The sequence below is a fragment of the Dipodomys spectabilis genome, unplaced genomic scaffold, assembly GCF_019054845.1.
Source record: "Dipodomys spectabilis isolate Male_0828 unplaced genomic scaffold, ASM1905484v1 ptg000091l, whole genome shotgun sequence".
NCBI lineage: Eukaryota > Metazoa > Chordata > Mammalia > Rodentia > Heteromyidae > Dipodomys > Dipodomys spectabilis.
The window spans coordinates 3,089,650-3,161,738 of NW_024870768.1; the positions used below are offsets into that span (position 1 = coordinate 3,089,650).

General features: G+C 41.5%; 1 protein-coding gene and 1 pseudogene across 1 annotated transcript; both read right to left on the reverse strand.

The window, feature by feature from the left end:
- Positions 1–3,309: 3,309 nt before the first annotated feature.
- Positions 3,310–6,993, reverse strand: LOC122112037 (annotated as a pseudogene).
- Positions 6,994–33,218: 26,225 nt separating this feature from the next.
- LOC122112063 (cellular nucleic acid-binding protein-like) lies at positions 33,219–33,737 on the reverse strand. The gene has a single exon (XM_042684897.1). It carries the CDS (start codon positions 33,735–33,737, stop codon positions 33,219–33,221), a length of 519 nt encoding a protein of 172 aa, XP_042540831.1.
- Between the last annotated feature and the right edge of the window lie 38,352 nt (positions 33,738–72,089).

Sequence of the window (72,089 nt, forward strand, 5' to 3'; positions counted from 1 at the left end):
TTCTCACAGATTGGGTATACTCATGTGTGCGTTTTGTATGTGACTCATGCTGCTGTCTTAGGGCTCTTTAGTTTTGGTGCCCACAATTCTTTTCTTAATACGTTTTTTTATTGTAAAAATACTGTACAGAAGGTTTACAGTTACATGAGCAAGGTAATGAGTACATTTCCTATCAAGCATTGTTACCTCCTCCTTTCATTCTTTGCTGCCCAAGAGTTCACACCAGTTCTGTCAACTGCTTGAGGTAGGAGACATTTCCTTGACTAGATTATAAAAGAACTCAGGGCATGTGCAAATATCTGCACAGGACAAAGCTTGAAACACATTTTACATTTCGATATTATAACTATGTACTTTATTTCCATTTATTCTAAAACATTTCTCTAAATTTTAGGCATCATAAACCCCTTATTATTCAGCTAATAAAGAATTATGAGACAGGATAAGTGGAAGCCTAAGCAAAGTTTATTAGAATGTGAGAGGTGCCAGGGAAACTGAGGAAAGAAAGCCTCATAGTGACTGGCAGTTTGTACAATCCCCCAAGTGAAAGTTCTGGCTGTGAGGGCTGCCTCATGTTTCATGAGATCTGGTCCACCTATTTCCCATGCAAGAAAGAGGAGGGGAATGGAAAGGAGGAAGGGGAGGTGAAGGAGGAGCAGAATAAGACTTCTCAGTAGAAGAGAGTGGAAGTGAGGCCTGGAAATTGGTAGTCTGCTATATACTCCAGATGATTCCTCCATTTATAGCCTGTGTGTGAATCTCAGATTTTCTATCATCTTTGTTTCAAGTTAGAAAGACAAAGACCATGGGCTGGGAAGGTGGCTCAGTGGTAGAGCGCTTGCCTTGCATGCCTGAGGCCCTGGGTTTGATTCCTCAGCACCACATAAGCAAAAAGAAAAAAGGCAGAAGTGGTGCTGTGGCTCAAGTGGTAGAATGCTAGCCTTGAGCTGAAGAACTGAGGGACAGTGCCCAGGCCCAGAGTTCAGGCCCCACGACTGGACCCCCCCCCCAAAAAAGAAAGGAAGACAAAGACCACCAAGAAATCATACCACAACTAAGTGTTACAGAAAAGAGAGCTGTCATCTCCAGAAACCCCTGAATGGACAAGAAATACAGCTAAGAAAATGCCAATAACAAACACAGTCTGTACTTTGAAACAACAGAAGGTCACTAAGAGCAGAATACTTTTAGAATATCCCTGATAGAGAACTGGGCTTTATCTTAAATTTCCCTTTGTAGGATAGAGGCCGATAATTGCTTCATTTGTGAATCAGAGGTCCTGATGCAGCCTCTACTCTTCAGGGTTCCCTTTTGTTTAGCTTTGCAGAGGCACGTTTTATGGGCTAATTAGTGAGATATCTGTGTTTTAAGCCTTTAAGAATAGGAATTAGCCCCTCCTGTACCTCAGCCTTCAATGAGTATTGCATTTAATACAGGTATTGGGACTTATGACAGAGGTGCAATTTTTCATGTGTTGTCTCTAGGCTCTCCCAAGTGTTTGACTATCTGGCCCTACAAGGGATTCTAACAGGGAGGGATTCCATTAAGAGAAGTCTCCTGGGGGTGGGGGTGGGGGTGGAGGTTGGGTTGAGGGGAACAAAAGCAACTTAACCTGTTTCTGGTCAATCAGTCTCTTTCTAATAAAAGGGCTACCACAAATGAGTGAAAGAAGGGGAGATCTCCATAGAAGCAGACCAAGGGCTGGGTGAAATAAGACTGTTAGGAATGATACAATATGCTCCTTACTATTACAATTGTTATTGTTATTATTAATAATACGATTACTATTATGATTTAGGCTTCTTGGGGGTATGAACAAATAAAACCCAGCTATCTACATGATAATATTATACAAAAATAACGTCTTCACTTCTGTGAAAATGCATTTCTCGGCAATTCCTGAATGAATTAATCCTAATTATGCTAGCTCTGAGGATCAATATTATCTTTGGGTTTTAGATTTAGTATTTGAAAATGTGTGTTTTCCTATAGCCAAGTTATGGAAACAACCCAGATGCCCCACTACAGATGAGTGGATCCAAACACTGTGGTACCTATCTACAATGGAAAATTATGCAGCCATTAGAAAGCACAAAATAATGTCATTTGCTCAGAAATGGATGGAAGTAGAAAAAATCACTTTGAATGAGGTAAGCCAAGAGCAAAGAGGCAAACAGCACATGGTCTCCCTGATATGTGGATGTTAAATACAGAATGCAAGGAGATACAACAAAGTAAACAGGACTGGAGAAACAAAGGACCTCCACTCATCTTGTCCTATCATTGCTAAATGACCCCATGTTGTTGACCACATATATGACATACATATGTGCACATCTGAGGGAAGCTAGGAGGAGGGCACAGGGTTATAGGGAATCAGGAGAAAACATGCAATAGAAGGGCCCATCAGCTGCACTGGACATTGATGAAAACTAAGCAGCTCAAGGGCAGCAATGGGAGGGAGGGAAAGAGGGAACAGCTTACACTAAGCAAAAGGAAAGAAATGTACATACTACCCGATGTGGAAGAAGTAGTTGTATTGTCAAAGCTCTTAGAATTCATAAACATTATAGATCACGTTAATAAAACTTTGCCTCATGAAGGTTAGAATGTGTGATTTCAACTAAGTATCACTATCTCACAAAACTGAAATTTGTGAAATTTATGTAATCACTTAATCACAATAAAAATTATTTAAAAAAAGAAAATGTGTGTTTTGAACCTTGGTCATCATGCTTTGTATACTCAGCAGCAGTCCTGCAATGAAGCTGTACCAGTTTAGGTATTTATTCCAATTTCTCTCCAATATACTTCAACACATATGTTGTCCTTCTCATTTCATTTACAGTGACTTATATGTCTATCCCACAGTGGCCTGTCACAGATGTGACTTGAGGTTATTTAGTAGCTCCTGAGGTCAGGCAACACAAGGCCTTTGTTATGATAAAATTGAAGTTAACTAATGGAAGTTCACAGAGATTTCTAGATTTGGTTTTACATCTTATGTGGAAATATTTAAGTAAACCAGGATGGGCTTAATGATCTGACTCAACTCTTCCCATCCCACAATTCCTATTCATCAGAGACTCAGAAAGGGTTTCTGTAACAAAGCATTATACACAAGACCTAGTTAAATTCAGAAAATCGTTTTTGTTTTTTAACTTGTCTACCCCCTTTCCACCTTTTACATAGCAATTAAAGCTCACTGGCTTGGGAGGAACCTCCATCGGCCAACTTTGGCCAGCAAAGAGTATCAGAGAAAGTAATACACTATCAGCAGAAACGAGGAAGGGTGACGCGGGCAAAGAATTAGGCCGAGGCCTCAATGGTACATTCCCAGGCAAAATGTCCAGTCTCACCACAGCGGTAACAGCTGACTTCTAATACTTTCTTGCAATTGATGGCCACATGTCCAAGTTCCCCGCACTTGTAACACTGCACCTTGTGGCAGTCTTTCTGCATATGGCCAGGTTGGCCACAACAATAGCACTTGAGGTCATCTGCCTGCTGGCAGTCTCGAGCCAGGTGGCCTAGTCTGCCGCAGTTGTAGCAGCTCTGCTGCCGCTCTCTCTTGGGCTCCTTGCAGTCCTTGGCGATGTGGCCGCCTGCGCTGCAGTTGTAGCAGGCATCCTCCTCCAGATCACAGTCCTTGACAAGCTATCTGGACTCCCCGCAGCAGTAACAGAAGTCTACCAGGGATGTGGGATATTTGGGCCATTTCCTACCTTGGCTAATGTGAAAATTGCTAACTGTGTCCCTGTCTCTATAGTATCCTGATTTACGTTCCTTTGCAGCTCTGGATCATAGGGTAGGTTTTTGTTTTGTTAACTTTTTTGAATAACATAGCACTGATATTACAGCTTGGTGGTCTTGATTATGTATAGTTGTAACTTTTGAGACAACCTGGGTTTGGCTGATAAGTAGTCTGCTCCTTAGAGTTAATGAGATGGGCCCCTTGTACTCAAAATGGTCAAATGGGACCAATTTTATGGTCAAAAATAGAACCAACTGTAAGTTGAGTCGGATATAAACCCTTACGGATCAATGGGATTGTGCAGATGGAGAAGTGAAAGGTTAGGATTGGAGAGATATGAGTTCAAGTTCAGAAGAGGACTTAGGTATAATGATAGTAGAGGAGTAAGAACAGTTTAGGAGTGGGGTATATGTAGTAAGAGGAGAATAAAGACCTTGTTACTGAGTGTAAGAGGTGGAAAAGAATTCGAAGAAAGGTTGTGTAAGGAATAGCTTAGAGATGGAGATGAAGGGAAGAAAAAGAAGCTTTATATATAAGTATATTTGGGAGAGTTTCTGAGATTAGACAAAGATTATTCAGATATTATTGGAGAGTTGCTTAATCTAAGTTAACTCCTGTACTTACTGTTTATACACATAGAAGGAGGCCTTACTTTGTGTATAGAAGTAAGAAGGATAGCTCCGATGGCGTAGTAGTATAATTTGGAGAGAAAGGAGAAGGGGAGAGTGAGAGGAAAAGAAAGAAGAAAAGGAAAGAAAAACCTTACAAATTAGGAAATTGGAAAGTGTGAAAAAATGAATAGTAATGAAAAATAGAAGCTTTAATTGGAATAGCAAATCCTTTTTTTTTTTTTTTTTTTTTTGGGTCCAGTCGTGGGGCCTGAACTCTGGGCCTGGGCGCTGTCCCTCAGCTCCTCAGCTCAAGGCTAGCGCTCTACCACTTGAGCCACAGCGCCACTTCCGGCTTTTTTCTTTTTGCTTATGTGGTGCTGAGGAATCGAACCCAGGGCCTCGAGCATGCAAGGCAAGTGCTCTGCCACTGAGCCACCTTCCCAGCCCCTCTCTCTCTATATATACATATATCCATATATATATATATATATATATATATATATATATATATATATATACAGCTTATTTCACTTAGAATAACTTTGGCCTGGTTCATTCCTGTCACCCTAAATGACAACAATTGCTTTTAAAAATATTAATGAAAGCCAAGAGCCAGTGGCTCATACCTGTAATTCTAGCTAATCAGGAGGCTGAGATCTAAGGATCGCAGTTCAAAGCCTGTCTGCGCAGGAAAGTTTATGAGACTCTTATTTCCAATTAACCATCAGAAAATCAGAGGCGATGCTGTGGCTCAAAGTGGTAGAATGCTAGCCTTGAGAGAAAAAGCTCAGGGACAGTGCCCAGGTCCTGAGATCAAGCCCCAACAACAACAACATAAAAAGTATTCTTTCCTCTTGAACGGTGTGTGTGAGTGTGTGTTTGTGTGTGTGTGTGTGTGTGTGTGTGTGTGTGTGTGAATGACATTTTCTTAGACCTGTTGAGGGATAATTCATTCTTTATTGCAAAGGAGTTCCCACAACTGCAGTCCTGTCAGCTGCTTGAGGTAGGAGCCAATCCCTTGGTTAGAAGGTGCAAAAGGGAGCACTGAGTATGTGCACAACTTATGCACAGGAAAAAGCCAGAAATAAAGTTTACATATGAATGTATGTATGTATGTGTATGTATGTATATATATATATATATGCATATATATATGTGTATATATATATATATATATATATATATCAATTTGTTAGTCATGGGGCTTGAGCTCTGCAACTGCATGCTGTCCCTCAGCTCTTCAGCTCAAGGTGAGAGCTCTACCACTTGAGCCACAACACCAGTTCTGTTTTTCTGGTGGTTACTTGCAGATAAGAGTCTCATGGAATTTCGCGCCTTGGCCGGCTTTGAACAGCAATCCTCAGATCTCAGCCTCTTGAGTAGCTAGGATTACAGGCATGAGCCACTGGCACCCAGCTCAGTTTATATTTTCATATTATGAATATAGCTTTATTTCAGTTCATAACCTTTTTCTAAAGTATAGGGGTCTCAAGTCCTTTGTTTTCCCCAGCAAATAAGGAATTATGTGTCAGGAAATGTGGAAGCAGAATCGAAGTTTATTTGAAAGTGAAAGATGCCAGGGAAACTGAAGAATACCTCTTAAAGACTGGCAGGTTGGCACAAGCCCCCAACTCCTGGCTCTGAGGGCTGCCTTATATCATGTGGGGTCTTGTCCACCTGTTTCTCAGGCAAGAATGAGGAGGAGAATGTAAAGGAGGAGGTGAAGGAGGAAAAGCAGGTGAAGAAGAAGGAGCAGAGTATGGACTTTGAGTACAAGAGAGTTAGAAGTGAGGCGTGGAAATTGGCAGCATGCTATAGGCCCCTGGTTATCCCCCTTTGTTTCCCTTGGAGAAATCTCAGCGTTTCTATCATCTTTATTTTAAGATGGAAAAACAAAGACCCCAAAAAAACATAGGCCACAACACAGTGATACAGAAAAGAGCTGAGCTGGCATCACTAGAAAGCCCTGAATGGGCAAGACACACAAATAAAATAAGAAGATGCCAACAACAAACAGAGGCTGCACTTTTAAACAAGGGAAGGTTTTAAGAGCAGAATATTTAGAGAACATCCCTGATGGAGAACTGGGCTTTACATTAGCATACTAAATTGATTTCTGAGCGTTCCCTAGGTGGATCTTAATCTATTTAAGATCTTATAAAGGGAATGGGTGGTATTTGAGAGTATTTGTGCCAAGAGAGTATATGGATTGTGGACCTTGGCTTAGAGGGAGATGATTGCTTCATTTATTCATCAGAGGTCCTGATCCAGCTTCTACTTATCAGGGCCTCTTTTTTTTTTAAGCTTACAAGACCTATTTAGAACTGTATACAGAGCTATTTAGTGAGGAATCTCTGTGTTTTCACCCGTTAATGATGGGAAATAGCAGGTCTGGGAAGATGGCTCAGTGGTAGAGTGCTTGCTTTGCATGCATGAGGCCCTGGGTTCGATTTCTCAGCACCACATAAGGAGAAAACCCGGAAGTCGCACTGTGGCACAAGTGGTAGTGTGCTAGCCTTGAGCTGAAGAGCTGAGGGACAGTGCCCAGGCCCAGAGTTCAGGCCCACAACTGACCAAAACACAAAAGAAATGATGGGAAATAGCCTCTTCTGTACCTCACCTTTCCATGGGTATTGTTTTTGATATGGGAAAGATCCTAGAGGGGAAATTGTGCAGGTTTTGCCTTTCAGAGCCTGCCTATCTTTAATTACTTACCCACACAGGGAGCCTGTCAGGGGTTCAATTAAGGGAAGTAGTAGTACACCAAAGGAGATAAAAGCAACTTAAACTGTAGCTGTGACCCTAAGTTTCTTTCTAATAAAGGAGCTACCAGAATGAATGACAGAATTGGAAATCTCCATAGAAGCAGGCAAGAGGTTTGGTGAAATAATGTTTTTAGGACTGACATTACTCTTCTTATTATTATTAATATCAACATTATTATTACAGTCATTTCATTGGGGTATCTGGGTCCATGAGAAAAAGGCATGGCAACCGGATGTATGTAACTGTAACTCCTCTGTATATCACCTTTAAAATAATATTTTTTTAAAGGACATGGCAGAAAAATGAGATCTACTGTCCCCACTTTACTGAAGGCCATGCACTCAGCCCTGTCTAGACACTATTCTGAAAATGAACTATACCACTTTTGGTTGAGACAGGAAGAAAAGCTGGAGTAGTACAAGAGAAGAGTTGACATTGTCCAAAGGAAATGTAATGTTTATGTGAATTATATAACTGTAACCCCTCTGTGCATCACCTCATTGTTAACAATTGAAATATTTTTAAAGTACAATTTCTATTTTCTTGGAGCCAATTGCTTTTCCATCTGACTTTAAAAAACTGAGCAGAGCAAAGGAAACAGGATCGTTGAAGTGACATAGCATAAAAAATCACATCTTGATTTCTGTGAAATAATATTCCAAAACAACTTCATAGTTTCTGTGAAAATGCATTTCTATGAAATTCCTGAATGAACCCTATTTATGCTAACTTTGAGAATTGATGTTCATTGTGGGGTTTAGATTTAGTCCTTGAAAATGTGTGTTTTTAATCTTTGCCATCACTATCTGTAAATCCAGGATCAGCGCTGAATAAAGCTGTCCTGGTTAAGGCTTTTATTCTGATTCCTCTCCTACAGCCTTCAAGGCATATGTTTGCTTTCTCATTTTGTTTACTCCCATCAACAGTACATTCTTTGAGGGCCTGGTACTTAATATTATTTAAGAGCTATTGAGGTTAGAAAATTGACTTATCTGACCTTTTCTGCTTGACTCAGACATATACTAGTTCTTGCAATTAGGGGAAACCATGGGACCTATGTTTCTTTGGGCCTGGCTTACTTCACTTAATATAATTTTTTCCAAGTCTTTCCACTTCCTAACAAATGGGGCGATGCCATTCTTTCTGATTGAGGCTTAGAATTCTATTGTGTGTGTGTGTGTGTGTGTGTGTGTGTGTATATATATATATATACACATATATATATATATATATATATACCACATTTTCTTGATCCATTCATCTACTGAGAGGCATCTCGGTTGGTTCCTTATCTTAGCTATGGTGAATAATGCTGCAATAAACATAGTTGTGTTGGTAACCTTAGTATGGCCTTGTTTGTGATCATTTGGGTGAATGCCCAAAAGTGGGATTGCTGGGTCATAGGGGAGCTCTATGTGGAGTCTTTTGAGGAACCTCCATACTGCTTTCCAAAGTGGTTAAACAAGCTTACACTCCCACCAACAATGCAGTTGGGTTCCCTTATGTCCACATCCCCTCCAGCATCTGTTGTTATTAGAGTTCTTGATTATAGCCATTCCAACGGTTGAGGTGGAATCTCATTTCTTTTTATGGCTAGCTAGGTTGAGCATTTCTTCATCTGTCTATTGGCCATTCCTATTTCTTCTTCAGAGAATTTTCTCTTCAAGTCTTTAGCCTACTTATTAATTGAGCAGTTGTTTCTTTGATTTGTTATTGGGGGATTTAATTTTTTGAGTTCTAAGTATATTTTAGATATGAGTCCCTTGTCTGTTTTATGGCTAGTGAAGATCTTCTCCCAATCTTTGGGCTTTCTATTGATCTTGCTAGCTATGTCCTTTGTCATGCAGAAGCTCTGCAGTTTCATGCAACCCTATTTGTCCAACCTTTCTTTGATTTGTGTATTTCTGTGTCTTTATTAAGAAAATTTCAGCCTGTGCCAAGGAGTCCTAGAGTTTCTCCTATTCCTTCCTGTAATGTTTTGAGAGTGTCTGCTTAGATTTCAAGGTCTTTGATCCATTTGTAGTTGATTGAAGGACAACTTCTGCAAGGAAATCCAGGGACTCTTCTAGCCTGCTGATTGAGGCTTCTAATTCTCCTAGGTCTTGAACAATGGTGGCTTAAGATTTTAACGTTCTGGTACCCAGTTAGTAATGCTGCAGTACTCACTGCTGTGGATCCAGCAACTCCAATCCCCACTAGCAGTGGAACTAGGATTGGGGCTCCCTTGGCTCTGTTGAATTTTTTGAACCCCTCCAATGTTCCTTTCCTCCATCCCCAGTGTAATAGTATAATATGTGTAGCAATACAAAGTTCTTTAAAGTTGTCATTCTGGAACATTTGTCACAGCAAACATGGGGTAAGTCGATTAGTAGGTGGCCACATGGATTCTCCACCCCTCTGATACAAGAGTTGGCATATGGGGATTTGTCTAGGTTGAAACTCTTGGTTGCAAACCAGATCCCTTAATCCTGCAAGTCCTCTAGGGTTAGCTTCGGGGAATGACCCCATCTACATAGTTCTGGCTGTCTTTTTATCTCTTCTTTAGTCAAATTTTGGAAGGTTGTTGTTTTGGCCCCTATTCGTATATAATAAAGGGGCTCAGGATTTAAGTACAACCAACAGTCTTTGGTTTTATTGGGCACGCTTACATTTAGAAATCCAAAAACAGATCCAAGCATATCAAGCAAGGGCTGGCAGGGTTTCCTTTATGGGAGAGAATATCAGAAACCAGTGGAGGGGCCATTAAGTTTGTTACCTCTGGTCCCTTGGGCAGGATTATATCTCTCCCTGGGCCAATGGGGTTTAAATTTTCTCCTAACTTTTAACCTTTTATATGGTGAATTTGGTTCCCAGGTCATGTCCCATTTCATAATACAGTCTTATTCCCCACATTTTTCCAGCTTCCCAGTTAGCTCCCTCTACTGAATGCCATATGTTTACTTTTATCCATATAGGGTTACAAGTGCCTATTGTGCATCCAGGGGGAGCTGTCAACCTTTTAATTTCTAATTATGGATCATGGCCCATCCAGTCTGCAAGGGTCTCACAGCCCAATGATGTACAATGATACTGCTCTATTCCCTGATAACTAGGTCCTCCATTTGCAGGGCAGGCATAAAACTGAGTTGTCTGTAACCCTTTTTCAAAATTGTAAGATCCACAACCTAGGGCTGTATACTGATTTCCCAACATTATACTCCCTCCGGGTGACCATGCCCCCACTGTGGTATCTTCAATGTGTTCTAGTAAAGTCACAGAGGTCTACAATAAAAATGGATTTTCCTTGGGTGTTTACTTGTTTTATAATTTCTCCTCCTGCTGTTTTTCTAATTTGCCTTAGGGACATGTCTGGAGAGAGAGAGAATTTCCTCTTACTTTCCCAAGGAACCAGTTAGTCTTAGTCTTTTACAAGCCTTATCTTGGTGTGAGCTCCTCACTTTCAGTGGTGGGAACCCTTTACCCTGTTTTTCTTCCTCCCTGGGAGTTTAACTTGCAAGAGATGGATCCAGGCTCCTTTTCCTGTCACTTTCAAAGCGGTGGGAGTGGTGAAGATGACAGTCCATTCCAGCCCACTGAGCCTCAAGGGTCACCAAGGGGATGCATTTGACCCACACTAGGTCTCCGGGGTCAATGTAAACAGCCTAAACGATCTTAGTCTGAGAAAGAGAAAGGTAACTGCTTTTACTGTGCTCAGAGTCTTTTCTTTTGTTGCCTGGAAAGCCTGTAAAGACCAGATTTGGATGTAGGGGATCTGGTCTGGGTGTCCAGGTGTTCCAAGGACTACTTGATTCACGCGTGTGGCCACCCTCAGGTCAAGAGAGCTCTCTGGGGGCCACCCCGACGCCAAAAGTTGGCATTTGCGCTCACAGAATCTGGTTAAGGTAAAAACATCCACGAAGACTCCATAATTCCAGCATGTCTTCGAAAATCTGGGGCATTGGAGCGGAGGGGGAGGACACACAGACTGATTAGACCCCATGACAATACTGTGTACAGGCAGGACAAACAACTAAGTAGTAAGCAGACAAACAACAAATGTGGCCACCAGAATCTCTTTCCACAGAGGTTGCAGGGAATGAAACAGGGAACAGTGGGTTGGGTGATGTTTCACCAGGATGTCTCACTCCAGAGGATGTATTGTGTCCAGTCTTCTCATCTGAGTCTTTACAGAATAGATCTGCAAACAGTCAGGTGCTTACCAGTAAGACTTAACTCCAGATCATGGGGCTTCATCTCCAATGTCCTCTGCAGCTGAGGAAAACCTCAGAAGCTGCCCCCTCTAGCTGGTTTAGGGTGGCCTATCCCTGAATGGGAGTCAGGCCATGCCAGGGGGCGCCTAGTCCAGGTGAGACATATCTCATTGGGGCCTCTAAATGAAATGGACTATGACCCTTGAACCATTTCAGTCCAAAGGGGCAGTTTCAATTTTAGTTGTCACTGTGTAACCTGTTGACAATGCTTTCACTTGTGCCCCCATAGCTGTCTCCTTACCATTTTTGCCAAGTCCACTAATTCCCCATGAGTTACCTGCTGACTATACCTTCAAGTGCCAGCTATATCAAGTTCCCTTTCTTTAGACTGCAAAAGAAACAGCTAAGTTTAAAAAGAAGAAAGGACAAGGAAAGTAACCAAGCATGCAGACAAGAAAGTAAGCAAGGCCAGCAGGAAGCAAGCCAGGAAACTAGCAAGCTAGTTTTAAAGAACAGCACATTTTTTTCCAACAGGAAGGGGTGGGAAAGGGATAAACAAAAATTATTATGTAGCAACACTACCATCTAGCGGTGTAAGAAACACTGAATCACGCACAATGGGTTGGAAACTGATTTTGTCCGTGAGCCACAAAATATGCCTAGAATTAAAAAGTAAGGGTTCCATGACACTTTCTGCCACCAAGGGTCACAGACTATACAAAATTCATAGGCGGCAAGGAAATAGAAAAAGAAACGCGGAATCCGACTCATGGGCAGACATTTTATCTCCCTTTTATGTTCAAATTCATGCTTAGGAATGAAGGTGATTCAAACTGGACAGGTGAGAGCACTATACCTCAAGCAGCCCAACTAGTCCACCTAAGGCTCCTGACCACAGCCATTAACCCTTATGGAGTCTCTCCTGGAACCCAAAGCAGGAACAGCAGGAAGTCCCTGTCACTGCAGGACTAGGCCACTGTCTCCTCAGGAGTCCTGTGACAGTAGGACCAGGGTAGGCCCTGCTGATCTCCCTCACTCATCACCAGGGCATGAAGGCAGGAGGGGAAAGTCAGGAGAACTTTATCCAAAGAGCAGCGGTGCCAATGGCAAGGGTGCAGGCCAGAGGCCAGAGGCCATTGAAGTGTGACCAGAGGGTGTAGCCCTGAGCCAGCAGTGAGTGGATCCACAGGAAGCAAGGCCTGGGGAAGCAGGAAGGGCGTATCCTGAGCTGGACCAGGCCCCAAGCAGGGTTTATCCATTTCCAGTCTCAAACCTAGGTCCATAGTCAATAATCAGCCTTGGAAGAAAAGAACCTGAGGCACCAGAAAGGATACTGGTACACATGATAGATCCCTGGACCCAGTATCTGCTATACCCAGAATCAGCTCCAGATTTGTAGTTTGGACTGGGGGGGGGGGGGGGGGGGGAGGGGGGTAACTATGGGCTTCCCTAATTGGATTGGCTCTGAATAGTGATCCTCATATTTCAGCCTCCTGAATAGCTGGTATTACATACATGAGCCACAGGCACCTTGTGGCACAATGGTTTTTACACCTTATGTGCACAGGATTTGGTGGTGCCTATTATCTCTCCTTTATCCCCATTCCATCTCTCCTCAGAAGCTGAGTAAGTCTGTTCTGTTCTCTATTTAAATAAGGTCAACAGCCCTAGGTTCTATGTATGAGTGATAGCATGCACTATTATATCTTTGATAATGAGGGCATGAATGTTGAGACTAGAAATTCAAGGGGCTTGTGATAAAAAGATTTCATTTGATACTTTTAATTGAGAATAATAAGTCTTTCAAGCAGTTGCTTCAATGGATAAGAAAGTTTCTGAAATACTTACTTTTTTACCCTAGACCTGCACTGATGTGGATGGAAGGGACTAGAGGGTGCATTGTGGATACCTCCAGATTCTAGTAGTGACTTATGTCCCTATGTCTTCCCACCAGTCTCTGGTCACACTAGTCAGCCAGCAAAAGGGCACCAACAATCAAGACTAGAAAGTATCTGGTAGGCTAAGTCACATACCACCAGGAGAGGAAATAACTCAAAAAAAAAAAAAAAAAGGAATGAGTTTTCTCAGGAATTGCACTTAGATGTGCCCTTGTTGACTCTCTCCCTAAGAACACAGAGATAATTGTTCTGAGGCCATGTAGACAGCCCCACAAGTTATCAAATAAAGTGATCATAGCTTCCACTATGGCAAGAGGCTGTATAAGAGCATGTGTAATTTCATTCACCCACTCCTCATAGCATCCTTGCAAAACTCTCACTGATATATTGTGTAAAAGTCATTAAAGAGAGGTCACCAGTGACTTTATTCTGTGTCATAATGAATTGAGGGTGGATTGGGGCTTGAAACCTGGGCCTGCTGTGCTTGTGTGACAATATTCAATGCAAATGTCTCTAGAATTTTAGTTATTTTGATCTTGACTCCCTTCAGGCCTGTAAACTGTCCTGCTTCATGACTCTGCAGACTCTGTGTCCTAAATCAGTCTCAGTCTTCACATAACCACCTGAGAAACCCTGGAATAATTCACAAGATGAGTGAGACATTAGTTAGATTAGGTACATAATACTCCTGTCACTCCACTAGGTCATGGCTTCCATTTTCTCAGCTATAAAATATTATCCAATTGATAGGGTTTTATGAGACACCTGTCATCCTAGCTACTCAGGAGGCTGAGATCTGAGGATGGATATTGAATGCCAGCCCGAGCAAGAAAGTCTATGACACTCTTATCTCCAATTAACCACCAATTAACCAAAAGCTGGTAATAGAGCTGTGGCTCAATTGATAAAGTACCAGCTTTGGGTGAAAACGCTAAATAACTGTCCAGGCCCTGAGTTCAAACCCCAGTACTGGGGGAAAAACGATCTTGGTATATAATATGAATTCTTCCTATTTGCTTTCCTATTTCCATTACATTTGATTTAGTAAATAGCTCTGGCTTTCTCCTTTCCACCCGCTTTTTTTTTTGTAAATTCTTTATTGTGATTGATTACATAATTTCACAAAATTTCACAGTATTGTAGGATAGTAAGGCTTAGTTAAAGTCACAAACACATTCTAACTTTCATGGGGCAAATTATCTATCATGGTCTATAAAGTTTATGAGTTCTATGAACTTTGACAATATGGTTATTTCTTCCACATCGGGCCATATGTACATTTCTTTTGTTTTGCATAGTGTCAGCTGTTCCCTCTTTCCCATTCATTCCCTCCCTCCCATCGCTGCCACTGAGTTGCTTAGTTCATTTTGATCAATGTCCAGTTCCCCTGATTCCCTCTAGTTCTGTGTCCTCCTCCTAGTTTCACTCCAGTGTGCACATATATACCATATATGTGATCAGCAGCATGGAGTTATTTTTTTATTGTGAAAATACCGTATAGAGGGGTTACAATTATATGGGCAAGTTGTAAAGTTCGTTTTTCGACATAATGACTTGTACATCTCATTGTTGCAGTTGTACATCTGTATCCCTATTTAAACAATTTGTTTATGTTTTTTCTTTCATGTGATTGTTTCTAACATATTTATAAGATGATTTCTTTGTTGCTTTGTATGTCCCTCCCCCACGGTATAACCCCTGCTTTCATTGTATTTGATGTTGGTATAATTTGTGGAGGGGAAGGGAAAAAACAAATCATTAAAAAAAAAAGCAAAAAGCATGGGGTTATTTAGTAGTGATTTGACGAGATGAGTGGAAGTCCTTTGTTTCTCAAGTCTTGTTAACTTTGTCGTATCACCTTACATTTTGGATTTAACATCCACTTATCAGGGAGACCATGTGCCGTTTGTCTCTTTGCTGTTGGCTTACTTCACTCAACATGATTTCTTCTAGTTCCATCCTTTTCCTTGTAAATGCCATTATTTTGTCCTTTCTAATGGCTGCATAATATTCCATTGTGTATAGATACCACAATTTTTGGATCTGTTCATCTGTGGTGGGGCATCTAGGTTGTTTCCATATCCTGGCTATTGCTTTCTACCCATCCTAAGCTTCAAACCATCCTAAGCTTCAAACCCAACCTCCTTTCCCTAAGATCTCTCTGATCACAACCCTCTAGCAGTTACTGTTGACATATTTACTAGCTCATTCTGGATTCACAAACCCCAGCCTAAGCGTGCAACACAGGAGGACAGGCACCCATTAAATGCTTGTGTAAATACACAAAGGCATGAATAAAAGAAGTCTTCTTGCTAAGCAGCTTTCTTTTGTGCAGATTCCTCCCAGATGCCTCCTTCCAACCTAATTAAGCAATGCAACACTCTCCTGTCCTTTTACAGTCCACTTAACTAGACTTGGATTTTAAGGGTGGGATTGTTTCCTTGTTTTCTTTTATTTTTACCCAGCAACTTGCTTCTCACTCTCTGATTTGTCTCTGGGAAACAGATGAGCCTAATTTGCCAACACACTTTGCCTTCCAGACTGGATGCTATGAAGGAGGGAAAGCCCAACTTTCTTTTATAAAAACATAAAAGTAAATAAAACTTCTGGGCACCAGTGACTCAAGTCTGTAATCCTAGATGCTCAGGAAGCTAAGCATAACCGTTCAAGGCCAGCCCCAAGTAGAAAAGTCCTTGAGGCTCTTATCTCCAATTAACTAGCAAAAAGCCAAAAGTGGAGATGTGGCTCAAGTGACAGAATACTAGCCTTGAGTGAAAAAGCCAAGTGAGAGGATGAGGCCCAGCGATCAAGCCCCAGTACCAGCACACACACACACACATATGTTATATCTTATACTCCAATAATGCCCTGGGACTGTTTATTCTTTCTCATATATTTTCTATCACTAAAATTAGGAAGTTTCTATTGTTCTATATGGAAGTTCTTTTTTCCACTGCCCTATCCATTCTGCTATTCAATCCACCCATTAAAATTTGGAATTTGATTGTTCAATTTTTCAGACAAAAAATTTTCAGTTTTCTTTTCTATATATTGTTTCCTTGTTAAGATTTTCTATTCCTTTGCTGACATATTTTTTTTAATTCCCTATTTTTCAAGTGTATTCATGATTGCATGTTCAAACATTTTCAGGATAATTGATTTGAAATCCTTGCTAGGTAATTCTATCATCTATATAATCTTATTGTTAGCTTGTAACTGTACCAATTAGGGGCTGTCAATACAAATCAAGGAATGAGACTAAACTAATCAGGAGTAGTGCATGCAAATGAGGGAACATGCCTGGACCAATCATAAGCAGTCCCTCATGCAAATGAAGAAATGCAGCTAGACCAATCAAGTATATGCAATTTGGTTTATGCAAATGACAGAATTGCTTGACCAATCACAGGCAGTCATTCATGCAAATAAAGGAATTCTAATGAACCAATAAGGGGCACTCATGTAAATAAAAGAATGCAGCTACATCAATTAGGAGCAGTTCATGTAAATGAGGGAATGGGTCTGTACCAATCACTGGAAAACTCCCATATAAATGAAGGAATTTCCCTATACCAATCAAAGGCAGTCCATGCAAATAAAAATTGTGGCTGGACCAGTCAGGGGTAGTGGATGCAAATAAGGGAATGTGTCTGTACCATTCACAGGCAGTCCCTCATGCAAATGAAGTAATGTAACTTGACCAATAAGAGGTACCTATGTAAATGAAAGGATGCAGCTGCAACAATTAAGAGCAGTCCATACAGGAAATATTTCATGTAAGTGAGTGAAATCCACTACACCAGTTAGGTATGGTCTATGCAAATGATAGCCTGAGTCGACCAATCAGAGACAGTGTATGCAAATGAAGGAGTGTCTAAACTAATTATGACAAATCAGAGAATGTGTCTTCAATCACAGATGTTCCTTCATTCAATGAATACAAAGTATTCCACGAGAGGCAGGTACCAGTAGCTCACATCTGTAATCTTAGCCTTCAAGAGGCTGAGATTGAAGAATTATAGCTCAAAGCCAGCCCAGGCAGGAAAAATCTGTGAGATTCTTTTCAATATATATATATATATTCTTGTAAAGATACTGTACAGAGGGGTTACAGTTACATGAGTAAGGTAATGAGTACATTTCCTATCGCGCATTGTTACCCCCTCCTTTGTTTTTCCCTTACCATCCCTTTCCTTCCCATCTCCCCAACTCTGCCCCTGAGTTCAAGCCCCAGGACCAGCACAAAAAAAAAATTAAAAAGGAATATTTACAGTCAAATTTTGTAATTAACATTAGCAGTGCTTTAGTAGTATTTTACAGTGCTCTAATAGTATTACTCCTTTCTTTGTACTCAAGGAAAAGATGGGTGCCTACGATCAACTTAGTTTATATGTACTCTAACTTTCTGGAAGCATAAAACCCAGATGTTTTCTTTTGCCATGAGATTTTAGGCTTAAAGTTTAATGCTAGTTTACAAATCTCTGTATATACTAGACAACATTCAATTATATAGTTTTAGTGGGTGATTTTATGATGCTAATTATACCATTATTAAAATATTAAAAGATAAACCCAAAACCAACAAGAGAGGTAGTAGTTCTGTAGCTAGAGAAATAAACTAGAAGCTTTAGTTTATTCTTGGTCAAATGTTAAGTGAGGTCCAACCTCTATTTATCCACCCCAGTATTCTATCAATAACAAGCTTCAATGTTAGAATCTTTATACCATCTAGAAAATCTTTTATGAAATCTTGCAAACTAACTTTGTTTTCTGATTTAGCATGGTATTTTGGCAGGTTCTATAATACTTGATTACCGATGATCCAGCATGAAAGTAGTTTTATCCCTACTGTAAACTACTTAAAGGTAATTTAAAAAATTAACAAGTAAATAAATACAGTTCAAGAAAGTATGGTTCTGGTTGGGGATGCAGCTCAGCCAGGAAAATGTTTGTCTAGCATGCTCAAGAACATGGGTTTGATTTTCAGCATCACAAAGAAAAGAAAGAACAAAAAGAAAGAAGGGGGCTGGGAAGGTGGCTCAGTGGTAGAGCGCTTGCCTTGCATGCTCTAAGGCCCTGGGTTCGATTCCTCAGCACCACATAAGCAAAAAGAAAAAAGCCAGAAGTGGCGCTGTGGCTCAAGTGGTAGAGCACTAGCCTTGAGCTGAAGAGCTGAGGGACAGTGCCCAGGCCCAGAGTTCAGGCCCCACGACCGGACCAAAAAAAAAAAAAAAAAGAAAAAAAAAAAAGAAAGAAGGAAGAAAAAGAAAGGAAGAAGGAAGGAAGGAAGGAAGGAAGGAAGGAAGGAAGGAAGGAAGGAAGGAAGGAAGGAAGGAAGGAAGGAAGGAAGGGAGGAAAAAAAGAGACAAGACAATCTCATGAGGTTAAGCAACTTGTCCAAAGTCAAACAAATATGAATTAAGGAAGCTAGAATTTTTACTTTATCATCCTCTATCTTTTACAGTGTTCTTAATTTTGGCCTTACATTACAGTTATTTGTGTGTTTATACTGTTATCTGAACTAGGTTATGAGCCTCTTGGGTGAAAGAATAATTTCTAATTCACATTTAGATGCTCTGCTTTAACACGTGTTAAAGTCTTACACTTTAACACATGTTAAAGTCAATAACGAAATGAGTGTTGAATTAACAAATGAAGGAATCGGCAACAAACAGTGAAGTCCATTCAATAAATTAAATAACATTCTGAGCATCTGACACTATTCTTCTCCCCTGCTAGGTAAATAGGAGTATGCCTCTGAGAGGTCAGAGGTCCCAAATAAGTCATACATAGAATAAGTGCCTATATTCAATCCTTCCACAATTCCCTGGACTTGACTCTATCATATAAATCATTCCACACTAGAACAGCAATCTCCATTTATATGTGTGGCTCCTACTAAACTGTGAGATTCTTGAAGGTATGAATTGTATAAGCATACTCTGTATAATTACTGGTGAATTCTGGGCTTTCAACACCTTGAACAGAGTCTGAGAAAGATAGGGTGACCAATAGATAATTTCTGAGAGGACAAAGGAAGTTAATCAATCTTTATAATGGAGTTCCAAAGACAGCAATAAAAGAAAATGGATGTTTTATATCATCACCCATTAACTCCATCATCTAGTTCAGTTGGTTCCTTCTTCAAAATATAAATCATAGCTAACCACATTTCAGTTAGTGTTCCACTGCTATCATCCTACCATAACTTATTGCCATGTTTAAACTATTCCTCTCATTTCAGTACTTGAATCTTATTTCCAGGTTTCAAATAGAAACAGAAGGAATCATTTAAGGCTGTTTTTATGGGAGGATATTGTTCTTTCTTTTTTAAAAATCTACCTTGGGGCAGGGAATATGGTTTAGTGGTAGAGTGCTTGCCTACCATACATGAGGCCCTGGGTTTGATTCCTTGGTAATATATAAACAAAAAATAAAAAGAATAACAACCATTAAAATTATTTTTAAAACATCAGTTTGTCCTTTCTAATGGCTGTATAATATTCCATCTGCCATATTTTCATGTAGCATAAACATTCTCACCAGATTCCAGCATTATGCTCTTGAAAATGCCAGCCTCCAAAAGTTTGAGACAAATAACCTTCTAATGTTTATAAATTACCCAGTTTGTGTCATTATGTTATAGTAGCAGAAAATTTACTAAGAGCAGTTGCTGCTATATCAAATACCTGAAATGTAGCAGCAGCTTTGGAATTGGGTGATGTATAGAGACTGGAGGAGTTTGGAGGAGCAAGGTAGTGAAAACATGCATATCTATGAATGGGGAATGGAGGCTCTTGAGGGCTCAGAAACAGAAGAGAGCTGTAGTGAAATCTGCATCTTCTTATGGATTACAAAAGTGCTTGTGATTGAAAGGTGGGTAGAAATATGGGTGACAAAGGACACAGCCTTAGATGGAAATGAGGAACAGGGCATTAGATTCTGGCATACAGACTCCCTTTCTATAGAGCAGCACAGAACTTGGCTGAACTGTGTCCATGCCAAAGACTAGAATTTTTAAGTACAACTAAAAGATGGTAGCAGAAATCTTTAAGCAGCAAAATATTGAGGAAGCTTCATAGGTACCTATAAATGTGTCCAGTGAAAGGAGAGAGGAAGGAGCAAATTTCAAGACAGAAATTATCATTAAAAACAATAGAAAGGAATATGGGAGGGCTATCCATGCCGAACTTCAAACTCTACTACAGAGCTATAATCACAAAGACAGCATGGTACTGGCACAAAAACAGACCCGACGACCAATGGAACAGAATAGAAGATCCAGATATAAATCCACAGGCCTACAGCCAGCTGATATTCGACAAAGGAGCCAAAGACATACAATGGAAGAAACACAGCCTCTTCAACCGCTGGTGCTGGGAAAACTGGGCAGCCACATGCAGAAAACTAAAAGTGGACCCCAGCCTATCACCATGCACCAACATCAACTCAAAATGGATTAAAGACCTTAACATTAAACCTGAATCTCTGAAACTACTACAGGACAGAGTAGGAGAGACACTTGAACTAATAGGCACAGGAAGGAACTTCCTGAACAGAGTCCCAGGGTCACAACAAGTTGGAGAGAGACTCGACAAATGGGACTACCTTAAAATAAAAAGCTTCTGCACAGCTAAATCTATCGCAACTAAGCTAGAAAGACAACCAACTAATTGGGAAAAAATATTTACCAGCAATATATCAGACAAGGGGTTAACATCCTGTATATACAGGGAACTCAAGAAACTAATCCCTCCCAAACCTAACAAACCAATTACTAAATGGGCAAGGGAACTAAAGAGGGACTTCTCAAATGAAGAAATAAAAATGGCAAAGAAACACATGAGGAAATGTTCATCATCCCTGGTGGTGAAGGAAATGCAAATAAAGACAACCCTGAGATACCACCTTACCCCAGTCAGAATGTCCCACATCCACAAATCAGCCAACGACAAATGCTGGAGGGGATGTGGAGAAAGAGGAACCCTATTACACTGCTGGTGGGAATGTACACTTATACAACCACTTTGGAAAGCAGTCTGGAGGGTCCTTAGAAAGCTAAAGATTGACCTCCCTTACGACCCAGTCATACCACTTCTAGGCATCTACCCTGAACAACAGGAACCAATATACAAGGACACGTGCACCTCCATGTTTATTGCAGCACTGTTCACAATAGCTAGGATATGGAAACAACCTAGGTGCCCCACCACAGATGAATGGATCCAAAAATTGTGGTATCTATACACAATGGAATATTATGCAGCCATTAGAAATGACAAAATAATGGCATTTGCAGGGAAATGGATGGAGCTAGAAGGAATCACGTTGAGCGAGGTAAGCCAAGAACGAAGAGACAAACGGTACATGGTCTCCCTGATAAGTGGATGCTAAATCCAAAAGGTTAGGTGATACGACAAAACTAACAGGACTTAAGAAACAAAGAACTCCCGCTCATCTGGTTGAACCACTACTAAATATCCTCATGCTGCTGATCACAAATATGGTATATAACATGTGAACACTGTTATATATTACAGACTGTGGTAGACAATTTGCTCCAGGGAAGTTAGAATGAACTTGTGACTTTGAAATTATGTAATCGTTTAATCACAATCAAAAAAAAAAAAAAAGAACCTCGGGGAAGGGAGGGAGGGAGGGAGGGGATGGTAGGGGGAAAAAAAAAAAACAATAGAAAGGGAATATTTGTAAATTTCTAACCTGCCCATATAAACAATAGAAAAGCATGTTTGGGAAACAATTCTGAGAATACAGCCTCATAAGAGTGTACCCCTCTTCTCTCTCTGTCTCTCCTCTGCTCTTCTGACAGGTTAGGAGACAACACACAGAGAAATCCTCACCAGATACTCTTGAACTTCCCAGCCTCTGGAACTATGAGCCAAATATACAATATACTTCTAGTGTTTATAAGATTCCCAGTCTGTAACATTCTATGACAACAGCAGAAAATAGACTAACACATCATCTTTTTTTGTCCTCTTTGTTGGTCATGGGGCTTGAACACAGGGCTTAGGCATTGCCTCTGAGTTTTCTCCCTCAAGGCTAGGGCTCTACTACTCTGAGCCACAGAGCCACTTCCAGTTTTCTGGGTTAATTGGAGATGAGTCTCATGGATATTCCTATCTAGGCTGGCTTCAAACCATGATCCTCAGATCTCAGCCTCCTTGAGCAGCTAGAATTACAGGCATGAGCCACCAGCGCTGGGCTAACATATCGTCTTTATAGTCTTTTACTTTAAAAAAAAAGTTTACCACAATAAGGATGCTGAGCCATTGAAAATACATGTAGTCTTTCACGTAGTCACTATACACACACACACACACACACACACACACATCTAGCCCTTGAAAACAAATGATCTACTATCTATAATTATAGTTTTATCTTCTCAATATGTCATATACATGTGAGCCATATAATATAATGTAATCTTTATAGACTTGGTGCTTTCTCTCCCTCAACCCTCTTTATTTCTTTTTTCCTATTTTGGTAATACTGGGGTTTTGTGATTGCTAAGCAGGTACTCAATCACTTTAGCCATGCTTCTAATCATTTTAGCTTTAGTTATTTATTAGGTAGGGCTTGCACTGTGGTTCAAACCTGAAATCCTGTTTGGGAAGAGAGGATTGTGATTGAGGCCAGCCTGAACAAAAAGTTAGCAAAACTTAATCTCAACGAAAAAGCTAGATGTAGTGGTTCACAGCCATTTAGCTTTGAAACCCAATTCTCAGATTTCAGCCTCCTGAGTAGCTAGAATTACACTTACGAGCAACCAGTTCCTTGCTATTTATTGCATCTCAATATACCACCTTGTCCTGCATACCTTTGCATGCATTACATCCTTTGCTGAATATTCTTTTCTCTTTATTTACAACTCTCTTAATTAGACCTAAATAAAATTCTATCATGCAATATGGAGATATGTTGCCTTGCTCTCAAGTTCACATTGATGTTTTTGCCTCTCCCTATGCAATCCCACATCACACCCTTGATGCCCCTACCTAATGTTTACTGACTGCCTAATGTGTGTCTAGGCATCAGGCTAGGCAATAACATGCTAGATCTCATTTAATCTTCCCAGCAAGCCCATGTCTAAGGTGTGTGTGTGTGTGTGCGCGCGAGCGCGCACACGCGCGCACGCACGCACACAGGCCAAAGCACTGTTCCTTAGCTTTTTCTGCCCAAATCTGGCATTCTGTGACTTGAACCACAAGTCCTATTTCTGAATTTTTGGTATTTAATTGGATATATGAGTCTCACAGAAATTTCCTGCCCAGGCTAGCTTTGAGCTTATTATCAGATTTCACACACACACACACACACACACACACACACACACACACACACACACACACACACACACACACACGCTCCACTACTAGGGCTTGAACTTAGGCCTTGTGCTGTTGATTGGCTATTTTGCTCAAAGCTTTCACTCTACCACTGACTAATGTCCTTAGGCTTCTCTTCACACATTCCTTTTATCTCCTCAACTTAATTCTAAACTGACTGAGAGGAACAACTATGTCTTGTTTATCTTTGTAGTTTTAAGCATAAGGCTTGTCTAGAAATAAGTATCATAAATATCTATTTAATATGAATCAAAGTTCCCAACTGAATCCACAATTTCACCTTGAAAATCAAACAGAAACAAACATGAATCATGTGTAACTGGTGGAATTATTCATGGTACTGTGTAGCAATCATCAATTGCTTTAATCATTAGTGGCAGGGTGATATCTGAATATTCTATTACTTGAGATAAGCTTCTTTTTGTTTTTCTGTCTTTCTTTCATCATTCATTCATTCCACAACCTATAATAGAGGTACAGCACACAGAGCTTGCTATAGGATCACACAGAGAAGAATTGCCTGGAAGAGGAGGAGGCTGTTTGGGAAAGGATTCTCACAGGAGATGGACTCATTCAGCAGCTACTGCAGTAGCATTTCAACAAGTAGATATATAATAAGTGGCAATGACAATATCATTACCTAAATAAATAATAGAAATAGAAGATGGTAGAGATTACTTTATCGACCTATTCTTAGTAAAAGTAGGTTAATGGTAGGATCTTGGGACTATAGGTCATGGTATTTGCCAGGGCTTGAAAGTATAGGTTGTTTGTAAAAGGTAAATGATATGGAAATAAAAAAAGAATGTTTTATGTATGCTACTTAATTTAGATCCCAAAAGAATCATATGAAACCACTATTTCCTCCAAGGGAATATAGAGAAGGCAAGAAGATGTCATATAAATGGGGAAGAGTAGTTTGACTTTAGTTTCAAGGCTCTTTCCAAAACAACTGGGAGCAAGCCAGATATGGGTGGCTCACACCTGTAATCCTAGCTACTCAGGAGGCTAAGATCTGATGGTCATGGTTCAAAGCCTGTCAGAGCAGGAAAGTCTGCCAGACTCTTATCTCCAATTAATCACTGAAAAGCTAGAAGTGGAGCTGTGGCTCAAGTGGTAGGGTGCTAGCCTTGGTTTAAAAAAAAGTCTCAGGGACAGTGGCCAGGATCTGAGTTCAAGGCCCAGGACCACCATGGACACACACACACACACACACACACACACACACACACACACACACACACACACACACACACACATGTCCGGGAAGCAAACCTTCACTCAGAGATCATTATGTGCCAATCATATTTCTTAGGGTGTTACATTTATGAGGTTATTTAATCCTTTCAACATTTCCAATGAGGCAGGCACTGTTATTATCATTACATAGATAAAGAAAATAATATACAAAGAAATTAAATGATGTGCCCTAGATCACACAGCAAAGAAAATAATGAAGGCAGAATTGGAACTCAACTCATTTGTCCCTCAAACCATGCCCAATATGCTGCATCCTTTATACTAAACCCAGAGGGTGGAATTTGCCTTCCTAACTTCAACTAGGCCATTAACACAAGCTGTTTCTGTGAAGATGACTGACTGGGGTATGTAAAGTAGTGAATACAAAAGGAGACTTGGGGTTAATGGAGGAAATCTTTATTTTCTATTTATTTCCCCCTAACTTCAGCCCCCCTGATATATACTGAAATCAGAGAAGTAGATACATTGTATCCTATAGGGTATAGAACTCACAGTCCCTGTCTCTGAATCTAAAAGGAGCATTGTCAATCTGGTTTTTTTTTTTGTCTTTTAAAAATACCTTTATGACTAACCTTCTAATTCCATCCTAGAGAAATAAAATGAAGCAAGAGATTGAAATTTGCTCTTAGATGTACAAGACACTATGTTGAAAATTAACTTTACCACTTCAGGGTAGGGAGGGTGGAGTTGGGGGAGGTGGGGAGGGAAGGGATAGTAGGGGAAAAAACAAAGGAGGGGGTAACAATGCTCGATAGGAAATGTACTCAATACCTTACTCATGTAACTGTAACCCCTCTGTACAGTATCTTTACAATAAAATATATAAAAAGAAATTTGCTCTTAAATTATCCTATTTAAAACCAGAATGAGATTCATGACAAAGAGCAATGACACAAAGAGAATTAACTATTAATGGGGATTTCTTCTTTAAGGGAGTCTTTATAGTTAAGTTTCTATCTTTAACAATGTATTTCATATAATCAAGATAAAGACTAAGTCCAAGCTCCAAAAAATAAGTACCAAAAAATGGGTACTTGCCAAAGGGGCAAGTCCGGCCAAGAGGAGCAGGGTAGAAAAATGAAGTGGGGGAGGGAGAAAATGCAGGCAGGAATTCATTGTATATGCCACAAAATTGAGAAATATAAGGAAAGGGGTGGGTCAAAAGGGGGTGTAGATGTTGAAGGGATGACATATATCAAAATATATTATATACATAAACTGCTTTGTTAAATGGCAAAAAATTCAATACATAACCTAAAAATCAAAAAGTGAGGGAAGGACTGGATGGGAGTAATGGGTGAGAATGTTGAAAGGGGCAGCCATAAGAACAAAGACAACTTGGTACTGGCACAAAAAGAGACCTGAAGACAAATGGAACAGATTAGAGGACCCAGAAATAAAACTGCATACATATAGTCACTTGATATTTGACAAAGGAGCCAAAGACATACAGTAGAAGAAGCATAGGCTCTTTAACTACTTGGGCTGGGAAAACTGGACGGCCACATGCAGAAAACTAAAAGTGGACCCTAGCCTGTCACCATGCACTAACATCAACTTAAAATGGATTAAAAATCTTAACATCAATCCTGATACTCTTAAACTACTGCAAGACAGAGTAGGAGAGACACTTGAACTTATAGGTACAGGCAGAAACTTCCTGAACAGAGTCCAAGGGTCACAACAAATTGGAGAGAGACTCAATAAACGGAACTACCTTAAAAAGTTTCTGCACAGCTAAAGAAATAGCAACCAAAAAAAAAAAAAAAGCGAATATCCAGCTTTCAAATTATAAAAAAGAAAAGAAAAGAAATAGCAACCAAACAAGAAAGAAAGTCAACGAATTGGGAAAATATATTTACCAGCAATATATCAGACAAGGGGTTAATATCCAGTATAGACAGGGAACTCAAGAAACTAATTCCTCCCAAACCTAACAAATCATTTACTAAATGGACAAGGGAACTAGAGAGAGATTTCTCAGAAGAAGAGATAAAAATGGTAAACACATGAGGAAATGTTTGTCATCCCTGGCTGTAAAGGAAATGCAAATAAAAACAACACTGAGATGCCACCTTACCTGAGTCAGAAATTCCCACATCCTTAATTCAGGCAATGACAAATGCTGGAGGGGATGTGGAGAAAGAGGAACCCTATTACACTGCTGGTGGGAATATATACTAATACACTTTGGAAGGGAGTTTGGAAGTACCACAGAAAGCTAATTATAGACCTCCCTATGACCCAGCCATACCACTCCTAGGCATCTACCCTGAACAACAGGAACCAGGATACAAGGACACATGCACCTCCATGTTCATTGCATCACTGTTCATAATAGCCAAGATATGGAAACAACCCCGATGCCCCACTACTGATGAATGGATCCAAAAATTGTGGTATCCATATACAATGGAATATTATTCAGCCATTAGAAAGGATAAAATAATGGTATTTTCAGGGAAATGGGTAGAGCTAGAGCGAATCATTTTGAGCAAAATAAGCCAAGAGCAAAGAGACAAATGGCACATGGTCTCCCTGATATGTGGATGCTAAAACCAAAATGCAAGGAGATATGACAAAGTAAACAGGACTCAAGAAACAAAGGACTTTCACTCAATTGCCATATCATTGTTAAAGGACTCCATGTTCTTGACCACATATATGTTATTCTATATGCGCGCGGGTGCGCACGGAGGGAAGCAAGGAAGAGGGCACAGAATCATTGGGAAATGGGAAAACATACAAGAGAGGGGCCCATCAGCTGCATTGGACGTAGATGAAAATGAACTAAGCAACCTAAAGAGAGCAATGGGAAGGGAGGAATGAGAGGGAAAGAGGGAACAGCTTACACTAAGCAAAAGGAAAGAAATGTAAATATCACCTGATGTGGAAGAATAATTGTAATGTCAAAGCTCATAGAATTCACAAACTTTATAGACCATGATAATAACAATTTGCCTTGTGAAGGATAAAATGTATTTATGACTTTAACAATCACTATTCCACAATACTATGAAATATGTGGAATTTATGTAATCACCTAATCTCAATTTTAAAAAAAAGTAAGCAGCTATGTCTTCACATCAGAACTTATGAAAGATGTCATGAGGGCATCTCTGAATTCTGAAGGTCACCCAAATAAAAGATTCTAAAGTGCAATAATACAAATTTATTTCAATGATGTTCCAGGAACCACTTCGGCAGAGACACATTTGCCCAGCATGGTCAGGACCATCTCAGGGTTCATTTCTCTCAGTTAGCTAATACAGCTGTGTTGAAGCCACAGAGCTACGGCTTGTTCTGTCACTGAACTATCCACATGATGCTATCCACATGATGATGGTTCTGCAGGCATGCACCCACTAATTATGAAGTCATGACAGTGCCCAGGCCCTGAGTAGATGGAGACCTAGGGTCAGCAAAAAGAAAGAAAAAGGACGATTTTTTTAAACTCTGGATCACCTAGGTATGTAATATTTCCTCCTTGAAAGTATGGAAGGTCACGTTAACTGATCAGGAATCACTGCTGGAGACAAAGCCTCAGTCAGGGCTAGAAGAAGCCAGAATTGGAAGTGTAGTTGTTATAGGGCATTCACAGGCAACAGCTGGACTCAGTAAACTTTAGGACAGACAAACCTAGAGATTCTGTGGGTTTAAGATTCGGTTCTAAGTAAGAAGGAAGGACAAAGCAAGGCATTGGTGGCCCATGTCTGTAAACCAAGCAACTCAGGAAGCTGAGATCTTAGGATTAACATAAAAGCTTGCCTTGGCATTCAAGTCCTTGTGAATCTTATCTCCCATGTACTACCAATAAAGCCAGAAGTTTTGACTCAAGTGGTAGCATGCTAGGCTTGAGCAAAAGAAGCTCAGGAACAGCACCCAGACCCTAGTACCGGCAACAAACCAAAAAACAAAAGCAAAAGAAGGAAGAGCAAGAGGGTGGTTAGGAAGACCGCTTGCAAAGGACTTCATATGGTTGATGATTTTAAGAAAAGTAGCTTCCAGAGCCTCCATTTTCTCATCTGCTTGATAGTGTCCATACTAGAGTTGGTGTGAAAAGTATGATTCATTTCAGATGGTGAGCCAGACACTGGTACACAAACAGGGAGGAATAAATGCGTGCAGTGGGTTTAAAGATAATTGCAATACTCAAGAATTCTCAAGAGGAAGAAAACGGACTGCATTCAGGTAGCTAGATAGACAGAGGTAGGAGTGGACAGGAGAACATGGAGATTTATTATGGGAATTTGACAAAAGTTTTTATGGAGTCTCCCAGGCCCTGTTTTTTTTCTGATACAAACAGAAATGGTCTGACAAATTGATGTTAGGCAAAATGAACCCCAAGATAAGGATTCAAATATTTTTTTTCTTGCGATTATTTCTAACATATTCATAAGATGGTTTCTTTGTTGCTTTGTATGTACCTTCCCCACGGAATAACCCGTTTTCACTGTATTTGATATTGGTATAATTTGTGGAGGGGAAGGAAAAATCAAATTGTTTAAATAGGGATACAGGTGGACCCATTGCAACAATGAGATGTACAAGATGTTATGTCAAAAAACGAACTTTACAACTTTGGCTTGAGGGTGGAGGTGGAGCAGGGTGGGGTGGAGTGAGGGGGGGGAGATGGGAAGGGTTGGGAAGGGGAAACAAAGGAGAAGGCAACAATGCTTCATAAGAAATGTACTCATTACCTTGCTCATGTAATGTAACCCCTCTGTACAGTATTTTCACAATAAAAAAAAGAATGTGGATGTCAAGAAGAAATTGAGTACTTTGAGTGATAACACTGAGTCTATGTAGATTGATCAATTGTGACAAATGTACCACTCTTGTTGGGGATGTTGATATCAGGGGAAGAGGGCCTAAATCAGCAATCTAGGTGTGAAAGGGAAATTCTTTCTTCCCTTTTATTTATTTATTTCTGTGTGTGTGTATGCACACGCATATGCACATATGAGCAAATACGTCTGCCTTACCTGAGGTTTGAAATCTGGTCTCAGGCGCTGTCATTGACCTTTTTAATGCATTGTTATTGTTATTATAAAGATGATATCTGGAAGGTATATAGTTATATATGTCAGATAAAGACTTCCTTTCTTTTCTTAATGTTATCCCTTTCCTTGCTCTCTCCTAGTTTTCCCCCTCTGTCCCCACCCACAAGTTGTATAGTTCATTTTCAACATATGTCTAGTGCATATCACTGCTGCAGGTTTCAACCTTTGTCCTATCATTTCTGTGCCCCCCCCCTTACTCTCTGATCATTGAGCTTTTTTGTTCAAGACTGGCACTCTACCCCTGGAGCCACAGTTCCAGTTCTGATTTTTTTTCTCTGTTTATAAAAGGTAAGAATTTCAGGGACTTTCCTATCATGGCTGGCTTCACTCCATGATTCTTAAATCTTTCCTTCCTATGGAGCTAGGATTATAGGTATGAGCCACCTGTACCTCCTTCGAATGGATTTTTGAAGATTTAGAGTGCCAGCAAGAACTTGTAGGAATGAAATTTTCCTGAAGTTTGTGGGTACTCTGAATTAGTGAAAGGTGTGAAATTTGGAGAGGAGAGGAGATATAAGGCCATCCAATGTAAGGCCATCTGGAGAACAGAGCTCAGTCTGAAGAGCCATGTGGTTCTCCATATACCATTAGTGGTAAGAATTGAGGCCCACACTGATACTAGTCACCTGGAGATGTCAGACAGAAGACTCCAACTTTCTCACTCCCATAAACAATGAAGGATTCAAGCACAAAGATTGGCATGTCTGATCTTTCACAGTAGACTATTTCCAGCTAAGAACTACCACATTCACACACTATGAAGAGGAACACATGGCTACTGCACTGATACATGTGGTCTGGACTGTGTACACACTGAGAATAAAATCCTTAGATGTGGGGCTGGGAAGGTGGCTCAGTGGTAGAACGCTTGCCTTCATGCATGAGGCCCTGGGTTCGATTCCTCAGCACCACATAAACAGAAAAAGCCAGAAGTGGCGCTGTGGCTCAAGCGGTAGAGCGCTCACCTTGAGCTGAAGAGCTGAGGGACAGGGCCCAGGCCCAGAGTTCAGGTCCACGACCAGCAAAAATAAAAAAAATAAAAAAAAATCCTTAGATGTTCTCTGTATAAAAGTTTAGCTTAGCTACTTTCTGTATCTCTTCCTGTACAACTTTGCCTGGAGCGTGAAAATCTTCAGAGGATTCAGCTTGTGGGGTGGAGGTCTAAAGTGGAATGACAACATGAAAAATGATTTCAGGAGCCAGGGAAAGACTGGATGCAGATGCAGACCTGCAGACTAGGTGATCAGCACGAGTAACCCATATCTACCATATTAGACCCAGAAAGAGCCTAGATGTAACATGATTTCACAATTTTGGACCAATTGCTTTACACACATAGCTTTAAATATAAATATACTTTGAGATACGTACATATCCATTTATATATAAATATATGCATCAAGATATATATATATATATACACACACACACATATATACATATAGAAAGCTCATGAGGTATCTTGGGCATGTAACCCAAAAATAAACAAAAAATTTAATTTTGCTTCCCATACACAATTTACCAACAGGATCAGAGTGGTTTTATGCAATTTTGATATGCCTTCATTTGTGTATATTTCATGTGTGTACATGTGTTCATGAGCAAGAGTGCACTAAAGATTGAAGGTCTCAGGCACGCTATGTTCACGTTGTATCACTTAGCAATGTAGCCATCCCCTGCCTGCATCCTAACCACAAGCTATCAGAGGAGTTCAACTGTGAAATTTTCACTAGTGAGAGTGGTATTTAAAATTTTGGAAGTTGAAATATTTTGGATTTGAGAGCTTCAGGTGAGAGATGCAAACTCTGTATTATTACTCGATTGCGTAGTCATTGATGATTACAAAGGCAGTCATGATATTGAACACTCCTCACTTAAGTGTTAAAATACCAAGATCTGATGTGAAATAACAGGTGCGTCAGGCCCAAACCTGTGCCTGGCCTGTGTTAGAGGATGAGAGCAGCTACCCGAGAGCAGCTACCCTGAAACACAGGCTACCCTCATTTCTGTCCCCACTCCTGTCCCCATCAACTGTGACTTGTGAGAAGGTAGCCTCAGCTGGCATGCCTGTAAACGTAGATGCTCAGGAGGCTGAAATCTAGGGATTGAGGGTTGAGTATCAAAGCCAGCCTGGGCAAGTATGTCTGGGAAACTCTTACTCCAATTAACTGCAAAAGAAATCTGGAAGTGGACCTGTGGCTTGAGTGGTAGGTACAGTGCTAGCCTTGAAATCCAAAGCTCTGAGACAGCCCACAGGCCCTGAATTCAAACTTCCAGATTGCCCCCTCTTTTTGGACCCCAAACCAGCATTATGCCCAGACCCTCTGAGAGACCCACCCAGGCCCATATAGTGGACCCCATTCCCATGGCTGTCCCAGGTGTATCTCCAGAGCAACTGGACCCCTCCCCACAAAAAGGTTCACCTCACAGTTTAATTAACAAACCACCTTACACGTTTAAAGACACTCCATCCTCAGCCTACTTCATGCTCCTGAGCCACTGCTATCCTCTCTCTCTGAAAGTGGGAGCAAACAGCCCAGAGTAAAGTCTATCTTGGAAAACTTGAGTCAGACGGGATCTTAAGGATGTTTGTGATTCCCTCACAGTTTTCTTAGGCCAGTTTTCCCTCCACACTCAGACATTCCAGTTCCTACCAACACAATGGCATTTTGTTTCCTCCTTCCTTGCAAAGTTCCTTTGCAGATACCTCCTCAAAATAAAACTGAGAAAGAAGCTGGGTGCCAGTGGCTCAGAACTATAATCCTAGCTACTCAGGAGGCTGAGATCTGAGGATCAAGATTCAAAGCCAGCCCAGGCAAGAAAGACCGTGAGACTTGTCTCCAATAAGCCAACAGAAAACCGGAAGTGGCACTGTGGCTCAAGCGGTACGCTGCTAGCCTTGAGCTGAAGAGTTGAAAGACAGAGCCGAGTCCCATATTTCAAGCCCCAAAACTGACAAAAGCAAACAAAAACAAAACCCAAACAAGAAAACTGAGAAAGAAAAACAAAATAATGAGCCTGGCACTGGTGACTCACTCCTGTAGCCTAGCTCCTCAGAAAGCTGAGGTCTGACTTCACTGTTCTATCCATCAATTCCTACTCAACAGAGCACCGAAGGGGGTTCTGTAACACAGCATACATAAGACCTGGTTAAATGCAAAATGTTGGTTTTTATTTGTTCACCCCTTTCCTTCTTTCACACGGCAATTAATCCTCACTGGCCTGCCTACTTGGCCAGCGAAAAGTATCAGAGAAATTAATACACTATCAGCAGAAATGAGGAGGGGTGATGCGGGAAAAGAATTAGGCCGAGGCCTCAATGGTGCATTCCCGGGCAAAATGCCCAGTCTCACCACAGCGGTAACAGCTGACTTCTAGTACTTTCTTGCAATTGATGGCCACATGTCCAAGTTCCCCGCACTTGTAACACTGCACCTTGTGGCAGTCTTTCTGCATATGGCCAGGTTGGCCACAACAATAGCACTTGAGGTCATCTGCCTGCTGGCAGTCTCGAGCCAGGTGGCCTAGTCTGCCGCAGTTGTAGCAGCTCTGCTGCCGCTCTCTCTTGGGCTCCTTGCAGTCCTTGGCGATGTGGCCGCCTGCGCCGCAGTTGTAGCAGGCGTCCTCCTCCAGATCACAGTCCCTGACAAGGTGTCCGGACTCCCCGCAGCGGTAGCAGAAGTCTACCAGGGATGCGGGATAAACCTGGAGCCCTCTGCCCCAACCCCTCGGTCCTCCTCGCCCCCGTCTCGCAGCAGTGGGGCATTCCCTGGCCCAGTGGCCAGCTTGGCCACAACTGAAACATTCGTCGTTGCTGGTCATGGCTGCGCTGACAGCCTTGATTTCTGAGCGGCCGCAGAGGCGAAAACTCGCACTCAGGCCCGGCGAAGGCGACTGGAAAGGCAGCGGCTGATGAATTTCGGGTCCTTGCCTTCAGCCACACGCGGGTCTGCACAGGGTCCCCCACACCCTTGTGCTCTGCTCCGTAATCTCGTTATGACTGCATAATCCGGTGTGTGAGGGATGACTCGGTAGTCCAGGGTGTGTCTGTGTGTGTTGGTGTGCCTGTGTGCGTGTGCGTGTGCGTAGCCCACATTTCCCTAATCCAGGCATCAGTAGTAGGACATCTGGGCCATTTCCATAGCTTGGCTACTGTCTAAATAAATTGCAAATTGTACCCCTCTCTCTGTAGTATCCTGATTTGCATTTTTTGCCTCTCTGGATCATAGGGTAAACTTTTGTTTTTACTTTTTTGAGTAATGTCTACCCTGATTTTCACAGTGGTTGCACTACTTCACGTTCTCTCCAACAGCGTATGAAGAAGGTTCCCTTCTCCCTGCCTCTTGGTCAGAAATTGTGTTTTTGATGATGGCATTTTGACTAATTGGAGTGATCTGGAATCTCAATATCATGTTGATTTGTGTTACCTTTATGGCCAGACATGTGGAACATTTCTTTATTGATTGGTTGTTTGTACTTCTTGTAAGAACTATCTGTTCTGCTCATTGGCCCATTTATGATTGAGACGTTTATTTTTTAAGCTCCCCGGTACTTTCTGGATATTGGTCCCTTGGCAGTGGTATAGCTGGTTCTGATTTTCTCCCATTCTTTGGTGTGTCTTTTCAGCCCAGTGTCTACATCCTTTGCTCTGCAGATGGTTTTGGGGTTGATAAAATACCATTTTTCAATCTCTGCCCCCTTTTTCTGAGTTACTGGCATTCTAATCAGAAAGTTTCTACCTGTGCTGATAAGTCCTAATAATTTTTTATCTGAGAAAGCTTTTTATTAATCAGCAAAGCAGAAATGTAAACAATTTACCTTCTCCTTTGTTTATACCCTACCATCCCTTCCCTCCCCATTTCCCCAACTCCTCCCTCCCTTTCCCCCCAAGTTTTAAAGTTCATTTTCAACATAGTGTCTTGTACATCTCGTTGTTACAATGGGCTTCCCTGTACCTTTATTTCAGCATTTTTTCAGCAGGGCACAAACATGAAATACAGTGAAAACAGGGGTTATACCATGGAGGAGGAACATTAAAAAAAAAAATCACATGGTACATTATAAATACGTTACAAACAATGGCAAGAAGGAAAAAAACCACTTGTGTCCCTATGTTGGGGTTCATTTCATTTAACATCATCTTATCTGGTCATATGTACATAGCTTTTGACCTTTTCTGCTTATCCCAGACATATACTAGTTATTGCAAATAAGGGAAACCGTAGGACCTGTTTCTTTTTTGGGGGGAGGGGGGTCCGGTCGTAGGGCCTGAACTCTGGGCCTGGGCGCTGTCCCTCAGCTCTTCAGCTCAAGGCTAGCGCTCTACCACTTGAGCCACAGCGCCACTTCCGGCTTTTTTTCTTTTTGCTTATGTGGTGCTGGGGAATCGAACCCAGGACCTCATGCATGCAAGGCAAGCGCTCTACCACTGAGCCACCTTCCCAGCCCAGGACCTGTTTCTTTGGGCCTGGCTTACCTCACTTAATATAATTTTTTTCCAAGTCTTTCCATTTCTTAACAAATGGGACGATGTCATTCTTTCTGATGGAGGCATAGAATTCCATTGTGTGTGTGTGTGTGTGTGTGTGTGTCACACTTTCTTGATCCATTCATCTATTGAGGGGCCTCTGGGTTGGTTCCATGCTGCAATAAACATAGTTGTGCTAGTAGCTTTAGTATGGTCTTGTTTGTGATCATTTGGGTAAATGCCCAAAAGTGGGATTGCTGGGTCATAGAGGGTTCTATGTGGAGTCTTTTTGTTTTTATTATTCTATTTTATTTTATTGTAAAAGTGATTTATAGAGGGGTTACAGTTATATAAGTAAGGTAATGAGTACATTTCTTGTCGAACATTGTTACCTTCTCCCTGGTTTTTATCACACTTTCCCTCCTCTGCCGGAATCCCTCACCCCCAAGTTTTAAAGTTCATTTCTAACATAGTGTCTTTTGAGTTTTGCTGTTTCATTGGTTTGTCCTTTGTCCTTTGTCTCACCATTTTGTTATTTCCCTTTCCTTCCCCCAAACAGATAAACATACAAAAGGTACCAAAATAAAAAACAGTGACAACAGGCGATAAACCAAAGGGGAAAAAAGAAAGAAAGAACTTCATACAGTACATTAAAAACAACAACAACAACAAAAACAAACCTCTTATTTCTGTATCTTGCGTTCATTTTGATTAGGATCATTTTATATGGTCATATGTACATAGCTATTAAGCTATTGTGCTCCTCTGCTAGGACAAATTAGGGAAATCATGGAGCCTTATGTTTTTTGGGTCTGGTTTCGCTAAATATAATTTTTTTCCAAGTCTTTATGTGGAGTTTTTGAGGAACCTCCATACTGTTTTCTAGAGTGGTTGAACAAGTTTACACTACCACCAACAATGCAGTAGAGTTCCCTTCTGGCCACATCCCCTCCAGCATCTGTTGTTATTAGAGTTCTTGATTATAGCCAATCTAACTGGGATGAGGTGGAATCTCAATGTTGTTTTAATTTGCATTTCTTTTACAACAAAATAGGTTGAGCATTTCTTCATATGTCTATTGACTATGCCAATTTCTATACTGTCTGGGGGTGAGGTCAAGCTGATAGAGGGAAAACTGTGAGAAGGAACCTCAATCACTATTGCCCATTCTATCGATCACTCTGAGCACAGTGCACCTTCTCTGGCTCCTGACGATTAGGCCACATTCCCACTGCTCTAGTATTTTGCCATCCTCAGTGATATGTCACCCTTCCTAGATTCCCTGGTGAGAATCGTTCTTCCTGGAGCCTGGCTACTCAGGACCTGCTGTGTTATTCATCTGTACACTTCCTATTTCTAAAGGTCCAGAGAAGTATGCATCCAAACAATTATCTTCAGAACAGCAATGTACTAAAAGCAGTGAGGCTCCTGATGCAGAAAAAGTTTTGTCTGGCAATCTCACAATGGGAAAATGCAGATGTATGTATTCTATGCATCATACATAAAGCACATATTAGGCACTTCACACCAGGACAGATGCACCTAACCTGCTGGACACAAGCCCTACACAGTTCAGAATTCTTATACCCTCAAAGCACAATCCAGAACAGCTCACACTTAGATGTGAAAGATCTAAATTATAAGCATACACGAGTACATGTATATGACCATAGGTAAAATACAGACACAAACTGAGTAATGTTTGGTATGGTCATGGCTGAAGTTAAATGGTGTAACTTGTTTGAATAAATAACTGACAGATGAATAAAATGAATACCTGGAGACTGAATCAGATTTGTCTGAGATAGTTGAATATTTAGGGGATGAAGATAAACAAACTGATGGTGCTTGCAGAAATTTTTGCTTGCTTTCTGACTTTCAATAACTTTTATGTAATTGTTGCTGAAATTTGCAGACATATGTGGATGTATCTGTACCTGGATCAGGTGCAGACTTGTAAGTTAAAAAATGCCTTTTATAAGACACATATATTTAGTTATACAAGATTTTCAGCTGTGCTGTGGTAACTTACGCTTATAACCCTAGTGACTCAGGAGGCTGAGATCTGAGGATTCCAGTTTTAAGCCACACCAGGCAAAATAACAGTCCAAAAACCAGCCCAGATGCCCCTCAATGGATGAATGGATCAAGAAAATGTGGTATATTTACACAATGGAATTTTATGCTTCTATCAAAAAGAATGATAACGCCCCTGTCATTAGGAAATGGAAAGACTTGGAAAAACTCATATTAAGTGAATTAAGCCAGCCCCAAAGAAACATAGCCTGTATGTTTTCCCTCATTTGTAATAATTAGTATACGCCTAGGGTAGTCTTGGCAGAGAATCATAATAGCTCAAGAGCTATGTACACATGACTATACAAAATGATGCCAATTGAAATAAACTCCAAGACAAGGAAACAACAGGTCTTTTTTTTAAGTTGTCAGTCATTTTTTAAAAATAAGTTTTTTTATTGTGAAAATACTGAACAGAGGGGTTACAATTAAATGAGCAAGGTAATGAGTACATTTCTTATCAAGCAGTGTTGCCTCCTCCTTTGTTTTTCCCCTACCATCCCTTCCCTCCCATCTCCACAACTACATTCCTCTCCCCCTACCCCCTCCTAAATTGTGAAGTTTGTTTTACAACATAGCATCTTGTACATCTCATTGTTGCAATGGGTCAACCTGTATCCCTATTTAAACAATTTGTTTTTTCCCTTCCACCCCCCCAAATTATACCAACATCAAATACAGTGAAAACAGGGGTTATACAGTGGGGGAGGGACATACAAAGTAACACAAAAATCAGGTGGTACCTTATGAATATGTTAGAAACAATAGCAAGGAAGAAAAAAAAACACTTGTGTCCATATCTTGGGATTCATTTCGCTTAACATCATCTCATCTGACCTTTTCTGCTTGTGAGTTGTCAGTCTTGATGTCACCAATGTTCTGTATCTAGTTCTTTCTTCTTATGTTATTTCATTTTTCTTTTTCTATTGGTTTATCCCTGGAAATCTCTGCCTCTGATTCTGGTACATTCCATCTTGTATATGCATTTATCTGATTGGGGGAAGGAAAGGGAAATAACAAAATGCTGAAAGAAGTAGAAAAGATGACCCATTGCAACAATGATACTCACAGAAAACTATGTCGGAAATGAACTTTACAACCTCGTGGGGAGGAGGAGTAGGGAAACTGAAGGGATAGTGGGAGAACAACAATGCAGTGGGTAACAATGTTCAAAGAGAAATGTTCCTTACTCACGTAAATGTAACCCTTCTGTACAGCATCTTTACAATAAAATATTTTTTAAAAGTCCATAAGAAGCTTATCTCCAGGTAGAAGTGGAGTTGTGGTTCAAGTCATACAGTGCACTGCATTCAAGACTTAGTACTAGGGGGGGAGTCCGGGAAGATGGCGGAGGAAAAGCTGGAGTCTAAGTAAGCTCTCGCATAGAAAGCAGTTTTAGAGTTCCAGTGAACAGTCCTAAGTCAGAGAATTACACCTAGTGTGCCATCACAGGATAGAGATTTAGGCCAGAGAAGGAAACCCAGGCAAGGAGACACTTCTGAGCCCTTGCCAGTAGTTGCTGCCGCTGCCGCCACGGCAGCTGTGGCGGTGGCGGGCGATCGCAGCCGCCATACCTGAGCAACAGAGTCCGGGACGAAGGAGCCAGATGCAGCAGGCGAGCGGATTCTACTCAACACCAGCAAGAACCGACAAGGAGCAGACATCTTCATCCTGCAGTTCGCAGACCAGAGACAACCCAGGAACCAAGACTCGGCGTGAGTAGAAGCCCAATGTCCTCACTCCTTCTCAGGGAGCAGAGGAGGGAAGGCCACCCCTCCCCCCCCCAGCACTGGTGATCTCCATCTTGGATACCGACAAAGCTCGGAGGAGCTGCTAGCTCCAGCTCAGGCCTTGGAATAAAACGAGTCATTTAGCAGGTCACAAGAACTTAACCGCGGCGTGACCTGCCAGACTCAGCTCCACCCAGGGAAAAGTCACCCACCTCGGGCGCCAGCCCGAGGAGTGGATTTCTTCACTGGGTAATCAGAGCCAGAGGCTGCCTCTCCCTCTAGCAGCCTCGACAAGCAATTGAAAATCAGTAAACAGAAACCCTGAGAATGGCCCCAAGCTGGGCTCTGTGAGGTTTTCACAAACCAGCCCCGGAAAAGCTACCAGAACCTAGCCTCATCACTGCATTCCCCTCTTTTGTGATACTCAAAGGAGATCTGTCTCCCAATGAACTAGCCTGGGAGGAGAATCGCCAAATCCTGGGTAAAGCAGAGCATTTTACTGACTGTTCGAACAAACTGACTTAAGAAACCAACCAAGCCACAGGACCACAAGCAGACCAGAGACTCCAACAAGAGGCTGGTTACACACACAAGGGAGATACAGGATTTTTCCCACTCCTCCAAAAAAAAAAATCAAAGAAGTTTTTTTTTTTTTTTCTTTTTTTCTCTTCTTCGTCTTCTTTTTTTTTTAGTTTTTATTTTTGGTACCTTATATAAAAAAAAATTTTTTTCTTTTCTAAAACTTTTTTCAATCTTTAATCTTTTCCTTTTTTGATAAAAAAAAATTGTTTTCCAGAAACTTTCTTTTCCTCTTATAATTTTATTTTGGGGATACGGGAGTGTGCGTTTTTGCTTTCTTTTTTGGTCTTCTTTCTCTTTTTGTTTTTCTCTTTTTAAATTATCTTTTTGTTTTTTGTTTCGCTCTACTGAACTTCTCTTCTTTTTCTTCTTCCTTTCTTATCCTTTTCACCTTCTCCTCTCTTTTGTTCTTCTTTATGTGACTTAATTCTTGTCCTGCACACCCTCAGATAAACCCGTAGTTGGCTATTAGACCCTATCCCCTATTGTGTACACACTTAATCCACAAGTCAAAACCTCTAAGACTTAAATTCCTTAATAGCAGTACTACCTCTTTATACCTATATAATATTTTAAGCATTTTTTTTAAAGTTTTTCTCATCTCCTCTATGTCCCTCCCTTTCTCTCAACATATTCATATTCCTCTATAAATAGATGGTCTTTTCATCTCTAAAATAACATTAATTTTTACGTTTCTATTTTATTTTCTGGTCTCTTTTCATTCCCCTTTCCCTTTCTTCTTTTTCTCTCTCTCTCTACTTACATCCTACCCAACCTATTTCCTGCATTGTGATTAGGACATAGTTAACTCTCCCTGTGCCTCCCCACACCAATCTATTCCTATTTTTTACCCACATCTCTCCCTAACCCTAATAATTTCTGGTTTTCCAAATTCTTCTCTGCGGTTCGAAGTCCTTTAACATATAGTTGTTTGATGTCGAATAGATGTATCTGTTGAACTAGATTGTATCTGTAGACTATTGACTGTACAAATGCAAACTTTGGTTGATGGTTGCCTTAAGATAGTGTTCTAGCACAAAACTGGTGCTATCTTCATCTCAAATGGGCAGAGTAAGCCGGAAAAACACAAGAAAAATGGCAAATTCGGGTATCTCAATTCCCAATCCTGATAATCAGGGGTTAGAACAGATAATGAATAATCCAGAGGAGAGTTCCCAAACAGCTCTACAAACACTGCTGGCAAACATGATAAATGAAAAGTTTGACAACGTACAAAGGACTCTGTATGAGCGTGATAGGGAGAGAGAGGAGGCATCCCAGAAGTTTATACAGGAATATCATAAGCGTGAGGAAGCTACTCAAAAACTGATACAGGATTTGCGTGAACAACTTGAGAATACTCAAAGAGAAAGAGAGGAATGGCGTGAGCAGGCTGAGAACACTCAAAGAGATCTGCAGGAATCCCATGAACGGGAGGAAGCTAATCAAAGAGTAATACAGGAATTGAGAGACCAGGTAGAGAACACACAAAGATCACTAAAGGCATTCATGGAATCCATTAACAAAGAGCTGAAGGAAGTCAGGGAGACCACAAAGGGAATGCTGAATGGAACCCAACAGAAGGAATGGGAGCCCAAAGAAACCATAACCAATCAACTAAGTGATTTGAGGACAAACACTGAACACCAAATTAAGGAAGTAAAGAAATTCATACAAGACCTAAAACAGAGCTTCAACAAAGAACTTGAAGCCATCAAAGCTGACCAACTAGGAGGAAAAGAGATAAAAAACAAAGTAGAGAGTCTTGACAGCAGGTTAGACCATGCAGAAGATCGAATCTCAGGGATTGAAGACAGCCTAGATAGTATAGAGAAAGAACATACAACCATCCAAGACAAGTCCAAGAAATATGATAGATCTATCCAACACCTGGAAGACACCATCAGAAGGCCTAATCTAAGGATAATGGGTGTAGAGGAGCACCTAGAAACAGAAGTTAATGGTCTAGGAAATCTGTTTAACAGGATCCTAGCAGAGAACTTCCCAAACATGCAAAAAGATAGGCCTGTCCAGATACAAGAAGCCTTTAGAACCCCAAATAGACCAGATCAGAATAGGACATCCCACCGTCACATTATAATCCACACAGGATCAACTCAGAACAAGGAAAAGATCCTTAAAGCTGTCAGAGAGAAAAGGGTAATCACTTATAAAGGGAAACCAATTAGAATCACCTCAGATTTCTCAGCAGAGACAATCAAAGCAAGAAGAGCCTGGAATGATGTATGCCATGCCCTAAAAACAAACAACTATCAACCAAGAATACTGTACCCAGCTAAACTCTCCTTCATAACTGAAGGCCAAATAAAAACCTTCCATAGCAAAGAAAAATTGAAACAATACATCTCCACCAAACCAGCCCTACAAAAGATTCTTAAAGATGTCCTACACATAGAAAACCAACAAGACCGCAATAAAGGCCAAGAAACTGCACCCAAACTGAGAATCCAAGAACCATAGGAAGAACCGAGTTTTCGGAGCCCCCAAGAAGGTAGATAACATGGCAGGAACTCCCAAATACCTCTCAGTCCTATCTCTTAATGTTAACGGACTGAACTCTCCAATTAAGCGACATAGACTGTCTAGTTGGATTAAAAAACAAGACCCTTCTATCTGCTGCCTGCAGGAGTCACATCTTGCCCGTAAAAACAAACACATTTTCAATGTTAAAGGCTGGAACAAAATCTACCAAGCAAACGGACCGCATAAACAGGCGGGAGTTGCAATCCTAATATCAGATAAAATAGACTTCAAATTAAAATTCGTGAAAAGAGATAAAGAAGGTCGCTACATACTAATTAAAGGATCTCTCCTTCAGGAGGATATTACAATTCTAAATATCTATTCGCCAAACAATGGAGCACCCAAATTTATCAAAGAAACACTACTTTCCCTCAAATCCCATATAGATCCAAAGACATTAATCGTTGGGGATTTTAACACACCACTCTCCCCACTAGATAGATCAACTCGGCAAAAACTCAACAGAGAAACCGCAGATCTAAACAGCTGCATAGATCAACTAGACTCAAAAGACTCCACATAGAGCTCCCCAACGACCCAGCAATCCCACTTTTGGGCATTTACCCAAATGATCACAAACAAGGCCACACTAAAGTGACACAGAGTCTTAATAAAGGGTTCCTTGAGGTTGAGTAGAGCCAGTGCTGGAGCCCGAAGAAGCGCTTGCTTCAGAACTTTAAATGGGGTGTCAATGGGCTTTGTGGGGTCTGGCGGCTCTAGTAAGGAACCCTTGGTTGCCTCATAAGGAGGTTTGGCCAACGTAGCAAAACCAGGTATCCAAATACAAAGGAAGCCTGCAAGTCCCAGGAAAGACAGAATGTCCTCCTTGGTCTGTGGGACAGAGAGAGAGTCAATGTAGGCTTTTCTATCAAGAGTAATTCTTCTCTCTGGAGGAGGTATGGATGAAGCCAAGTACGTTACCTCTGGCTTTGTAATCTGGGCCTTGGAAGGGGAGAATCTATATCCTTTTGTCAACAGGAAGTTGAGGAGGTCAGCTGTATGTTGGCGAGCCAACTCAAAGGAAGGGCTGCAAAGCAAAAGATCATCCACATACTGGAGAACGACACTAGGAGACACCTGAAGAGAGAGGAGATCCTTTGCTAAAGCCTGTCCAAAGAAATGGGGACTGTCTCAGAACCCTTGAGGGAGTACTGTCCTGGTCAGCTGTTGTGCCCTTGAAGTGTCTGGGTCCGCCCAAGAAATTTTGGCGGTCAGGATGCAGGGGGATTGTGAAGAATGCATCCTTGAGGTCCAGCACTGAGAAGTGGGTGGTACCAGGAGGTATCTGTGAAAGGAAAGTATATGGGTTAGGAACAACAGGATGAATGGGAATGACTGCAGCATTGATAATGCACAGGTCCTGGAGCAGGCGACAGGCCCCATCAGGCTTAACTACTGGCAGGATAGGAGTGATAAAGGGGGAGTTAGGTAGGTCTGAGAAGTCCTTGTTTAAGAAGGCAAAGGATGTTGGGTTTTAAACCTTGCCTTTGGCTAAGGGAAATGGGGTATTGGGAAGTACTAGGGAAATGGGTAGGGCTTTTAAGTTTAATGAGGACAGGAGTAAGGTGTCTAGCCATAGTAGGAGTGGAAGTATCCCAGATAAGAGGGTTGACAAGATCTGGAGGTAAAGGAAAAGGATCCAGTTGGGAGGTTACAGGTGGAGGTTCATCTAAGGAAAAAAGTATAACCGGTATAGGCTGTTTGGGGATATGGAATGAGAGGGAGACTTGAAATTAGAGAGCAAGTCTCTCCCTAGGAGTGGGGTAGGACAGTGAGGTAGGATTAGGAAGGCGTGTGAAAAGGGAAAGTCTTCTATTTTACATGGTACTGGTCCCGTAGTTGGGGGATGGGTAGATAGGCCATCCATACCCACCATCGAGGTCTGGGAGGGAAAAAAAAGTCTTGCCTGTATATTGAGATAGCACCCAATAAGTCGCTCCTCTACCTGCCTGGATGGGCAGGGCGGGAGAGGGGGCGCTGGCCTACCTTGTGGAGGTGAGGAGGGGCAGTTGACTCCCCATTGTCCATGTTGCCCACACCTTGGGGCAGGGCCAAGGTGGAGGTCGTGGTGAAGGGCAGAATTTTGCCCAGTGGCCCTCTTGCCCACACTTGAAGCATGCTCCAGGTGGTACATGTTGGGTGCCTCTTCTCAGAAGAGGCCAGATGGCAGCAGCCAGGATTTGATAGTTCGCCCTCTTACAGGCAGTCTTATCAGCAATCTCCTGGTCTTCTCGATTATTAAAAACCTTAAATGCCATACTCACCAGATCTCATTGAGGGGTCTGAGGACCATCCTCAGCCTTTTCAAACTTTTTCCTAATATTGGGGGCTGATTGGGCAATAAAATGAGTATTAAGAACCACCTTAGCCTCTGCTGACTCTGGGTCCAGCCTTGTATAGTGCTGGAGCGCTACTGTAAGGCGTTCAAGAAATTTGGCTGGGTTTTCATTGGGCCTTTGAGTAATGTGGTTTAATTTGTCATAATTAACAGGGAGATAGCTGCCCTTTGAAGGCCAGCCACTAAGCAAGTTATCATCCTATTTCTCCTTTCCCACCCAGGAGCATCATGTTGATAATTCCAATTGGGCTCTTCCCTAGGCACAGCTGTTGCTCCCACTGGAAAGTTACTACCTAGGTGGTGGCCATCATCGGCATGTGCCTGGGCGGCAGTCCACACCCTTTCCTTTTCCTCAGTGGTAAGTGTAGAGGATAGTATTACATATATGTCCTGCCAAGTAAGGTCATAGGTCTGAGCCAGGTTCTTAAAGTGCTTGACATAATTATGAGAATCTTGGGCATAAGATCCCAGCCGCTTCTCAATCTGAGTAATATCAGACATTGAGAATGGCTCATGCACTCTAATTATACCTTCAGGCCCTGCCACCTCTTGCAAAGGGCACATAGGGTCTGGTTGAGGTTGTATACCATCAGTGCGAGACCGGGTGTGAGCTGCAGGGGGAGAAAGGAGAGAGGGTGAAGGGGAGGAGAGTGAAGAAGAAGAAGGTGGGAAAGGCACCAGATGATCGGCAGGAGAAGGGCAGAGTCAAAAAGCTGCAATGCTTGGTAAGAAATGTACGCATTATCCTGCCCATGTAATTGTAACTCCTCTGTACAGTATGTTCACAAATAAAATAAAATAAAAAGAATGTGAAAATTTAAAAAAAAAACAAAAACAAATTACCATGGCAAACTGAATGGACCTCATGACTTGGATAATCTTCCATTCTTAAGGGGCATTTTTCTAGAGGAAAGCCTCTAACTTCAGAGTTTTATAAATGGCAAGATACTATCGGGAATGCTGATAATTTCCTTCCTGAATTTTCTTTGCTTGTAATTAAGACCTCAAGTAAGCTACTCATTACAAAATAAAATTAAATCACGCTCCTAAAAAAAAAAAAAAAAAAAAAGAGGGTTAGGCACATCAGGCTCCGGAGGGGGCCCTGCGCTCTCAGTTACAATGACATGAATCAGGTATAATCAGTACAATTGTTTTTGAGCTATATCTCACCTTCCATCACTCTCTCCCATTCTTTCCCTCCTGTCCCCATCCATAGATTTGTGTTCCTTTTCCTTTTCTCTTTCCTCTTGAAATTTGTTTTTATAAAATAACCAAATGATATTTTAAAATGCGTTAACTTGAGCTGCTTGCCAGAAGATGTACAACCATTACGGAAATAGGACTGCCCTGCAAATGTGAGATTTCTGTACTAGTGTATTTTGTTATTCTGAATTCCACATAGTATTGTGTGCTCATTCACTGATTCTGTTTCTTACACTAGAAAATAGTACAGAAAATAACTTGGTGATATCTAGTATTTATTACTTTTGTTTTAATGTATTTTGGTTTGAATGTTCATATGAGTCACATATCAAACTTGCCTTTCAGATATTCGTGTGTGTGTGTGTGTGTGTGTGTGTGTGTGTGTGTGTGTGTGTGTGTATACTGGTCCTGGGGCTTGAACTCAGGGCTGGCCCTGAGCTTTTTATAACTCAATGTTATCACTCTATCACTTGAGCCACAGCTCCACCTCCCAGATTTTGGTGGTTAATTGGAGATAGGTGTGTCACGGACTTTCCTGGCAGGGCTGGCTTGGAACAGTAATCCTCAGATCACAACCTCCTTGAGTAGCTAGAATTACAGGCATGACCCACCAGCACCCAGCTGCAGATTCTCTTAAGGTATCAAGTGATGATTGTATCAAGTTCTTTAAGAGAGGTTTCTTAAAATTTAGCTTTGTTACAGTATCTTCATCTTAATGTGCATATCTGCAATTACTCCCATTACCCCCTACCCCCCAACCTGTGACATTATGGTCACATCTCCCCATAAAGCCCCAGTGTTCCAAGTGATGAGTTTGAAATAATCAAATGTAGTTTTAAGTCTTTGGAAACTATATGAAGCAAAACATTGCTTGTATTTTATTTTTGGGGGGGAGGGTCCAGTCGTGAGACCTGAACTCTGGGCCTGGGCACTGTCCCTCAGCTCTTCAGCTGAAGGCTAGCACTCTACCACTTGAGCCACAGCGCCACTTTCTGGTTTTTTCTTTTTGCTTATGTGGTGCTGAGGAATCGAACCCAGGGCCTCATGCATGCAAGGCAAGCGCTCTACCACTGAGCTACCTTCCCAGCCCTGCTTTTATTTCTTTACAATTTAAAATATCAAACGTTGCAAGTTTTCATACTATATTGTGACTGAAATTCTTTTTTTTTTTGGTCCAGTCCTGGGGCCTGAACTCTGGGCCTGGGCGCTGTCCCTCAGCTCTTCAGCTCAAGGCTAGCACTCTACCACTTGAGCCACAGAGCCACTTCCGGCTTTTTTCTTTTTGCTTATGTGGGGCTGAGGAATCGAACCCAGGGCCTCGAGCATGCAAGGCAAGCGCTCTACCACTGAGCCACCTTCCCAGCCCCGGTGACTCAAATTCTTAATTTAAGTGTTTTCTCACAATGTGAATGTAATCCCTGAATAACTGTGATGTCACAGATGAACATTTGGATTCCTGGGCTAAACTGTACTTAATTTGAACATCAGAGTTTCAGTGAAATTTGTAATGAACAAAGTAAAAGAAAACTGCTCTCGGGGGGAGGCTGGGGAAGGGATGGGAAGGGCAAACAAAGAGGAGGCTACAATGCTTGATAAGAAATGTACTCACTATCTTGCCCATGTAATTGTAACCCCTCTGTACAATATTTTCACAATTACAAAAAAAAAGAAAACTGCTATCTCTTGCTAGGTTGAAAAGCAAACTGTGACCTTTTGTAACAAGCAATTAAGCCAACCATTGTTACTGGTAAAGTTGATACCATTTAGCAAGAGAGATTGTACTTCCATCCCTCCATTATATTTAATACTTGTCTTTAGTTATTATCTTATACCTGCCTTATCAACTGTCAGTTATACTTTGTCTTGGGAGAGAAAACATTATTGAAGAAAACAACCTTCCTGCATTTTGGAAACAAAGGAATGGCAGTCTTAAATTCTTTATTGAAATCACAATGTAGGGTATCAGGTTACTAAAATTCCTTGACTTTGAAGCTATGGTTTAAAACCAACCGCCATTTAGGTGGTTTTAGAAGATGGTGTCCTTCTTTTATTTTTTATTTTATTTTATTTGTGAATATACGGTACATAGGGGTTACAATTACATGGGCAGGATATTGCGTACATTTTTACCAAGCATTGCAGCCTCCTCCTTCGTTTACCCTTCACATCCGTTCCCAGCCTCCCCCCTGCCCCCCAGTCCCAATCCTTCTCCCCTCCCCCCACCCGGGCACCGACGTTGTAAACCTCGTTTTGGACATGACAACTTGTACTTCTCATTGTTGCAACAGGTCCACCTGTATCCTTAAACGACTTGGTTTTCCCCTTCTCCTCTACAAGTTATACTGACATCAAATATAGTGAAAGCAGGGGTTATACTGTGGGGGAGGGACATACAAAGCAACAAAGAAATAATCTTATAAATGCATTAGAAACACAGACATGAAAGAAAAAAACATTAAAATACATATCTAAGGGTTCATTTTCCTAACATCACATTATCTGACCTTTTCCGCTTGACTCGTACATATACTAGACACTATGTTGGAAATGAACTTTACAATGTCAGGACAGGGAGGAGTGAGGGAGATGGGGGAGAGAAGGGATAGTAGGAGAACAAAGGATGAGGTAACAATGCGCAACAAGAAATGTACTCATTACCGTACTCATGTAACTGTAACCCCTCTGTATAGCATCTTTACAATAAAAAAAAATCAAAAAAATGGAAAGCTCTTTTGAGATTTGGCTATGTGAAATAAATTTGATAATATTGGGATCAGCAGGTTCAGGAAGAAGGTGAATGGAGGAAGGTACTTCCTTTAACAGAGATAAGTTCTACTCCAGATATAAGTTCTCCTCTACAGTACACAGCTGGATCTAAGGTACACAGTGAAAGAGCCACTGTGAGCTAATGACCAAACAGCTGGTCTCTCTAGCCACTGGCAGTAGCATCTTTAAACAACTCCTAGAATGGATTCTTTAGGTAACCAGGTTTTAATTCTGAAGCATAATTATCTGTCACATGCAGAAGTATAACCTCAAGGCCAGTCTGGGCTACATGGAAAGACCTTTCTTACAAACATAAATACCTGCCCAAACCACCTTGTGCAATGACATTTTTCACATTAAAACAAAACGTCTTCATTAAGCCATAATCCTGTAATTCTCTTATCCCATATGGTCTTTCCCCTGTGTGGTCAGAGTGCTTGTAAAGTACTTCAGCCAGACTAGAATTTTTGCCATGACTACCAAACCCAGCTTGCTAGCATCTCAGGACTAGATGAGCTGGGAAAGTGAAGAGTTCAGAGATCCAAGGTTAGCTTGCCTTCTTAGCAGCTTGAGCAGAAAGGGAAGTTCTACCTTCCTTGAGTCCTGAGAGCCATAGATCTTGTGATCTATGAAGAGTTTTGTCCTTTGTAGCTATTCTCAGAGGACAAATATTCAGAGAAACCCGAATAAACTATCAGCTCTTAATTCCTTCCAAACCCATCTACTCTTAGTTATTTCTGTTTTTAAGACTTAAGCCTCTTCACCTGTTCTTGCTTAACTCGCAACACCTGATGGTGGTTATGGTTAATGATTTGATGTTTGATTCAATCACTTTTCCCCACTCTCAGCTGGTAAATTCCCCAGTCCCCATCTTCAGAGAGGAAGATTTGAGTCTTCAAACCTCACACATGGCTTCCTGATGAATAAATGCCTTTTCTTTTGCAGAACTCTCTTCAGTGATTGGCATGCTGCATGGTGAGCAAAGCACACTTTTTTGCCAGCATTTTGTTAGCCATCACTGGTAATAAAATATACTGTAAATCTTTCAAAGAAAACTGTTTTGATGGAGACAGCCATAGAACCTGCTTCCAGATGTTCCAACCTGGATACAAAATGTTTGACAATCACTTATTCTGCTCAACATTCTAATCCAAAAACTCTTTTAAAACTCTTTCATCCTCATTGCAAATCCTTGTTGATAGTCTCTTATAGAAATATCTCATTGTTTTCTTCTAAAGCTTTCCTACTTTATGCATTATTTCATCGCGTTGTAATTGAGATAATGTAATTGAAAGTAGAAGAAATAGCCTTTATGTTAATACAAATCAGGTAGAGGAGGTAATGCATTTTTTGCAGGGAGGGGGCAGTACTGGTGTTTGAACTTGAGGCCTTGTGCTTACTAGGCAGATGCTCTACCACTTAGCCCTGCTTCCAGCCTCGTAATAATTTCGTAGAGGAATTGAAGTACCTCAGATTGTGACTTGATGGAATTACAAAGCTGGTTACTTGTGAAACTGGGATAGACCCGTATTTTGGATTGAGCTTTTGTTTCTTCCCATCAGAGCAACCTCCCAAAGAAACACCAGTATCTCTAAAGACATTTTCAGGCATTCCTATTGGCTGTTGCTGTAAATTAATATCCTACATTTGGAAAGGTCAGAAGGCCTACGGTGTCAACAGCCTGTTTTCCTTCTGGGAGGCTTTAGGAAAGAATCTGTCACTTAACCTCTTCCAGCCTCTCGAAGCTTCCCACAGGCCTTGGCTGTTGCCTTGCTCTCTATCTTTCTACCAAAACCAGCAACACAGCATCTTAACTTATCTCTTTCTTGTGCCATCATTCATCTACTCTTTCTACTCCTTCCTTTTTCTAAGGAGTCTTGTGACTGTATTTCATCTACATGAATAAAGCATGATAGTCTCCCTACCCCCCAAATCCTTAATCACAGCTGAAAAGTTCCTTTTGCTATGCAAATTAATGTATCCACAGCTTTCTATAATTAAGATATGGACATCTCTGAGGGACTATTTGTCTTTCACACAGACTTAGCTCTGCTTAGCCGCTACCTTACTAACAGTTTTTATCTATTACCATATTTTATGATACCAGGGTTTAAACTTGGAGTACTCTGGCACTTAAAGCATACTTCCACCCATTGGCTTTACATGGTTTTTTAGAACTGATTGGGTCTCACACCCTTTGGCCTTACACTTCGGTCTTCCCAATTTTTGTGTCTTGCATAGCTGGGATGGTAGTTTTGAGCCACTGTGCCTGGTCTCAACAATCTAAGTAGGACATCTCTAAACTTTGAAAAGAATTACTGGAGCTAATCAGTGGAGATTTTATTTATTTATGTATTTATTTAGTCAGTCAGTCAGTCATGGGGTCTGAAATCTGGGCCTGGTCACTGTCCCTCAGCTCTTCAGCTCAAGGCTAGCGCTCTAGCATTTGAGCCACAGCACCATTTCCGGCTTTTTCTGCTTATGTGGTGCTGAGGAATTGAACCCAGGGCCTCAGACATGCAAGGCAAGCACTCTACCACTGAGCCACCTTCCCAACTCTGAGACTTTATTTTTGAGACACTTCCTTAAGCTTTAATCCATGTATTATCTTATGTATCTTATTTCTTAAGATAGTACTAAGTTCTGACATTCCTAGTTATGAAATGAAGGAGCAGAAATTCAGTTTAGAAACTCAAGATCATACTACCAAATAACATCTGGAGTTCTAAAGTTGAATCTAGCCAGGTGCTGGTGGCTCATGCCTGTACTCCTAGCCTGTAACCTCAGAAGGCTGAGATCTGAAGATCACGGTTCAAAGCCAGCCTGGGCAAGAAAGTCTTTGAGAATCTTACCTCCAATTAACCACCAGAAAACCGGAAGTGGCACTGTGGCTCAAGTGGTACAGCACTAGCCTTGAGCTGTAACAGAGCTCAGGGAAAGAGCCTGGGCCCTCAGTTCAAGCCCCATGACTGAGAAAAAGAAAAAAAGGTGGCTCTACCTAGCTGTGCATGGTGATCTATGTCTGTAATCTCAGCTGCTTAGAAAGTTGGCTCTATCTAGCTGTGCATGGTGATCTATGTCTATAATCTCAGCTGCTTAGAAGCAGAGGCTGGACATTGTGGGCTTGTTGCCAATTTAGGCTGCAGAGTAAGCTTGTTTCAAAACACCGAAACCAAGCCAAAACCAACACAAAAGTGGATCTATCCAATGCTAGAGCCCATATGGAGATTTGCAGTATTAATCTGTAAGGAGGGAGAATTGGGTTGGAGAAACTTTCAGATGAACTTGGCTAGGATCGTGGTATCATGGTAATAGTATTAGGCTGGTGTTCTTCAACCAATACTTTATGAAACGCTATGTCAAGGTCATCCAACAGTACTTCTGTGATGATGGAGACTTTTACTTGTCTATATCTGCCGTCTATATGTCTATAGCTACTACTCATGTGTGCATATTGAATACTTGAAATGTGGTTAGAATAGCTGAAAATGGATTTTTAAGTTGTACGTACTTTCAATTAAATTGAAATCAGACAGAACAAACTGAAATCAGAACATTTACTCTTCCTTGTCTAACGTTCAAGTCTTATGCAAGCTCAAGCATGTGTAGTGATTTTACTTTCAAGCTTTGTGGAGGAGGTAATAATAAAACAGGATTTTCAGGTGTCATTGCCATCTTGAGTGTTCAAGACAGATGTCTGCTTTGATGACCTTTTCACTCATTCAACAAGAATCTATGAAATCACTCTAGAAATAAGGCAGTGAGACTAGGGCCTTGCTAAAATTGGCAGCCACTATGGAGGGACAGGAAGTGCTTTGGTGAAACTGTTACATGATGCTGCCTAAGGCCCTAACACTGGGAATGTTGTGGGGCAAAAGCCAAGTTCATACTCATGGTCTAATGGTGTTCAGGCTTACCTTAGCTGTGGCAATCCTTTTCAGATTAAATTGACAGAAAAAAAATGGTGAGCCTTGATTTGAACCAAGTGTAGGGTTAGAAGCACGGTCTTATGTTCTGAAGTGATTTCACTTACTGTTGGTGGCCCTTAGGTGCCTTTGTGAAGCCAGAACATGGATCACAGGTATGTGGATCATAGGTAGAACCTAGAAAAATCTCAAGACTCAGATGCAGGTAAGTTCCTAGGATTCTCAAGTGTGTGAGTTACAATGTCGCACAGATATCTCTATTTGCATATCTTAAAACACATAGCACAGCCATACAATTTTGAAAGGATCCTAATAGATGACATTGTAAATTTGCCTTTCCTTTTCATATTATAAGTTAAATTCTTTGGCATCAATTTTAAGCTATATTTAAAAAAATGTAATTGTTTCCATCTTTTCTTCTTCCACCTCCTCTTCTTTTCTCCCTCCTCCACCTCCTTTTTCTCTTCCTCCCTTTTGAGTTTTTTTTTTTTTCTTGTACCACTCCTGGGCTTCAACCCGGGGTCGGCGTGCTACCACTTGATCCACAGCTACACTTTGGCATTTTGGTAGTTAATCTAAGATAAGATTGTCATAGACTTTCATGCCCAGGCTGGCTTCAAAGCACAAGCATCAAATCTCAGTTACTAGTGTAGCCAGAATTCCAGACTTGAGAGACCAGTGCCTGGCTCTATCATGTTTTTTTTTTTTAATTAATGGACTTTATCGTTATTATAGAGGTGATGTACAGAGGGATCACAATTACATGTTCAGGTAATGAGTACGTTTCTTTTTGTACAATGTCTTCTGTTCCCTCACCCTCTCCCTGTTCCTCTCTCCTGTTTCTACCCATGAGTTGTATAATTTACTTTCATCAGGGTCCAGTGTGCTCTGTGCTCCCCTGCTGCACTTTTTCACCCTTTTTCCCTCGAGTTCTGTGCCATGTTTTTTTTAAATATTTTTTATTGAGATTAAGTGATTACATAAGTTTCACAAATTTCACAGTATTGTAGGATAGTGATACTTATTTAAAGTCGCAAACACATTTTAACCTTCACAAGGCAAATTGTCATTATCTTGGTCTATAAAGTTTGTGAATTCTATAAGCTTTAACAATACAACTATTTCTTCCTTGTTGTGTGTGCCACAGGCTTTTGCATATATCATTCATTGAAGGATACCTGGTGTCCCCAGTCTGACTCCACGTTACAGAGGATGAACCCGAGACTCAGAGAAGTATCCTGGGTCTCCTCTCCTCATATCTAAACTTTCTGAAAGGGAGGTAACCTTATTCTGCACCAGGAGATAGGGTTATCCTCACAGATAGACGGAGGAAGCCATCCACACCAAGTATCAGCAGATCAGTACAAACTATAAATGATAATGCAGGACCCATGTTCACCATGGCCTTTTCGTGGAAGGCAGAGTCTAGGAATGAGGAAGCAGCTGTATTAAAGGAGTCGGGAAGAAAGAGAACAAAACCCATGATGATAGGCAGTAATGCTGGGACTTCTGGAATGACCTCAGTGGGCCTGAACTTGGTGTCTGTTCCATATAAGTACAACTTATTAATCATCATTTAAATGTATTGTGAAGTGGTCGTCATTAAACTGAACTCTTAGAGCAACTATATAGCAAATGCAAAGCACTGAGTTCACAGTCCAAATTCCCTGAAAATATATTGTTGGATTTTTTGTTTTTCACAATCCCAGGCAAGAATGATATCACAAGTCACACACAATGTAGTAAGGCGTGGGAATAAGGTAATTGCCTGAGATTCCTCCTCAGGGCTCCCAGCAGCCTGGCATCGTGGTCTTGTAAACACCTGGTGAGTGGCAAATTTCTTTCCCATCTTCCTCTGGCCTTGGGGTTTTGCCTTCTATCCTGGAGGCTACAGAGCCTCCTCTATCCTTGTTTGGGAAGGTGATGGGACAGGGAATTGTTTATCCTGTCTCCTGACAGCAATTAGGCAGGGACACCCAACTGTCAGGCCATGGACAAGATTTGCCAATCCTGTGTTCAGAGGGCAGACTCTATCTCTCCTGGGATCTCATGATACTACCATGACTTAAAAGCCTGGCACCCCCTGGTTATATCAGAAAATAAGGCACTAGTCATCTCTGAGCCTCTGTTCCTCATTCCTAATAGGGGGCTGATGACCACCAGGCAGGACTTTGGGGAAAGACACTGAACATCTGTTGTCCTGGCCCCCAGTGGACTCATGTACAGTTTGAGATGGCTCAGCTCTGAGAACAAGAGTAGGATTTGGAGCCATATAGTTCGAGTGACTCAAAACTGCGTTATTCAGTGGGAAAGCGACTTCAGATCTGTTCCAGGAGGGTGAATGAGCTGTTAACTTCAGTCACCAAGCGCAGCACCTGGCATGGAGCAAGACTGAGTACATTTCTGTTGCCATCCTTGAAGGTCTGGGAATTTTCATGTGGACACATTTTGGGACTACTTTTCTGCCTATGTCACAGGCCTGTCCTGAGCCAGCAAAACTAATGTTAGCACTTTAGTATATCCATGTCCCACACACCACAGTTTGACACTGATTGGGGTTTCCACAGTGACAGCACAGGGTCTAGGAAAGAACTGCCACCATGTCACCTGATGGGCAAGCTGCTGAAGCTTGCTCAGCCTCCCTGTGTTGACCTTTTATTCTGGTTCCTCCTCACATTCTGCAACTGATCACATTAAAGGCGCCCTAGATTTTGAGGACTTTGGATTCAGACTGAATTCTAACACTGGATTTCTTGGTTCTCCCATTTGAAGATGGCAGATTATAGGACCTGAGAGCCTCTGTAATGACATAGCCAAATTCCCATAATAAATCTCCATCTTCTACCCACTCCATTCTTCCTTCCCTATATTTACATGACCATTATAGTTCTTCTTCCTCTTCAGAACCCCGAGTAATGCAAGTATCAAAAAAAAACCTGCTGCATGCATTTCTCTCTCTCTCTCTGTTTGTGTACCAGTGTCTGGCTCACCATTTGAAATGAATCATGCTTTTGACAGCAACTCTAGTATGTAAATTCTAATTCTATCACCACTAAGCAAATGAGAAAATGGAAGCTCTTGAAGCTTACTTGATTTCATCAACCCTGTGCAGTCCTTTGCAAGGGGTCTTCCTCAACACCCTCTTGCTCCTTCTCTTTGTTTTTTGTTATATATGTATTTTTTTTCTTGTGAAAATACCATATAGAGGGGTTACAATTACATGGGCAAGGTAATGAGTACATTTCTTATCAAGCATTGTTGCCTCCTCTTTTGTTTCCCAAAAGCAGGGCCTAGGTGCTGTCCTTAGCTACTTTTGCTCAAGGCTAGCTCTCTTCCACTTCAGCCATAAGTTGTGGCTTTATTAATAGTTTATTGGAGATAAAAATCACGCTGACTCTCCTTCACAGATAGGCCTTAAACTGTGATAATCAGATATCAGCCTCTGAGTAGCTAGGATTACAGACATGAACCACCAAGGCCCTGCTTTGCTCTTCTTCCTTTCTTTGTCTGTCCTCAACACTCAGCCCATTTGTCTCCTGCCCATGATGTACAACATCTCCACTTCCAATCTTGGCTGCCTAGGCCCCTGACTGAGGCCTTGTCTCTAGTAATGATTCCTGATAAGTCATTGTGACTTTTGTTCCTTTCAAGGAGGAACTATCACATGTCTTGCTGACCCATGTTAAAATTTTGTTTTATTTACTTTTGCTGATCCTAGGGCTTGAACTACACATGGCCTGGGCACTGTCCCTGAAATTTTATGCTGAAGGCTAGCATTCTACCAATTTATCCAGGGCTCCAGTTTCTGCTGTGTGTGAGTGCGTGTGTGTGTGTGTGTGTGTGTGTGTGTGCGTGCGTGCGTGCGTGCGTGCGTGCGTGCGTGTGTGTGTGCGCGCGTGCGTGCGTGTGTGTGTGTGTGTGTGTGTTTGTGTGTGTATTGTGTGTGTAGTGAACTGGAAATAAGAGTCTCATGGACTTTCCTGCTCAATCTGGCTTTGAACCTTGATCCTTATGCCTCAAGTCTTCTGAGAACCTAGGACTATCAGCATAAGCTTTCAAGGAATTTGTTATATGACTTCATAGACTCAGTGAAAGCTCAGCAGTAAGTTCTTGGGAAAAAAAATTTAAAGGAAAGCTACACACTTGGCCAGGATATTCATTCCCATTTCAATAGGGAAGACTAGGGTCATAGAAATAAATGATTGGCCAAAAACAAAACTGAAGCACAGCAGGACAAACATTAAACCCTACCACCTAGGGTCCATCATCCCAGTTGTACTATAGAAGGACTAGGTTGCCAAGGGCTTGGAAAGCTCTGCCTCTATGCCTTGCAGGTCCCTCCCTCCCACATGACCACTGTCTGAGCCTGCTCTGTTTGTCTTTGGCTTTCCTTTATGGGCAGTGGTTGTTGCTGGCTTTGGTCTCAATCTCTTCCTCATTCCCATGGCTTCACTACACATTGCTCCACGAGAGGCTGCCTGCAGGAACTCTGATCTTCAAGCACACTGCTTGGATTTCCTGACACTCTATTAAAATCTTGGTGAAAGGTATCATGACCCCATCATCAGCGTATTCTACATGCCTGCCATCACATGGAGAATGCTAATGTTTGCTGATAGAACAAGCTATAGCTCTGATGGCTTGAACACAGCTGTCTGTATCAGCTGGACATAGAGAAATGAACCCTGAGATGGTCCTGACTGAGCTGGCCCACTGCATATCTTTTCTAAAATGATTCTTGGAACATCACTGAAATTTGCATTATTGCACTGTAAAAGTCTCTTGAATGAGGTGGTCTTCAGATTTCAGAGATGCCATTGTGACATGTTTCATATGTTCTGACACAAATGCATAGCTGCATAATATTTTTAAAACATAACTACTAAGCAACTGCACCCTTCTTGTCACTCTTCTTGGCAGTACACCTCAAACATCTCTTTTTGTATTCAAGCTGCCAATTTTCAAAATCTTTTCACCCTGCTCTTTTTCCTCCAGATTCTCATTGCAAACTGAGGAAAACCCACCATCAATACACATCCTATATCCTGAATGATTTACTCCGTTAAAATATGCTACATCAATTAATCCATCTCTTTGGAACTCAAACTCCCTACAAAATTAGAGCCTGGACACTATGTCCCCAAACTTTGTGACACCATATACAAACGGTCATCTCTGGTCCAATTTCCAAATGGCATCATCATTGAACTTGAAACCTCATCAGCATGACCTTTGGTATGCACATTTTTCTCAGAATTCACGTCTGCTGAGCCCAAACCAGGTTCACTCACTAAACTCATGTAAGCACTTTAGGCTTTCTGTAATCTGTGCCTCCAAATTCCACCAACCTCTTCCCGTTCCAAGGGCTCCTCCACATCCTCACATATATAGTGACATCAGCGCCTGTCCCACTCCTTGGTTCCAATTCTCTGTATTCCTCAGCTACCCATTTGTGTATCATGGATTTAGGTTAGAAAGCTCGTCTCCTGTCTTATGTCAATTGAACACTCTCCTGATGGCCATAACGGTAATATAGGCTCTGAAATCAGTTACCGAATCCCCCAATATTCTTAACCTCTACTGAAATTGTTAGGCTATTCTCTTCCCTTTATTTTCCATGTGTGTTTTGAAATAAGCCTACTAATTTATACCACAAAAAGTTACCGGGAATTGTTTTCCAGACCAGACTTTGAATAATACTTTATTAATTTGTTTTTTTAATATATATATATATATATATATATATAAAACTTTCTTTGGTAGGCTGAACCTAGGGCCTGGGCAGTGTCCCTGAGCTTCTTTGCGCAAGGCTAGCACTCTACCTCTTGAGTCACAGCTCCACTTCTGGAATTTTGGTGGTTGATTGGATATAAGGGTATCACTATATTTCATGCCTTGGCAAGCTTTGAACTACAATCCTCAGGTCTCAGCTTTCTGAGTACCTAATTACAGGCATGAGCCACTGGTGCCAGCTTAAAATATCTTCAAATACTTGTGCAAAGGTTTCCATTTTGAGGCTAGATGAGGATTGCTTTGAATCTATGTATCAATGAGGAGAAGAGAAATGAACACATTCATACTACTGTATTCTGCAATCCAGAAATGTGGTATGGCCACTAGTTACCAGCTATGTTTATATTTCTTAGCACTGTTTTCTAGGCTTCTATGTAGGATCTTGCCTATACTTTGTTATAATTTTATTAAGTATTTTATGGTATTTTTTTGTATAAAAATAGGTGATATGGCTGAATTATCTCAATTTTCAGGGTGTGTTGCTATCTGACTGTCCCAAGGAAATTAGTTTAAAAATCCACAAACGGCAGAAGGTTTGATTCTGCGTCTTGGTCTCTGTGTGTATTTATGAGGTTTATGGGGGCATCACAACTCATGTGCTACCACAGTCAAATTAGAAATTCAGTAGATCTTGCTTAGTGACAGTGAATACTGCATCCTGCTATTTACTGTATTGAAGTCCCCCAAGTGCATAAGCAGAAGAAGATAAGAGGAAATTTGCATGCCGGAAACTATTGATTGTGTATGAAAATTGATGAGCAGAGAATATCGTGCATAGGTGGCCTGTGACTGAATGACAGTGAAGAACACAAGAGGAGCAGAAGAATCCCTCCAGAACGGTGGGTACCAAAACTAAAAAGCCCCCAGGCCGCAGCATCAGTTAAGCATAGAAGCACACACATGAGCACACCCAACCTGTGGGAAGACAAGGTAGGAAATGTCAATACTGACAAAGGTCTCAAAACCCAGCATCTAATCAAAGTTTCTACTCAGCAACTCAAGATTTTCACAAGTGAATTGACTGTGGGTCAAAAGCCTACGTAGAGTTGACCAAATTCACACTTCTCTGGGAGCTACTCCATTTATTAGGTACAGATCTAGACAGCAAGAAACTTAGTGTGAGCTTATCTGAATCCATTAAATTGCACAATAACTAAGAAAATCACTTCCAAAGGACTTGCCTAGTAACTTCTTAATTAGTGACCTCAGAAGTCTATATTACACTGTTTTAAAGATGTCAAGTTTTGTCTTATTCAGTAGATAAATATACATGCACAGTCAATGTATATGCTCTATGTGCGAGTTTTCATAATTGATTTTTAATTCTTTAAAATGTTGTTTGTGGTAACAACAAATGAGATGACACTGGATTATAAACAGGTTAGAAATCAGTCTTCACAGAACATCTTCAATGATGAGTAAATTCTGCTATAAATGTACATAAAAATGTAAATGGAAACTCTATGTTTCATTCTCCTTGGGGATCACTGTTCTGACACTAACAGGTTGTCTTCATTGTTGGTCACGAAGATTGCCACAAAATAACTGAAGAAATGGCAAATTCTCTCAGCTAAAATCCCCACCACAATGCCTGTATTGCACATAGAAAGTGTCATTTAGACATGCAGAGGATCTTTGTTGGGCTAAGTGTGCCTGAGGCCATGCACTGCTCTGCTCTACCAAGGGACCTCCACCTCCACTGTGTGATGCTGGTAAGGGGCAAGTATGAGAGCTGTATTTAACATGACTGTCAGACAGAATGTGACCTCAATCACCAAGCAGTCTGAGCTAGGTGACAACTGCTTACAGACCTCTGCTGCCAGCTGGCTCTAGAGAGAAGAGAGATTTATTGTCACAGACTGAAAAGCCTCTGATTTCCCAAGCAACTTACTTTAAAAAAAAGAAAAAAGAAAGTTGATGTTAGGTGAAGTGAACCCTAAGATAAGTTTTCAAATTTTTTTTCTCTCATGCGATTGTTTCTAACATACTTATAAGATGATTTCTTTGTTGCTTTGTATGTCCCTCCCCCACGGTATAACCCCTGCTTTCACTGTGTTTGATGTCGGTATAATTTGTGGAGGGGAAGGGAAAAAACAAATCGTTTAAATAGGGATGCAGGTGGACCCATTGCAACAATGAGATGTACAAGTCGTTATGTCAAAAAACGAACTTTACAACATTGGCCGGGGGTTGGGGGGGGGGGGGGGAGGTGGGAAGGGATAGGACAGGGAAACAAAGGAAGAGGCAACAATGCTTGATAAGAAATGTACTCATTATTTTGCCCATGTAATTGTAACCCCTCTGTACGGTATTTTCACAATTAAAAAAAATCAATATAACCCACGTTAAGAACTGGTGACTCATGCCTGTAATCTTAACTCCTCAGGAGGGTAAGATCTGAGGATGGTTATTAAAAGCCAGCCTGGTCAGGAAAGCCCGTGAGATTCTTACCTCCATTTAACCACCCCAAATACAAAAGTGTAGCTGTTGCTGAAGTGGTAGACTGCTAGCCTTGAGCCCAAAAGCTCAGGGACAGTGTCTAGCCCCTGAATTCAAGTCTCAGGACCCACATAAGAAAAAAACAAAACAAAACAAAATAAACCTAGCATGTGGATCATAGGAGCCAGTGCAACAACTAGGTTTTCTTTGTTGCTGTTGTTGTTGTTCTATTGTAGTGCTTGCTGTAAGTCTAAGCTTCTGCTCTCTATTAGCTTTGTTGCTCTTGGCTAGGATTCTACCACTTGTTCCATACCTCCCATCTGGAATTTTGCTGGCAGGATATGGAGTCTATAGGACCTACTTGCTGGGGCTGAAAGCATCCTTAGTAGGCAGTAGTGCATGTGAGCCATCATGGCCTCCTCCCTAAAAATTTTCCCTACATCGTTTTTCACACTAAACTGTGAGTAGCAAAAAAGCAATTACTGAGCATGGAAACTATGCAGAGTGCTTGTTACCATCTTCATCACTAAAACTTCACTGGTACATACAGCAAACCTCACCTAGGACAATAAAAGTTGCAAAAATTTTCTTGTGCATTGAAGCAACTGCTCACAAGACTTACTATTCCTCAATTTAAAGTGTCAAATGAGATTTTTTTCAATCACAACTCCCTTGAATATCTAGTTGCAAAATTCATGCTCTGATCATCGTGAAAGCTATAACACTGCATGTTCTCATTCATACATAGAACCTAGAGTTGCTGACCTTATTTAAGTAGAGGAGAGAACAGTGTTATTGAGAATATGAGCAGAGCAAGAAGTGTAAATAAAAGACAGATAACAGGTACCAACAAATCCTTGTGCATATAGGGGTAAAATGCCATTGTGGGCTGGGGCCCAAGTGGCTCATATCCATAATCCTAGCTACTCAAGTGGCTGAGATCTAAGGATCACCATTCAAAGGCAGCCTGGGCAGGAAAGACCCTGAGACTCTTAACCCCAATCACCAAAAAAAGCCAGAAATGGAGTGTGGCCCAATTGGGAGAGCACTAGCCCTGAGAAAAAAGCTGCAGGAATCTCGAAGGGATAACATAGTACAAAAAGAAATGTAGTCATTACCAGGCTCATGGAATGGTAACCATTATAATCATAATAAAGAAGAATGAATAAAAATACATTTTAAAGGCTGATGCACATCCCTTAAGCCCTGAGTGCAATTCCAAGCACCAGCACCCAGACAGGCACACATGCATTCTGTCATAGCACAGTGTCTTGAGTAGGGGTAACAACAGTTTAGTGTGAATTTAAAAATAGGTAAAACAGAGGATTTCAAATATTCTGACCATGAAAGAGATAACAAGTGTTTGTAGTAAAGGAAATGCTATTTGCACTGAATTGATTATGATTCACTGCACAAAATACCACACTGTCCCCAAAAAGCTATGATTGTTGCATATAAATGTGAATTTTAAACTCCTTTAAATCCTTGCTCTGCTGTATCCACCAATGCTAAAACATGAAATCAAGGTACCTTCTCAGGCCTATTCAAATCGTACCTCACCTTGAAAGATGTGATTTATACTACAATTAAAAAAGAATAAACTCAAAGTTGAGCAAATTTACACACCAGGAAGCTGTTAGCCCTAAGGGAAAGGGTTGGGTCCAGGGGGAAGGGATGGACAAATGCAGAGAAAAGGGGTAGAATGCAGTCAAGAATGTGTATCCTGGAAGTGGCACTGTAGCTCAAGTGGTAGAGGGCTGGACTTGAGCTGAAAAGCTGAGGGACAGCGCCCAGGCCCAGAGTTCAAGCCCCATGACTAACAACAAAAGAAAAGAAAAGGAAAGGAAAGGAAAGAAAAGAAAAGAAAGGAAGAAAGTGTATCCTACAAAATTAAGAAGAGTGAGGGGAGGAGTGGATGGGGAAGTTGAGCAAGAATGGTGAAAGGGGTGACATGGATCAAAATATATTGCTTTGATAAACTGCTTAGTTAAATGGCAACATCTTTGTGCCACTAAGGAAACATAATAATTTAAATAATAAGAAAGTGGAGCCAGGAGCCCTGGTGGCTCACGCCTGTAATCCTAGCTATTTAGGAGGCTGAGATCTGAGGATCACAGTTCAAAGCCAGCCAGGGCAGGAAACAGGAAAGCCCATGAGACTCTGATCTCCAGTGAACCACCAGAATACTGAAAGTGGCGCTGTGGCTCAAGTGGTAGTGTGCTGGCTTTGAGCTGAAGAGCTCAGGGACACTGCCCAGACCCAGACTTCAAGCCCCACAACCGACCAAAAAAAGAAAAAAAGAAGGTGCAACTGTGGCTCAAGTGGTATTAGCAGTAGCCTTGAGCACAAAAGCTCAAGGACAGCGCCCTTGCCCTGAGCTTAAGCCCCGGGACAGGCAAAAATAATATTTTAAAAAGAGGAACACAATGCCTTCTGTCTTTCTACTATGGAAATTCTCCAGCATCTGTGACTGTAGTGTGCTTCCTTACAATATTGAGGAATAATGTCAGTTTTCAGGGGAAAATTGTAACAACGAGAGAACTGTATCCCCAATTGTTTATTGCTTAAAGCAACAACTAGGTCTAAGGACTTAGTGCCTTCAGTGTGGACTGAAATCCACAGTTTAGGAAGGAACAACTCAGTACATTTAGAGAGAATAATCCTGGTTGCCTCTGCCACTTCCTTTTTTTTTTTTTTTTAACAGAAAGGGAGGGGGGGAAAGAGGTAAACAAGTTGAAAACACGGTGCAAGGCTGACATCTAATGCCCATTGATTCAGAAACACCACTGCTGTCAGAGAAAATTTAATATTAATTTAGTTTCTCCTGAACCTCGAAGTGAAGGATGGTCGACTTCCTGGGGAGGAAGGATAGATCCAAAGGATTGACTAGTAGCTCCCAAAGGACCAGGGGAGCCATCCCTGGGAAGTAAGTTTTCCATAGTGCCCTCTCAGCAGGAACAGGGACTAATTATGCAGTCCAAACCACAATCTGCAGCTGATTCCAAGCAAGGGTTGGCAGGTACTGAGTCCAGGGGTCTGCGATCTGTCCCAGTATCCTTCCTGAGTGCCTTCATTGCCTGTCAACCTAAGCCTGAGATTGGAAATGGATTAAAAACAATACAACAACAACAACAACAAACCCTGCTTGGTGACTAATACTGAACGTCCACCACACAGCACCAGCTCCCCCAGGCTGTGCACTTGCTTCCTCTGTGAACACTCACTGCTGCCTCTGGTCCACCACCCTGCCATCACACCTCAGCAGCCTCTGGCCTGCACCCCTGCCATTGGCACCTCTGCTCTTTGGGGGAAAGTTCTCCTGACGTTCCCCTCCTGCCTTCAGGCCCTGGTGATGAGTGAGGGAAACCAGCAGGGCCTTCCCTGGGCTGTCACCTACTGTCACAGGACTCCTGAGGAGACAGTGGCCTACTCCTGCAGTGACAGGGACCTCCTGCTTCTCCTGCTGCCAGGAGAGACTCCTTAAGGGTTAAGGGCCTCTGTGATCAGCAGCTCTAGGTGGGCCAGTTGGGCTGGGCTTTCTTTCACCTGTCCAGTTTGAATCACCTGTCATACACGAGCACGAATTTGATCGCAAAAGGAAAGGAAGACAAAATGTCCGCCGACGAGTACGATTCCGTTATGGTGCGTTGTCGTGTATGAATTTTATATACTAGTCACCCCGCTGTTTGTGTCAGCCTTTTACTCACGCTCAGTGCCTTTTCTTGGTCACGTAGCAAATGAAAGCTTCTAAAACTTATTTTCAACAATAACAATAACCTTTTAAAAACAAAATGTCCGACCGTGTACACGGGTCAATGTTTCTGTGGCCGCTAGATGGCAGTGTTGCTTCAGACAGTTTTTCTCGGCACTCATTCCCCGCCCTTCCTGCTCGAAAAAAATGTAGCAGGGCGTTTGCTTTGTAGACGTCTTCTATTTTTTTTTTTAATTCCTTTGTTCGTTTTCTTTTCCTTTTTTCCCCTTTCTTTAATTTTCTTGTTCTAACTGCACTGACTTTTTCCAGCCCAAATACGTAAGACTTGCTATTGCCAGCAAAGGAACCAATAGTGACCAGGTAACTTGTGGGGATGGATGGACTTGGGGAAAAAAGGAAAGGAGAGAGATAACCAGCGACCAGGTGGCTCAGCAAACACATTGACATGTGCATTGAACCCCCTTTGGACTACCACTTAAATTAATTAAACACAACAACAACAAAAAATCCCACCGAAATGCATATTGAGCTCTGCAGAGGCAAAGAATAGCTTATACTATTACAAATACTTGCAAATTGATTTTGTGGATACAAGTTGAGGCAGAGGCAAAAAGAGAAAGATTGGCCAGATAGGAACACAGCAGCCTGACACAGGGCTCAACTCTTCCTCCCCAAGGTCAGGTGACAGTGACCCAACCACATATCAGGACACCAGACACTGAACCACAAGAGTAGAAAAGGGACACTTCACAGATGCTACAACACACTGACAACCAGTTCCTGGACCCACTTGACCCACTCTATTGTCAACACATTTACACTTTCCTACCTCTGCTTGCCTGGGAAACAGGGGAACAAGACCTCAGACAGCATGGGGCGGCCTGCTTAGCCACAAGTCCTAGGTGGGGCCTTGTGCCAACCTGTCAGGACAAGAGCATTTCCTCAGATTCTTATCCTCACTTCCAAATTATCTTTCCTCTGCTCCTACTATTCCTGCCTCATAATTCATTTGCTGGAGACAAAAACGGACCAGAGATATCCCTAGATGGTATCCTCTTTTTGTGCTCATCTAGGATTTGGGAGACTGTGTGATCAAGGATTCAAAATCAGTATAGCTCTGCAAAACCAGGAATTGGCCAAGTACTGCATCAAGAGGCTGAGATCTGAATATCTCAGTTTGAAAGTCTGAGACTCTGATCTCCAATTAACTACAAAACAAGCCAGAAGTATAGCTGGAGGAGCTCAGGAATGGTGCCCTGACTTTGAGGACTAAACAAAGCAAACAAACATACAAAAACCAGGAGCATGTGGTCCAGGGAGTAGCCATTGATTGTCTAGTGCCTCTGGGGCTTCTAATCCTGGATAGGTGCCCCAGTAACTACTAGCAGGGCTGAAAAACCCAGGCCTGCAGTGCCTATTCTTTTTCATAGGCAGAGGCCCTAATGTCCCTGATGGAAGTCTTTCTTCATTCCCTATGGGGACTTTCTCTCCCCTGGGGATTTCCAGTAACTATTGACTCTATGTGAGGTACCAGAGGACCTGGGACAGGGCAGGCTCTTAACTGGCAGCTCTCCTCAGGCACAAGTCTTCCTACAATCCTGTAATTCACACTTGAGTTTGCATATGTATCCCAGAAATCTACATAATGGCCCAGAGCAGAGAGAGAACTTATGTTGGAAACATGTGGATAGGTCCCCCAAGAATATCAGACCTCTGTTCCTATTGTATCCCTCTTTAGATGCGTATGACAGCCTTGGCCATTAGATGGTGGCTATAGGTGTCTGAAAAATTTCCGTCATTGGCTGTACTGACCATGGAGACTGCTCTCCTGTCCTTTCTCTAGGCATCTAGGCACAAACTCACTGAGTTCTGGAATCACAAAAAGCAAAAAGAACTTGGGTACCCCAGGAAAGGTCACATGAGCTCCTGGCAGCCCAAAGCCAGGTAGATTTTTTTTGTTAGACTATTTTAGACTTTGCCAGAAAACCACACACTAGGGAGGTTGAGCATTTCTTCATGTGTCTATTGGCCATCCTTCTTTCCTCTTCAGAGAAGTTTCTCTTTAAGTCTTTAGCCCACTTATTTATTGGGCAGTTGTTTCTTTGAAGATTTGTTGTTGGAGGATTTAATGTTTTGAGTTCCAAGTATATTTTAGATATGAGACCCTTGTCCACTGTATGGCTAGTGAAGATCTTCTCCCAATCCGTGGACTTTCTATTGATCTTGCTAGCTATGTCCTTTGCCATGCAGAAGCTCTGCAATTTCATGCAATCCCATTTGTCCAACCTTTCTTTGATGTGTTGTGTTTCTGGGTCTCTATTAAGAAAATTTCGGCCTGCGCCAAGGAGAACCTAGGGTTTCTCCTATTCCATCCTGTAATGTTTTCAGAGTGTGTGCTTTGACTCCGAGGTCTTTGATCCATTTGGAGTTGATTCTGGTGCAGGGTGATATATAAGGATCTAGCTTTAGTTTTCTACAAGTAGTTAACCAATTTTGCATTGAAATAGAAACAGCAATAAGAGACCTCCCATCTAAGAAAAGTCCAGGACCACATGGTTTTACAACGGAATTCTACAAGGCCTTCAAAGTAGAGCTCACACCAATACTCCTCCAACACTTCAATGAAATTGAAAGAGAAAGTTCACTACTGAACACATTCTATGAAGCCATCATAACCCTCATCCCAAAACCAGGCAGGGACTCATCAAAGAAAGAGAACTATAGCCCCATTTCTTTGATGAACATTGATGCAAAACTTCTCAACAAAATTTTGGCCCATCGACTTCAACAATTCATCCAAAAAATCATACACCACGATCAAACAGGATTCATTTCAGGGATGCAAAGCTGGTTCAATATACGCAAATCAATTAATATTATTCATCACATCAACAAGAGCAAGGATAAGAACCACATGGTTATCTCAATAGATGCAGAAAAAGCATTTGACAAGCTCCAACACCCCTTTATGATGAAGGTTTTGGACAAGTTAGGAATCCATGGAACATTCCTCAATATAATAAAGGCTATATATGACAAACCTACAGCCAGCATTATACTTAATTGTGAAAAACTAAAGCCATTTCCTAGACAAGGATGTCCACTCTCTCCACTTCTCTTCAATCTAGTATTAGAATGCCTAGCTACAGCAATAAGACAAGATGCAAACAGAAAGGGGATCCAAATAGGGAAAGAAGAAGTAAAACTCTCCCTCTTTGCAGATGACATGATCTTATATTTAAAGAATCCCATAGATTCCACTCCCAAATTACTCAAGCTGATTTAAAACTTTGGCAAAGTAGCAGGGTATAAAATTAGCCCTCAAAAATCAATGGCTTTTCTATGTGCCAACAATGAGAAAAGTGTGGCTGAAATTAGGAAAGCAACTCCATTTAGAATAGCCTCACAAAAAATAAAATACCTAGGAATTAACCAAAGAAGTAAAGGACCTCTATGATGAAAACTTTAAAAACTTGAAAAAGGAAATCAAAACAGAACTTAGAAAGTGGCAAAAACTCCCATGCTCCTGGATTGGAAAGATCAACATCATGAAAATGGCAATATTTCCCAAGGCTATCTACAAATTCAATGCGATACCTATCAAAATTCCAAGCTCATTCTTCAAGGAAATAGAAGAGGCAATCCAAAAATTCATAAGGAACAATAAAGACCCTGAATAGCAAAAACGATCCTCACCAGCCTGTCATTTCTATTGAGAGTCTTTGTGGATTTTCTCAGCATGGCACAAGACCCCACTGTGCGGCATGAACATGTCTAAAGTTTGTCTGTTTTGTAAAACTGTAGCTTCTGAGGGTCTATCCTTGTTGATTTGGCTAAGCTAGCTAAGTCATCAACTATACCTAGGGACAAATTTTGGTATCCTTGAGAAGACTTAATTCCCATTTGTGACTACATGTTATTTCAAGACCTACCAGTAGAGGTGTAAGGTTCCATAGTCTTTTTAATTTTAAGAAGCTGTGTATGCCCTTAGATGGGAATCTCAATCGTCCTGGTTTCTGGTTGGATCATTGTCTGCCAAGCCAAGAGAGGATGTGCTGCAGGGCCTTCAAGATAGAGAAGGTGATGCTCTGTCTGCAAGGGACACCTATTTTTTTTTTGGGGGGGGGGTCCGGTCGTGGGGCCTGAACTCTGGGGCTGGGTGCTGTCCCTCAGCTCTTCAGCTCAAGGCTAGTGCTCTACCACTTGAGCCACAACACCACTTCCGGCTTTTTTTCTTTTTGCTTATATGGTGCTGAGGAATCGAACCCAGGGCCTCAGGCATGCAAGGCAAGTGCTCTACCACTGAGCCATCTTCCCAACCCAGGGACCCCTATGTTTTTCCACTATCTGGCTTTTGAGCGTCCCTCAAAACAGTTGAGGAATATTCCAGTGTGTGTGTGTGTGTGTGTGTGTGTGTGTGTGTGTGTGTGTGTGTGTGTGTGTGTGTGTACCATAATTCTTTTTTTACCCATCATTTGAGGGATACTTCATTTTCTGTAGTCCAGGAGATTCCAAGACCACAAAGTCCTCTCAATTATTAGAGCCAGGAGTCATTCCTTTGGGCTAGAAATTGTAAAAGGTGGGACCCTAGGTATGTGTACATACTCTGTACAGGAAGAAGTTGGGAACCAATTTTGTATTTTATCTTATCAATATATCTTTATTTGAATAGGTATACAATATTTGACTTGCCAAAATAATCCTTTCTGAAATTTTATTTTGTTTTGCTATAAAGATAATCTACAAAGGGGTTACAGTTACATAAGTAAGGTAATGAGTACATTCTTTTTTTATTTTTTAATGTTCTTTTTATTGTTGTTGTTAGTGGTGGTGGTCGTGGGGCCTGAACCCTGGGCCTGGGCGCTGTCCCTCAGCTCTTCAGTTCAAGGCTAACACCCTACCACTTGAGCCACAGCACCACTTCTGGCTTTTTCTGCTTATGTGGTGCTAAGTAATCAAACCCAGGGCCTCATGCATGCCAGGCAAGCTCTCTACCACTGAGCCAACTTCCCAGCCCCAGTAATGAGTACATTCTTGTTGAATGTTGTTACCCCCTCCCTCGTTTTTCTCCCACTATCTCTCTCCCTCCCGCCAACTCTCATCCCCCCAAGTTGTAAAGTTCATTTCCAACCTCGTGTCTTGTCCTATCACTGTTGAAATTATTTGTAATGCTATAAATTATTCCTTGCCAGACACCTGTGCCTAATGCCTGTAATCTTAGGTACTCAAGAGACTGAGAACTGAGGATCTTAGTTTGAAGCTAACCTGGGCAAGGAAGCCTGTGATACTCTTACCTCCAGTTAAGCAGCAAAACCTTTAAGAGGGGCTCAAGTGCTAGCCTTCACACACACACACAAAGCTTAGGTCTGGTGGCTCACACCTGTAATCCTAGTTACGCAGGAGGCTGGGATCTGAGGATTGCAGTTCAAAGACAGCCCAGGCAGAAAGTCCATGAGACTCTTATCTGCAATGAACTACCCAGAGAGAGCCAGGAGTGGTGCTGTGCCTCAAGTGGTAGAGCACCCAGGCAGAAGTTCAAGCCCCAGGACAGGGGAGAAAAAAGAAAAGCAAAGTGTTTAGGGATTAGGCCTGGCCTCTGAGTTCAAGCACCAGAATCTGCACACACACACACACATACACATAGTACTGTATACCTGATTCAATATAATTTTGTTTTTTTTTTTAACTTTAAGTGGCTGTACAAAATGATTTCAATTCAACAAACTAATTTATGAGTGTAATACATCTCAGTTACCTCTTATACTCCCCTCCCCCATCTCTCCTAGCCTTTTCCATCCACTCCAGTTTAGTAAGACAGAATCCTTTAAGGTACCTGCCATTTCATCCTTGATTTTCTGTCAGGGCACAAAAAAAGGCCAGTGTACTTAAAAAAAAAAAAAAAAGTCCAAAGCAGTTTTTCCAGCAAGAAAGAGTGAGGGAGGAAGACTGCATGAAATTATCAGTGAACCAAACTTCCTAAAGTAGAATCATACACATTGGCAGACATTTTGCTTTTACTTTGTTTTGTCTTCAATTTCATGCTTGTAAGTGACAGGTAAACCAATTTGGACCAGGATAAGACCACAATGTAGTAAAAACCTGCCCAAGCAGTGTTCCTAGAGCATGTTAGCCATTAAGGCTTACCCTTGAAACCACAGCAACAGCAGCTGAAAACTCCTGTCACATCAGGACTAGGCCAGAGGGGGGTGGGGTGGGGGAACCTGTGACAACATGAGAATACCCAATGAAATCAACCCAATGAAATCGCAGCCAGTCTCTCTCACTGATAATAGGCATGACTTCAGGAGGGGAAGAAAACTCAGGAACTGAGAATCAGAGAACATTCTCCAAAGAAGAGAGGATCTAATAGCAGGTGTCTAGGCCCAGGGGCCTGAAAGTCTACAGTTGTGATCACAGGGATAATGCTTTGGAAGAAGCCAGTGAGGGTGACAGAGGAGAAGCCAGTCAGGAGGCTGGAGTTGGTGGAGCATGTCCTGGGGACTGGAGCCGCCCACATGCACTCTGTCTGAAAGACTTGTCCATTTCCAATACCTCTCATAGGTGCATTGGCAATAGCAGCCTTGGTTGTAAAGCTCAGGAGACACCCAGGAAGGGCGCTGGCAGAGATCTCAGGCACCTACACCCAACTCCCAATCTGCCAATGCGAGGCCCAGAGCTAGGATTTCTGGTATCTTCTAGCCATTAAGTTGCTGTTGCTGTGCTTTCCAGGGGAAAGGTTCTCTTGATCCTTTTGTGGGTATTTGGTGAACTCCAGAGGTTTCGCCATCCTCCATATTCAGCCTCACAAAACGACATTTTTACCCCTGCATGTGTCTCGCTGTTCCTTTGGCCATTAGATGGCAGTATTGCGCTGTGCAGCTGACTTTCCCCGTTCTTCCCCCTGCCCTTCTTGTTCGAAAAAAGTGTACTGAGTTTTACTCAAGCAAAAACCAAATTGTCCTTTTCCCCAACTGCACAAGCTGCTTCTGCCTGGAGATCTCAGAATGGAAATCCCTTTTAAAAGGGTAAACAAAGGAGAGGGCTGCAATGCTTTTTTTTTTTTTTTTTTTTTAATTTTATTTGTGAACATACTGTACAGAGGAGTTACAGTTACATGAGCAGGATAATGCGTACATTTCTTACCAAGCATTGCAGCCTCCTCCTTTGTTTACCCTTCACATCCCTTCCCAGCCTCCCCCCTCCCCCCCTAATCCCAATCCTTCTCCTTCCCCGCTTTCCCCCGCCCATCCCCTCCCCCCCCCCCCCCCAACCAACGTTGTAAAGCTCGTTTTGGACATGACAACTTGTACTTCTCATTGTTGCAACAGGTCCACCTGTATCCTTAAACAACTGGTTTTCCCCCATCTCCTCCACAAGTTATACTGACATCAAATATAGTGAAATCAGGGGTTATACTGTGGGGGAGGGACATACAAAGCAACAAAGAGATAATCTTATAAATGTGTTAGAAACACATGCATGAAAGAAAAAAACATTAAAATACACATCTAAGGGTTCATTTTCCTGACATCACATTATCTGACCTTTTCCGCTTGACTCATACATATAGTAGATATTACAAATAAGGGAAACCATGGGAT

Excerpts from the sequence above, each read along its gene's own strand:
- LOC122112063 (XM_042684897.1), bottom strand. The coding sequence starts at position 33,737 with ATGACCAGCAACGACGAATGTTTCAGTTGTGGCCAAGCTGGCCACTGG.